At 38.7% G+C, this 72,089-nt stretch overlaps 1 pseudogene; it reads left to right on the forward strand.

The window, feature by feature from the left end:
• The first annotated feature begins 23,975 nt into the window (after positions 1–23,975).
• LOC140507655 (ferritin heavy chain pseudogene) lies at positions 23,976–35,931 on the forward strand (annotated as a pseudogene).
• Positions 35,932–72,089: the final 36,158 nt, after the last annotated feature.

Consider the following 72,089-nt stretch of genomic DNA (forward strand, 5'->3'; position numbering starts at 1 on the left):
TCATGTGAAAAGTATAAATGTCTGATAATATTTGAACTTCCTGACACACAGGGCCCTCCCCAGTCAATGCGTCTTTATGAGGTATTTATTACGTGCCAGGCATTGAGCTAAACACTGGGGATACAAGAAAAAGCAAAGAAAACCCCTAACTCTCCTGGTCCTCAAAGAGCTTACATTCTGATAGCAGAGACTGCTTCCAAGTAACTATGCACGTACAAAGTCTCTCCAAAGTGGGTGGAAGGTAGTGTTAGGGAAAGAGGGGGGAGGGGGGACAGGGAGAGAGTAGAGTGGATTTGTATAGAAGGTGGGATCTGGGAAGCTAAAAAGCCAAGAGGAGGAGGGAGGACCTTACAGGCACGAAGGGATGGTCAATGCCAAGGTGAGTGAGCGACATGTAAGAGGAACAGCGAGCAGGACAGTGTAGTTTGATTGTAGGCAGCCTGGAGGGGAGTGAGGTGTAGCAAGACTGGAAGGTCCAGGAGTGGAGGGCTTTAAAAGCCACACCAAGGACTTTCTATTTCATCCCTGAAGAAAGAGGAAGACACTCTTTGTAAACCATGGACTAAATAAATGGGAGCTATTGTTAGGATTATATGTATAACCAGAGTGGCAGATGGGGGGTGCTGGGGATAGAGGGACAGGCCTTGGAGTCAGGAAGACTCATGTTGCTGAGTTCAAATCCAGCCTCAGATACTTACTAGCTGTGTGACCCTGGGAGAGTCACTTAACCCTGTTTGCTTCAGTTTCCTCATTTGAAACTGGCAAAGCACTCCAGTATCTTTGCCAAGCAAACACCAAATGGGGTAAATAGAGTCAGATACAATCGAGATGACTAAACAGCATTATCAGAAAGTATTACTCTCTAGCAGGGGTTTTAGATTTAGGGTGGAAACTGGCTCATTTCCTCCTCCTTTTCCCAGACCACCCCCTTTCTCTCCTCTCTTAGTGTCCTTATATGCCTGATTTTCAGTCCCCATCCTACTAGGTCCCTTGCCAGGAGATAGGAGATTAGTCTGAAGTAACTATGTTTAAATTGTCACACTTGGCTCTAATTACCATAATGGATGACCCAGAATTGGCTAAGGGGTAGGTCAGTCCTCCCACTTGGGTCATCTCTTTACTACTAGTAAAGATTATGGGGATTATGAAAAAATTAGAGGTATAATGGCACAGTAGATGGAGAATTGGAAGAGCTGGGTTCAGGTCCTGCTTCTGATATCTACAGGCAGTATGACCCTAGGTAAGTCACTTAACCTCATGAATGCTCTAGGCAGCTCTCTAAGGCTATAAGCTAATGTGGAGAGGTATTGACCTGCTCTGGCAATTGGAGTTTCCTCATTCATTGAAGAAAGGTAGCAAGCATTTATTAAGCAGTTACTACGTTCCAGGCACTTCTCAAATGTGACTCTCAAAACAACTCTGTGAGGTAGGTGGTAATATTACTGCCATTTTACCACCGAGGAAACAGGTTAAGTGACTTGCCCAAGGTCACATAGCTAGTAAGCGTCTGAAGCATGATTTGATCCCAGGTCTTCTTGACTCCACACTCAGCTCTCTCTCCACTATTCTCCCTATCTGCCTATTATAGTTCACTTATACCAATGAAATAATGAGCCCATTACTTATCCTATAGAATCATGCTAGCTGGTACAGTAGATAGAGTGCCAGGTCTCAAGTCAAGAAGATCTGAATTCAAATCCAAACTCAGACACTTATTAGTTGTGTGACCCTGGGCAGTCACTTAACCCTGTTTGCCTCAGTTGCTCACCTGTAAAATCAGCTGGAAAAGGAAATGGCACACTACTCTAGTATCTCTGCCAAGAAAAGCCCAAATGGGGTCACAAAGAATCAGACATGACTGAAACAACTGAACAGCAAGAGAATCATGCCAATAAGATTTTTCTTTTACTTTCAACTCATGGAGCTTCGGGTTAGAAAGAAACCTTAATGTTTTAGACAGAGATTTAAATTTTGGATGTAAGTAAATTCTGTGTATTTTTAGCTAGTCAGTGGTGTCCTCCATTTGCTCTCTTTCCTACATGACTGTTTGTGTGAATATATTTGGACATACGCCACAGATATATATGTGCATTACAAGCCATGATGATTGATTAGAGATCTATTTCTATGAAACAAAAATCAGGAAATAGAAATAAACAGCTGCCACAGAAGCGGGTAAAAGAAGCTAGAGGGAGTTCTTCTTTTTCAGTCACTCAGAAGGGTCGGGACACAGGCAATCAGTTTCAGAATCTGCATCACAAGCATCTGCAGAGGCTTCGCTCTCTGATCACCCACCATGCTTGCCAACTCACTTCCATTTGCTCATCCCTTTGTGTTTCTGCCCTTCCCTAAAAGTCTCAGCATTGTGGGCAGTCTACACCACCTCCCAGAATTTGTAGTCCTTCCTCTCCAAGCGAGAGGAAATTACATTGTCCCTTTGGATAGAATTCCTATAAATCCATGCAGTCACATAAAGAATGCTTGTGACTGTGGAGAGAACCAGCCTCAAATGCAGGAAGACCTGAGTGCAAGTCCCAGCTCTAACAGATACTGGCTGTGTGACCCTGCTGAGCAAATCTTTTCACCTTGAGGGTCTCCATCCAGCTTCTTCAGACTGCAGATTGCAGAGAAGGTATGGATTTTCTGAACCTAGTAGCTCCTAATACCAGTGGAATCACCAGTCATCCCATACAACAATGCTCTGGAGCATAATTGGTTATATATCTTTGTAGGGCATCAGAATTATCCAAAGGTAATCCTAGGTCACAGTTGAAAAAATTAAACTTGAGTAGGCATTGACCTGGTGAGTCATGAGGACAAGCTACCCTCTAGTCAACACATCTGCTTGGCCACAAGTCACGCAGCTACACATGACTGTGCGATATTTTGACTTGGACTTCTATGGTACACGAGAAAGAATGTGTTGTAGGGGGTAGAGAGTGCTGACCTCAGAGTCAGTAGGACCTGTGTGGTAGGACAAAGTTGCCCCTGGGACCCAACTGGCCCCAGCCTCTTCAACCAGCAGCTTCGGGGTCATCTAGGGGCATGAAAATTCCCAGCCACATGGAGTCTGTTCCTCTCAGACAAGAAGGGTGCCTAAGATCATGTGAGACACCAAACCTTGGTGACATCCAGGGGAGCTGACTGGCCACTTATTACATATTCTTGCTGTACTGGGGCAAAGCCAGTCCCCTTTGTTAAATGCTTAGTAACTCTCAAAGGCTTCATTTTGCTCTCATTGGACCTGAAGTCAGAGAGTTCCAGTGTTAGAGTCATGTTGACAACAAGCGGGTTCAGGTGCTGCCTGTGACACATCCTGGCTCTCTGACCCTAGGCCAGTCATGTCATCTCTCAGACAACTCTCCAAGACTATAAACTGCAGGCAAGGTACTGACTCGAATCAGTAGAGGGAGTTTCACTGTGTGATTATATCATAATCTCACTATAAAAGGGAGAGGACAAGTCTAGTCCCTATCCTTATGCCCTTGCATGACACAGTGTGTGGTGAAGTGGAACTCAGACTAGTGGATCTGGGTTCCAATTCCAGCTCTGCTGAGAATTAACCATTTGACCCTGAGCATTTCTGGGCTTTAGTTTTTTCACAAATAAAATAGAGTTTGGACCAGATGCTCTGTGAGGTCCTTTCTCTTGTCAACAACCTATAATTCTCTGGGGTAGAAAAGTAGATACAGAGATAGGCCTAGAGTCAAGAAGACCTGAGTCCAAACCTGATTCGACACTTACTAGCTGTGTGACCCTGGACAAGTCACTTAATTACTATCTGCCTTACTTTGTTGTTATTCAGTTGTTTGAGCTGTGTCTGACTATTTATGACTCCATTGGGGGTTTTCTTGGCAAAGGTACTGGAGTGGTTTGCCATTTCCTTCTTCAGTTCATTTTGCAGATGAGGAAGCTGAGGCAAATTGGGTTAAATGACTTGTCCAGGGTCACCCAGCTAGTAAGTGTCTGAGGCTGGATTTGAACTCAAGAAGATGTGTCTTCCTGACTTCAGGTCCAATGCTCTATCTATTTCACCACTTAGCCATTTTCACCTTAGTTTCCTCTCCTATAAAATGGGGGCAATAATAGTATCTTTCTCCCAGGATTAGTATGAGCATCAAATGAAATCTTTGCTAAGTACTTTGCAAACCTTAAAGTGCTATGTAAATGATAGCTGTGATTATTATCATTACTCTCTGTATAACCAAGTATTAGACATTATAGTCATTATTTACCTCCCTCACCAGGGTTGTTTTGAGGCTGAAAGGTTGGCTGGTTGGTTGTTGTCCTTCGTTTTCGAAGAGGACCAAAATGACATCACCATGATAAACTCAAGTTTCAATGTGTCCAGCTGTGGCTGATCAGACCAATACGAGCTCAGAATGCTCTACCATAGGTTGGGCACAGATAGTCCGTGTGAGCATTTGGGGTGGTTACTCCAAATTTGGTTATCCTATGTTTACTTTGTGCTGTCTCAATTCTGCTTTGTTCAAAGAGCACAATACCTTTTCTGATGTGGGCACGCCATGCTGAACAGTTCTGTGTCAGTGCCTCCCATGTTGCACAGTCAAATCCAAAGTTCTTAAGAGAGACCTTGAGAGTGTCCTTGTATCTCTTCTTCTGACCACCATGTGATCTCCTGCCCCATGTGAGTTCTCCGTAAAATAGTCTTTTTGGCAAGCATACATTTTGCATTCAAACATGTGACCAGCCCATAGTTTGAATACTTGGCAGTTCAGTTTGAGCAAGGACTTCAGTGTCTGGTACCTTATCCTGCCTGTTGATCCTTAGAATCTTCCTAAGACCGTTCAAATGAAGTGATTCAGTTTCCTGGCATGGTGCTGGTAGATTGTCCATGCTTCACAGGCATACAACAATGAGGCAAATTGGGTTAAGCTAGCTTTGGCAATGCATACATCAACCTCATTGTCAATGTGTACATCCCTGGAAAGTACACTACCAAGGTAAGTGAACTTATTCACAGCATTCAAAACTTCTCCATTTGTTGTAACCAATGGTTCCACATATGGATGGTGTGGTGGTAGCTGATGGATCACCTGTGTTTTCTTGGTGTTAATCATTAGGCCAAAATTAGCACAGGCAGCAGAGAATTGATCCATACTTTGTTGCATGTCAGCTTCAGAGGCTGCATTGAGTGCACAATCATCTGCAAACAGAAACTCATTCACCAGCACTCCCTTTACTTTGGTCTTGGCTTGTAGCCTTTTCAAATTGAAAAACTTATCATCAGTATGGTAGTTGACCTTGATGCTGTGTTCATCCTCACTGAAAACATTTGACAACATGGCTGAAAACATCATGCTAAAAAGAATAGGAGCAAGCACACAGCCCTGTTTAACTCCATTGGTGACTGGGAAGGCACGAGAGCATTGTCCACTATCCAAAACCCAGGCAAACATGCCATCATGAAGCTGACATACAATACTGATGAACTTCTCTGGGCCACCAAATTTTGACATAAGTTGCCATAAGCCCTCATGACTAACAGCGTCAAAAGCCTTGGTCATATCTACAAACGTTGTGTACAGACCTCTGTTCTGCTCCTGGCATTTCTCCTGGAGTTGTCAGGCAGCAAACACCATATCAACTGTTCCTTGGCCTTTTCTGAAGCCACACTGGCTCTCAGGTATATGACCATTTTCCAGGTGAAGGATCAGCCTATTAAAAGAGGACTCTAGCAAGAATCTTGTCAGCAATTGCTGAGAGACCCCCCTGTGATTGTCACAGGACAATCTATTCCCTTTGCCTTTATAGATATGGACAATGGAGGCATCCTTGAACTCCTGGGGGATAACCTCCCCCTTGCCATATAACCTGGAAAATTTCAGTCAGCTTTTGTATGTGCAATGGTCCCCCTACATTGTTAATCTCAGCTGGAATACAATCAGCACCAGGTGCTTTGCCACATGAAAGGAACCTAATGGACCTCAAAACTTCTACAGTTGGAAGTTCAGCCAAGGAGAGACTGACTTCAACCTGTGGTAACTGATCAGTGGCCTTAGCATTGATTGATGATGGTCTATTGAGAACACTATGGAAGTGTTCAGTCCCTCTCTCTAGGATCATGTCCTTATCACTAATCAATATAACTCCATCAGCACTGAATAGTTCTGATATACCGTAGGTTTCTGGTCCATAAATAGCTTTCAGGGAATCATAAAAGTGCTTTGGATTGTTACTATCAGCATAAAACTGAATTTCATCAGCCTTCTTACTGAGCCAGGAATCCTACATCTCTCTAAGCTTTGCTTGTACTTTGCTTTTGATGGAATTAAATGCTGCCTTCTTAGAGGCTTCTTCGTTTAGCAGCTTCTGAATTTCCCCATCATTTTCATCAAACCAGACTTAGTGTTTGTGAGTGTTCTGACCCAGATGATCAAATGCAGAGCAAATGCACCAAATCTCTGAAAGCTGCCCACTCCTTTTCTACTCTACTGTTACCAACTCTGTATTGGCTCAACTTTCCCTCCAAGTTAGCAACAAACTGTTCTCGCTCAGAGAAGAGCTCTAATTTGTTGACATTAATTCTTTTGGTAGTCATTTTGCCTTGGGGGGCAGCACTTTTGATGAATGCAAATATTTAGCTTAGAAAGGATAAGTCTATGATCAGCTCAGCACTCTGTACCACACATTGCCTTTGTCACTCTCACATCATCTGTCTCTTCTCCTTACAACCGCATAGTCTATTAGATGCCAATATTTGCTGCGAGGGTGCATCCATGAAGTTTTATTGTGTTTAGGTAAATGGAAAACATTGTTGGTGATGAGAAGGTCATGCAATGCGCAAGTCTTCAGCAGCAAATGACCATTACCGTTGCTGTTTCCAAATCCATTCCTCCCTAGGACTCCCTGCCAAGTCTGGTAGTCTGAGCCTGCTCTAGCATTAAAGTCACCCAGGCTGAAAGGAGCTAATGGATGTTAGACTTTCTTAACTGCCCAATACTGTATAATACAAATGATAATAATAAATATTTATATAACATTGCAAAGTGATTTATAAACTATTATCTCTTTCAAGCCTCACAAAAACCTTTTAAGATCAACTGTTGAAGTTATCATCACTCCAGTCTATAGATGAGGAAACTGGGGCTGAGGGTGGTTATAGGACTGCCCAGGACCACATTGGAAGGCTGGGAAGGGTCTGAGGCAGAATTGGAACCCAGGTCCTGATTCCAGAGTTAGTGTTTGCTTTATCCACCCCAACAATGTATAAACACAATAGAGGTGTTTTAAACAACTGTTACAAGCAAGATATTAAATTATTATCAGACTGAGTAGACAGTTCCCTATAGGATTCATCTGATGAGTATCAGGAAGCTACCCACCACCCAGTTCTGTAGGAAATTTAATCAGAAATTGATTATTTTATATTCTGCTTCCTGTGGAATAAAAACTAAAGAGCACTTTAGTTTGCAAACACTTTCTTCTCTTTGACTCTGAGAAAGGAAGAGAAAATTTTCCCATTCTACAGATGAGGAAACTGAAGTCCTGAGAATCAAGTGATTTGCTCAAGGTCACACAGCAATTAAAAATCATAGCCAGGACTCAGACCCAAGCCTTCATATCCAAATGGCACAGTGGATAAAGTGCTGGGACTGCAGTCAAGAAGATCCAAGTTCAAATTCAGCCTCCAATACCTACTTGGTGTATCTCTCTGGGCAAGTCACTTACACCTCCATTTGTTTCAATTTTCTCATCTATAAAATGGGAATAACAACACCTATTTGTTGTGGGGGTCAAGTGAGATAATATTTGTAAAGTGTTTAGTACTGTGCCTGGTACATACAGTAGGTGCTCAATAAATGTTCCTTTTTTTCCTTTACCTTCTCATTCCCAGACCAAGGTGTCCTTTCTTCTCCTCTAGGATACTTCTTTGGGGCAGCTAGGTGGTGCAGTGCATAGAACACTAGTGCAGGAGTCAGGAGGACTTGAGTTCAAATTTCACCTCAGACACTTGACAATCACTAGCTGTATGACCTCGGGCAAGTCATTTAACCCCAATTGCCTCATCCTGGGTCATCTCCAATCCTCCTGATGAATATCTAGTCACTGGATTCAGATGACACTGGAGGAGAAGTGAGGCTGGTGACCTGCACAGCCCTCCCTCACTCAAAACAAAGTCAAGTGCAAGTCATATCATCATTTCTCTGATGGCATGGTCTTCTTCGGCAATGAAAGATGAACACACACTTCTTTAATCATGATAACAATGAATATTTGCCTATCACTTGATGTACATCATTTCCTCTAATCCCCTGGCTTCCTTCAGCTAATAGCCCAACTTCCGTGAAAAGCCTTTTTTAGTCCTCCTTCATTTTCCCTCAGGGACCCCAAATTTATTCTGCATAGATCTTGTTTGTACATTCTCTCCTCCATTAGACTAGTAACTCCTAGAAAGGAAGGGACTGTCTTTTGCCTTTCTTTGTACCCTGAGCACTTAGCACAGTACCTGGCCCATAATAGGTCCTTAATGAATACTGGCTCTGCAGTCTGCCCCCAGAATGCTTAAGCAATTTGTACAAGGTCCTAGCTGATTGTCTGCCCCCAGAATGCTTAAGCAATTTGTACAAGGTCCTAGCTGATTGTCTAGCAGAGCCAGTATTCAATCCAGATCTTATAATATTCAGTTAGGTGCTTTGCCCACTACACTATAGCTGACTTTCCTAATTCACACTTAAGTGTTAATGGCTTATCAGAGCTTCTTTCCACCCAACTGCAAGAACCAGAGTAGCTGCAAGCACCACATTTCTTGAGGGGAGATAGTAGGGCAAATGAAAGTCTCAAATGGGGAAAGAGAAAAGGAAGAAAGGATGAAACTTGGGTTACTTTCTAATTTTGTCCAGTGCTGGCCCTGTCTATGGGTCTTACTTATTCAGGAAGTGGAATGTTTAACTCCAATCTGACAGGTCAAGGATGGGGGCTTTCTTCCACTAGGAGTGCAGTGTGCAAAGGACCTACCTGATTGTGGAAAGAAGGTGGGTGGTTTGGTACAAGGTAAGGTGATGGTGCAATCTTCCCCCGAGAAGGAGAGAATAAGGCCCTATTAAGAATTTTTTTTTTTTTTGAAAAACATTTGAACCAAGGAATTTTTTCATTAAGCAGCCTGAATGAAAAGCATCTGAATCCAAGTAGAAAGCAACAGCTGTAGCTGAAAAACACAAGAACTGGCATCATACGATGCCTAGGTTTCTCCTTTTCCTTTTTTTGTACCAGCTCTACCCCTTTGCCTTGAAAACCCTAACTCTTTTTAAAAACAAAACAAAAACCCTAGAAGCAAACATTGTTCATAGTATCGACCTCAAGGGGGAACCCTATTTCCCAAACCATTCAAACAAGTGAAAGTCTCAGACAATGGGGCACTAAGCATCACCCGGATGCCTATTTAACCTCTGGGTGCAGTTCTGCTAGACAAGCCATTCTAAGGAATTTGAAATGAACCTCTCCCAGCTCAGCACAGCTTTGGAAATAGGGTCAGCCAGGCTTGGCCTGTGGGTGCGGCTTTATCTTTTGTACTCTGAACAGAGTGCATTCCAATGTTCTTTTATATACGAGAGCTGATTGATTTAAAACAGAAGCAGTAATACCCCTGTGAGCTCTCTCTATGGTATTTGCAGGGTGGCAGAGTTACAGTTGCTGGGGGAAACAGGAGGTCCTCCCTGTTTCTGCTGATGTCAGGATCGAATCTTTCCCTGGAAGCAGGTCTCCCCGGCACCTAGAGGCATCAACTTTGAAGACTGAAAGGGGGAAAGCTGTCCTGTGGTAGGAGCCAGGGTAATGCACAAACCAGAAACCTTGGCTTACAAAAGATCCAAGGCCAAGAGTAGTTAGGGAGGGATGAACTGGATTTGTTTTGCAGCAAATCCAGGTCTGGTGAAACCTGATTCTCACAGGGTCACTTCCCTGCATGCCCTCCCTCCCTTCCCCCTTTTCCCTTTCCTACTTCTTTCCTTGTTGGACCGAAACTAACTGCTTCTTCTGTACCTGCCTGTGTCTGAACCCTCATTGGACACTTTTTCTTTCTGTTTCCTTTATCCCTCAAAATAGGTGATTTTTGCTCTCTTATCCCTATAGAGAAGGTGAGGAATTGCCTAGGATTACAGGAGAGGTTATAGTTAATAATCTGTAAACACTTATTAAGCATGTATTAGGTGTCAGGCACTGTGTTAAGCATTGGGGATAAAAATACGCCCACCCACCCCCCCAAAAGGCAGTCCCTGCCCACAAGGAGCTTATGATCTACTGGGGGAAGAAAATATTACAGAAGGAATCTGGAAAAAACTGTGTATGGAGGGGCCCCAAAACAGGGATTGAGGTCCATGGTCCCACCCTCCAATCAGAGAAGCAGGGGGTAGAGATGAACGGCAATACCAAGGCTGATGATAACTTGCAGGATGATGAACTTATTCCAAGCTTCTTGAGGCATAGTGGAGAAGTCAGCCATAAAATATAATCAGCATAATAATTTGCATTTTTATATTTCTCCTTAGTCTGTAAAATGCCTCACTCACATTATGTCATTGGTTAAATTTGTCCAAAGATACATGACTTGACTTGAACCCATATCTTTGGCTTCTAGTCCAGTGTTCTTGCCACAATACCACTGCTCATTTTTGTTAAAGATGGACAATTTATTTTTTAAATAGGCAGTTTAAAATGTTCTACTATAACCCATGACCTCCTGACCTTCATGGGTCTGGGAAGGGACTTTAAATATTAATTTGTTTCTCTTGGTCTGACTGTCCTAATCTAATTTTTTAAGTTTTATAAAAGAGAGTATTCTAAGGCCAATTCAGGCTGTCTCTCAGATGCTGAAACAAAACAAAAAGCATTAAATATAGATGAAATGGATAATAAGCAACAGAAATCAAGCTCTATCACATTCCTGAAAAAGTACAGTCTAATTCCCCTTCTACTCAAATTGATTTAAACTCAGTCTCCTAAAAACTGTGGCAGAAAGGCATGGGCTTTCTCTCTTCATCTCTGCCTATCTCTCTGTCTCTTTCAATGATGTTCATCTAGGTCTGCTTGCTTTCCTGCTTGTCTACCTTGTGGGGTTCATTTTTATGGATACGCTACCTCAAATGCTACCTCCAACAAGACACATTTCCTGATTTCTCCAGGGGCTGGTGTTCCTCCTCCCCAATTCCAAAAATTTTGTATTTGAAAAGAGTGAATATACCACCAACGAAGATGAAATCAAAGCAATTATAAGAAGTTATTGTGTCCAATTACATACCAATAAGTTTAACAATATAAGTGAAACAGAAGAATATTTACAAAATTATAAACAGCCTAGCTTAGTAGAAGTGGAAATAGAATATCTAAATAGACCTATTTTAGAAAAAAGAAATTGAAGAGGTCATAAATGACTTTCCTAAGAAAAAAGCACCAGGACCAGATGGATTTATAAGTGAATTCTATCAAACATAAAAAGACCAACTAATTCCACTATTAAATAAATTATTGGAATAATAGGCAAGGAAGAGGTCCTACCAACCTTCTTCTATGAAACAAATATAATACTGATTTTTGCTGACTCATACTATTACAACCTACAATAATAATCTGCACATTTATTCATTCCCTTGGGTCACCTCCCTCCTGAAGAATGAATTTGTAAGCTGTCCCATATCCTGTTACTAATGTTTCAGTGGCATTATGCTATAAACAACTGAACTATGACATTTTCAGGCTGTTGTGAAGACTGGCATTCCTGTTGGTATCATTTAAGGTTATAACCTTGCAAGGTATTGTTAACCCTGCATGGCAAAATACTCCTGGAGCGAATGGAAATTCTCTGCAAATACAGGGTCAGGAGTAGGCATGTGGCTGAAATACACACATTCCTGCTAACTTTTTTTTATAATAACTTTAGTTGTGAAATGAAAAATCCAAGCTATCAACAATCATGTGGAAAGCTGCTCAAGTCACTAATGATTAAGGGAATTCAAATTAATACAACCCTGAGATTCCACCTCAATCTCACAAGATTGACAATGATAAAAAAGGAAAATGACCATTTATTAAAAGATTGTGGGAAAACAATACTATTTTATATTTTACTGTTTCCCTTGCTGTACTGCTAGTAAAGGTATGAATTGATCTGGTCTTTCTGAAAAAAACAATTTGGAACTACTCTCCTTGTACGTGCCCCCTTTATCAAAATGATACTACTACTAAGCTTATATCCCAAAAAGATCAAAGGGGGAAAAACAAGACTATGTACAAAAATATTTATAGTGTATATTTTTATTATAGCAAAGAACTGAAAACTATGAAGTGAAATATAATTCCACTAAGAAATAATGGAATAGATGATTTCAGAGAAATCTGGGAAGATTTATATGAACTGATCCAGAGTGAAGTATGCAGAAAAATTGATACAACAACAACATTGTAAAGACAAAAAAACTTTGAAAGACTTAAGAACTCTGATCATTGCAATGAGTAGCAACAGTTTCAGAGGACCAATGATGAAACATGCTCCCTATCTCATGTCTGAGAGGTGATAGAATCAAGGTATAGAATAAGATGTAAGTTTGAGGATAGGGCCAACATGAGAATTTGTTTTGCTTGACTTTGTGTATTGTTGCAAGGGTTTTGTTTTTCTTTTTTCTTTTTCTATAGTTGAGGAAATGAGAGGGCAATAGGGGCCAAAAAAAGAAAAGAAAAGAAAAGAAAAGAAAAGATGATTATTGAATTATTTTAAATCACAAAATTGTTCAATGATTTTTAAACCATAAAATTAAGACCAGAAAGAAACACAATCAAGTAGGACAACTTATAAAGTTATGTGTTTACTTTATCATTTATGCAAAAGGAGAAGCAAGCTGTATTAAATAGAGATTTGCAATTCCATATGCAGTTCTCTCATCCTGCTCTACTCCGTATATAGAAATGTTCATTTTATTTGATGCTTGTTAAGTTCAGAATTTTTAAAAGGGTAATAAACAGGCTTGATTCAACAGTTACTGAGTGGCAGTGTTTCACTGGGCTCAAACCCAATTTTAGTTGTATGTTTTGAGTACTTTACTTTGGCACTTAAAGCTAAGTCCAACTGGAACAGCATATATTTCTGCCATTCCACTGAAACTAATGACCTCCTTGACATAAAATCCAATGAAATTTTTTCAGTTTTCATATAGCTTGTTTTATATATGTATATATATATACACACACACACATATACATACATATATATGTGTATGTATAAGGTGTGTATGTGTGTACACATATGTATATATACATATGTATATATAATAAAGATTCTATATAAAGTATGTTCTATATATAATAAAGATTATATACATGTGTGTATATATGTGTGCATATGTATATAGGTGTATACAGATAGATAGATAGATAGATAGATAGATAGATAGATAGATAGATAGATAGATAGATAGATAGATGGTTACATACATTTCATCACCTCCTCCTTCTTGATACTGCTTTTTCCATCATATTCTGTGAAAATGCTACTGCTTTTGACCCAGCATTACCACTATTAGGTCAATACCCCAAAGAGATCAAATAAAAAAATAAAAGGACTCATATGTAAAAAAACTATTTACAGTAGTTCCTTTGTGGTAGCAAAGAACTGAAAACTAAGACAGGTAATAGCTGACTCAACTGTGCCATATGAATGTAATGGAATACTACTGTGCTATAAGAAATAGTGTTGGGAACAGTTTTAATTCATATGAGTGTGTAAACCTATATAGAATGAAAGGAGCAGAACAAGGAGACTGATACAATAGAATTGTAAAGATAAACAACTTTGAAAGATTCAAGAACTCTGATTAATATACTGACCAACCACAATTCTAGAGCACTCATAATGCAGTGTGCTACATACCTTCTTTCTGACAAGAAGATGAAGAACTCTGGGTGCAGACTGAGACATAATTTTTGGTCAGTGAGGGAATTAGTTTCGTCATAATTAATTTCTTTTTTTTCTTTTTTTCCCCAGTGGGAGAAGTGGAAGGGAAATAAAAGAGATTTTTTGTTAATTAAAAAAATTTAAAACAGGATAAATACAGAAATGTCATATTAACTTATAATAACAGTGTCAAATCTGGATGAGCTTTTAAAAGTGTTATGGACAAACAAAAAGACTTGTTTAACTATGTTCAGAGAAAGGAGAACAAGGAAAAAGTGTGTTATTTGTGGAAGATGCTGAAATGTTAGCAGATGTCAAAAAGGGAAACTCTTTTGTTTCTATTTTTGTCTGTAAGGAAGAGGATCGTCATGATGCTTTGTGATCCTTCAGAGGTTGAAAGGGTAGGACAAAAATGGTGAAGCCCCAGCAAGACAGGTGAAGAAATGGTGAAATAACTTTAAATCTTTTGGCCAGAAAGCAGCTTGGTGGCATAGTGGATACAGTGCTGATCCAGGAGTCAAGAAGACTCATCTTCCTGAGTTCAAATCCCATCTCAGACACTTACCGGCTGTGTAACCTTGGGAAAGTCACTTAACCCTGTTTCCCTCAGTTTCCTCATCTGTAAAATGAACTGGAGAAGGGAATGAATGAGCTGGAGAAGAAAACGAAAAATCACTCCAGTATCTTTGCCAAGAAAAACCCAAATGGACTCACAAAGAGTCTGACATGACTGAAATGACCAAACAACAACAAAATATCAACCAGAATGAATTACAACAAAATTTGCAAAGATGCTTGCTGAATTGTTGTTACTGTAAACTGAAAATAATGATGAATGGAGAGGTGACACAGGATTGAAGATAGTCTTTGTTTTTAAAAAGGGGAAGGGAGTGAATTCTGCAAACTATAGATTGATAATTTGACTTAGATTCCCTAGTAAAATTCTAGTAGGAATTGTTAAATTCATGTTTGTTAGATGAATAGGAAACAGTAACTACTGAGAGTCTACATGGGTCTTTTAAAAAAATTAATTGCCAAACTAACCTTATTTTCTTTTGTAGAATACTGGAAAGATCATTGGATTTTGAAAAAGGGGACCTGGTTTTGTAACTGCCTTGGTGACCTTGGACAGATTGTTCCATCTCTCATGACATCGTTTCCTCATCTTTAAAATGAAAGCACTGGAAAATGAGGGGGCTGTAGGTCTTTAGTGGAGTGACTCAACCTGAGTAATCTGTCATTGGTCATATGATATTTAGCACTTTTATCAATAGCTTAGATAAAGACATAAATAATGCACTTACCACATTTACAGATAATACAAAGAAAGGAAGAATAGTTAACAAATTGCAAGATCCAGACCAAAAAAGACCTTAACAGGCTGGAACATTAGTCTGAGTCTAATCATGTGAAATTTAAGAAGAATAAAAGTGATGGGCTCAAAGAGGGTGGCACAGGAGATAGAGTGCTGGTCCTGGAGACAGAAAGACTCATCTTCCTGAGTTCAAATCTGGCCTCAGACACTTACTAGCTGTGTGACCCTGGGTAAGTCACTTAACCATGCTTGCCTCAGTTTCTTAAACTGTAAAATGAACTGGAGAAGGAAATGGCAAAGCCCTCCAGTTTCTTTGCTATAAAACCGCAAATGGGGTCATGAAGAGTCAGACATGACCCCAAATGACATGGGGTGCAGTTGAAAAGAGCACCTGATCAGACATCCTGGGCTCAAATAGCATTCTTAATTATTATTATTATTATTTGTATGACCTTGGGCAAATCATTGACCTTTCTTCATCCATAATGTGAAGAGTACAAGAGGACTAATAACTACCAGGAATCCTTCCCTTATCCTTTCCAGGTTTGTCCTGAAAGAAGACAACATTGTCCCCAGGGCATAATTGGCCCAAGACTTAAGAATTTAGCTACTCCGCAGCTTCCCAGTAGCTTGTTTGTGGTGACAGGGTTTCCTGGTCACTTAAGTGAAGTCAGGGATTTTCAAGCTTGGTGGATGTTTTAAGTCTGAGTCACTGCATTTCAGTCTGTGATCTAGACATGTTTCTAGATATGGAAGGGAGAGATTGGTCCTGTCTACTCAAACTAAGTGCTAAGGGTCCTTGTTGGGAATAATTCCTAGACTATAGCTTTGTTAGCTATTGAATGGCCTTGTGTCTCATGTTGTTCCAAAACTGAACCTAAAAAGCAGCAGAATTTGGAGGCCCTCCCATTAGGGAATTGACCTAAATGACCTTCCAGCTCCTCCTCTATGTCATTATTGGAAGGGCTGTTACATGAAAGAGGGGTTAGTTGTGCTCTAGAGAACAGAGTTAGAGGAAATGGGCAGAAGTAGCAAAGAGGCAAGTTTGGATTTAAAGTCAGAAAAAACTTTATAGCAGTTAAATGGATTCCATCCCAAAATGGAATGAACTATACTGGAAGATAGTGAGTTTCCCTTCCTCAGGAATCTTCAAGAAAAGGCTGGATTGGGGGAGGGGGACAGGGCCAATTTGGTGGAGTAGAAGCAGGAACCTGCTAGAGCTCTCCCCTCAAACAACCTGTAAAAAGTGACTCTCAACAAATTCTAGAGCAACAAAAGCCACAAAATGACAGACTGATGCAAATTTCCAGACCAAGACAATCTGAAAAGTCGACAGGAATGGATCTACCTCCCCAGTCTGGGAGGAAAGTGCAGCCAGTGCATACTGAGCCAGTGCACACTGAGCTGGAGCAGATCTTAGGGGACTGAATCACTGGCAGTGGCTGTACTTTCCAGTCTTCTCAACCCACAAACTCTAGACAGCTTCAAAGGTCAGTGGGACGGGTTTCTCACCTGACTGAGAGGGGAGCATGGTCCATCTCTAGCCCTGATCTCAGTCCTGGCCCCAGGCCTGGCCCTAGCCCCAGGGCTGTGGCAGCCACTGCTGAAGAAAGGCTGCTTCTGGAGCCCCTCACTTAACAAAGAGCTCAAAAACCAAGTAATTGACTGGGAAAATGAGTAAATGGAGGAAAAAGAAACAGACTATAGGTTCTTATTTTCTTGGTGAAGAGATATTTTCTTACATCATTGGTGATAAGGAAGATCAAAACATACAATCAAAAGAAGACAACAAAGTCAAAGCTCCTGCATTCAAAGCCTCCAAGAAAAATATGAATTGGTCTCAGGCCATGGAAGAGCTCAAAAAGGATTTTGAAAATCAAGTAAGGGAAGCAGAGGAAAAATTGGGACAAGAAATGAGAATGATGCAAGAAAATTATGAAAAATGTGTCAAAGTTTGCTAATGGAAACCCCCAAAATGCTGAAGAAAATAACATCTTTAAAATTATACTACTAACCCAAAATGAGGGGGGAAAAGGTCCAAAAAATCAATAAGGAGAAGAATGCCTTAAAAAGCATAATGGGCCAAATGGAAAAAAAGGTCCAAAAGTTCACTGAAGAAAATAATTCCCTAAAAATTAGAAAGGAGAAAATGGAAGCTAATAACTATGAAAAATCAAGAAATTATAAAACAAGATTAAAAGAATGAAAAAATAAAGGAAAATGTGAAGTGTCTCATTGGAAAAACAACTAGAGGGTGGATTCAGGAGAGTTAATTTAGGAATTGTTAGACTTCTCTGAAAGCCATGATCAAGGGAACAGTCTAGACATCATCTTTCAAGGAATTGTCAAGGAAGGCTACCCTGATGTTCTAGAACCGGAGGATAAAATAGAAATGGAAAGAATCCACCAATCACCTCCTGAAAGAAATCCCAAAGGGAAAACTCCTGGGAATGTTGTGACCAAGTTCCAGAGTTCCCAGGTCAAGGAGAAAATGTTGAAAGCAGTCAGAAAGAAAGAGTTCAAGTGTAGTGCAAACACAATCAAGATAACACAAGATTGAGCAGCTTTTACAGTGGGGGATTGGGGGTCTTGGAATGTGATATTCCAGAGGTCAAAGAAGATCGGATTAAAACCAAGAATCACCTACCCAGAAAAACTGAGTATAATACTTTAGAGGGAAAAAATATGAAACTTCAATGAAATAGAAGACTTCCAAACATTCCTGTTGAAATGACCAGAGCTAAATAGAAAAATTTGACTCTCAAATACAACAATGAAGAGGAGCATGGAAAGGTAAACAGGAAAGAAAGACCATAAGGGACTTATTAAAGTTGAACTATTTATATTCCTACATGGAAAAATTATATTTGCAACTCATGAGACTTTTCTCAGTACTAGAATAGTTGGAGGGAATATATATTATATATACACACATACACACACACACACACACACACACACTATGTATCTATATACACGTATGTGTGTATATATATGTATGTGTGTATGTATATGTATTTATACAGAGAGAGAGAGAGAGCACAGGGTGAGCTGAATATGAAGGAATGATATCTAAAAAAGAAAATTAAATGTTGAGAGGAATGTACCAGGAGAAAGAGAAAGGGAGAGGTAGAATGCAGTAAATCATCTCACATAAAATAGGCAAGAAAAAGCTTTTACAATGGAGGGGAAGAAGGGGAAGGTGAAAGGGAATAAGTGAGCCTTCCTTTCATTTGACCTCAGGAGGGAATTACATACACGCTCAATTGGGTATGGGAGTTTATCTTACCCTACAGGAAATCAGGGGGAAGGGGGTAAGAACAGGGGAATAATAGCAGGGATGGCAGATTGGGGGAAGGGGTAGTAATCAGAAGCAAACACTTTGGTAGAGGGACAGGTCAAAGGAGAGAATAGAATAGAGGGCAGGACAGGATAGAGGGAAATATAGTCTTTCACAACATGACTTTTATGGAAGTATTTTGAATGACTACACATGTATAATCTATATTGAATTGCTTGCCTTCTCAATGAAGGTGGGTGGGGAGGGGGGAAGGGAGAGAATGTGGAACTCAAAGCTTTAAAAATGAATGTTAAAAATTGTTTTTACATGCTACTAAGATATATAGGCAATGGGGTATAAAAATCTGTCTTACCCTATAGGAAAATATAAGGAAAGGGGATAAGGAGGGAGGGGGGAAATGATAGAAGGGAGGGCAGATTGGAGGAAAGGGTAATCAAAATACACGCTGTCCTGAGGTGGAGGGAGGGAGGAGATGGGGAGAAAACTTGAAATTCAAAATTATGTGAAAGTAAATGTTGAAAACTTAAAATAATTTTTTTTTAAAAAAGAAAAGGTTGGATGACCATTGGTTGGCTATATAATAGTGAGGATTCTTGTTTAGATGCAGCCTGGACTACATGACCTTCGAGCTTTCTTTGAATTCTGAGATTCTGTGAGGAGAGGAATTTCTCTAATTCTTCCAATTTCATCACAGATTTTATATCCTGTCAAGGTCTTTTGAATCTTGAATCCATCATCCAGCATGTTAGCAACGCTTAGTCCAGCTCCCTCATTTTATAGATAAAAAAACAGAGACCCAAAGATACATACCCCAAAGATTTTGTTTTAAATGAACATTATATTATTTGTTAATATACAATAAAAGTAGTAATTTTTGAGGATTTTACTACAATGTTTTTTGCCAAAATTTTATTTAAACTGAAGGATTCTACCACTATGGAATTTGATAAATCCGTCAGTCCTAAATTAGCAACACAAAACCTTGGGACTATTAATAGTTATCGGACTTTTTCTCTGAAAGTGGAGAAAGGCTTAAGATGCCTAAGTGGCTGGCTGCTCTTTGCTCTCATTATTAGGGATGGACTCTCTCACAGACAATTGCTTAGGCATTAAAAAGCTCCTCTAGCATAGGATCATAGCTTTAGAGTGGAAAGGAACCTTAGAGGTCCTCCAGTCCATTTTGACAAATGAGGAAGGGAAGACACAGAGAAATGAACAGACTTGTACATAGCTAGTAAAAGTTGAAACCAGGATTTGAACTGATTCTGATTTCAGGTTCCTCATCTACTTCATTCTGTGCCATTGGGGGCCAAAGGAATTCTTTCCTAAAGTGCCATTTGCTAAAGAAGAAATGAGTCCCAGAGGCCTGGGACCTGAGAAGTTGGGGATAGTTTCCAGAGGTCCCATCTAGTAAGGAAGTACCTCTCTGACAAACCGTACTACAAAGAACCCTGACATATATATATATATATATATATATATATATATATATATATATATATATATATATATATATATATATATATATATATATATACCCCAAAGATTTTGTTTTAAATGAACATTATATTATTTGTTAATGTACAATAAAAGTAGTCATTTTTGAGGATTTTACTACAATGTTTTTTGCCAAAATTTTATTTAAACTGAAGGATTCTACCACTATGGAAAAAGTTTCAGAATCATAGTAGTGAGAGAATGCATGATTGTACAAAATAAAGATGGAGAAGGAGTTGGAAGAGCCAATGTGAGAAAAGCACCATGAACCCAAAAGTCTGGCTTATTCTGGTAATCACCTATCTCCCCTTCCTTTTCAACCTTATTTTATTTTATTTTTGGAGGCAATTGGGGTTAAATGACTTGCCCTGGTCATACAGCTAATAAGTGTGTGAGGCTGGATTTGAACTCAGATCCTTCTACCGCTAGGGCAAGCATTCTATCCACATTGCCAGCTAGCTGCCCCCTTTTAACATTCTTTTAACCTCAGATCAAAATTCTTATTCACTGAGGAAGGGCTCTTCTATATTTTAACTTTATTAAAGTACTTGGTAGGGATATATGAATGCCCATTAAATAGATTTAAAAGGTAATGAGTGAATGTGATACAGGGGAAAGAACTCTGTGTTTAGGATCAGAAGACCTGAGTTCCAGTCCTTGTCTGTTACTTTTTAATTATGTGACCCCTGGCAAGGCATTTGATTCTCTGACCTTCAGTTTCCTCATCTAATAATAATTGGGCTATCGGTTTCATCAAGTTGGAATAAAGAACATGCCTGTGTAATTGATAAAATTTATATGGTGCTTTGTGGTTTACAAATCTCCCTTAACGTACATGCTCATTTGCACCTTGCTTCAGTCCTGAAAAGTAGGTGATATTATGGCCATTTTGTAGATGAGAAAACTTAGGCACAGACCAGTTAAGTGATTTGCCCAAGGTTACACAGTTGTTAAATGGTGGAGCTGGGATTCGAACTCAGATATTCTGACTAGACTCAGTTCGAAGAGCTTCCCCCAGGGGAGATCTACCCTAAATGGAAAATCTTTGGAGAATCTCCCATAAATGCCTGTGAAAAGCAAGTTGTTTCCTGGAGTAAGCAAACCCTCTGGTCCTTTCCTGGTTTCACAGCTTTGGTGTCATTTCTTAAGTGTTTAATTTAAGCTCTTTGCAAGTCCTTTTAACTGTAATTGACCTAAGATACTTGTCACCTTTCTGGATTTCTAAGATCTGGGGAAAAGTGAAAATATCTTTGAGAAAAGCAACACCAACATGCTCCCTGTACTATTGCTTTCTGAACCTTATGGCTCCACACAACCAGCCCTCCTTCTACCCAGTTACAACACCTACAACAGCTAATTCTTAGATTACATCAACTAATCGGTCTTTTTTGGTTGACTAAATGTGAGTACTCCATTCAATCCCACGGTGGGGAATGGGGGTGCAACCCATCAGCACCTTATCACTCTCTGTAACTTGTATTTCACCATGTCTGTTTAAAAATCCTAGGGAACTGACTGGGAGAAAGGGAACTAGTATGTGTGGTAGAGGTCCTATCTCTAGAGCAAGGATTCCCACTTGGGTTTGTGGATAGATTTCAGGGATTCTGTGAAATTGGATGGGGGAAAAAAATCTCATCTTTATTTCAATGTAATTCATTTCCTTTGTAATTTTACGCATTTGAAAACATGATTCTAAGAAGGGGTCTTTAGAGTTCACCAGATAGCCAAAGTGGTCCAGGACCCCAAAAATGTTAAGATTCCCTAATCTAAGACTCTTCATGTTGCATGGGTTCTCCGTTACTGTTGGTCCACCTGACACATAGTAGGCACTTAATAAATGCTTGTTGACTGATTGACCTTCTTTGTTGTTTTTAAACTGTTTTAGTCACGTTTAACTCTTTGTGATTCTATTTAAAGTTTTGTTTTCAAAGATACTGGAGTGGTTTGCAATTTCCCTCTTCAGCTCATTTTACAGATGAGGAAATTGAGGCAAACAGGGTTAAGTGACTTGCTCAGGTTCACACAGATAATAAGCATCTGAAGCCAGATTTGAACTCAGAAAGAGATCTCCTAACTCTAGATGCGTCATTCCAGGCACCGAGCCACCTAGCTGCCCTAACTTTGTTTAAGATATATTTTTCTTTGGTATTACCTAGAATCTCCCGTGTAGTTTTTTGTTGGAAATATGTTGTAGCCTCCCCATGCCCACCATGTTTCTCTCCATTGCCCTTTGGGTAATCTGAAACTTTAATTTGGTGGGGAGAAGGGGAGCATGGTATTTTATATTTTGCAATGATAAAGTATCTCCTGAAGAATACTGGTATTAAAAATATGAATCTTCATTTCAGGGAGATTCTTAGGGTCATTAAAAACACTATGCTATTTCCTAGCTGCAAGAAAGCTGTTCTACTCTTATTCAATTCTGGGCTAAGTTTATCACCTTTCTTTAGTCCCTGTCCAAGATATATGTACTGAGAGAGCTCTGTATATCATTTTGTGGACAATAGGCATTCTTCATCTACTTGGTTTTTTTCTAGTTTAAATTAGGCTGAACACTTGAGAGATTATGGATCTCACTCAGGAGGCTTCATAACATTCCAGGCTTTGAAACAATCGACACCATGTCACCCGGAAGTAGGATCATCCCCAAGACTTTATGTCCTATAGGAAATATAGCTTCCATTTGCACTCTGTTCTAGGCACCCTTCATGACAATGGTAACGCCTTCAGTGAGAAGAAATTCTTCACCCTGTTCTATGTCTCACTTGTCAATAATTAGAGGGTAACTGAAAGTTACTGCTGTTATAAGAAATAGATCATTCCCCCAAGGAAAATCTTAGAGTGTCCTTCCCCCCCCCCCCCCCTCCCATCTTTTAGTTTCATTAGTAGTGAGATCTATGTGATTCAATTGCTCTAATACAGGGTTCTTGAACTAGGGTCCAGGGACTTCCAAGGGATACATGGATAGGTTTTAGGGGGTCCATGAACATAGATAGGAAAAATTACAGCTAACTTTTCCACGTCCTGACTTTCCCCATCATGGTTTCGATATATTGTGGGTCAGCATAAGAAATTAAATGGGAATTTGGGGGGAGTTTTGTGGAAACTGAAGATGACATGTGAAGTCCAGCAGATGACACAAAAAGTTTCGAAACTCAGAAATGCATAAAATATATTTATAGTATTGTATAGCATCACCATAATTTATCTTTCAATAACATAATAATTCAGACTTCTCGGGTACAAAGAAATTTTATGGAGATTTTTGAGATTATGGGGTGTCATATACCTGACCCTCATGATGTGGAAGGGATAACTGTACATATTCATTTTTCACTAACCTTTGGTTTCCATTGTGGTCCTATGTATTTTGTTTAATGTATCAAAAAAAATCATGCTGAGAAGACATCCAAGGCTTTATCAAATTGCCTATGAGGTCTATGACCCAGAAAGAGTAAACATGCCCTTTTCTAATTGTAGTGTATCCAGTCATTGGTCACTGAATAAGCCTCTCACAGTTAGAATGCCAAAATTAAATAAATGTTAATAAATGGTCTAAAAAATGCTGTAATTCTTAGCATCCTTTGCTCCCTTTCCCATCATGCTGCTACTGTTACCATAGAAGCAAAGAGGGATCCTGGAACATTTTGTACAGTTTTTTTCCCTTTGTTTCATTGGTCACCCAATTTAGCTAGACTGGTCATTAGAAAGCATGCACAGTCTGAAACCAGGGCTGTACTCAAAGCCTTTTCATTATCTAGTGCTTGCCAGTCCTTGAGCTCCGTTGTCATAGCCTTGGAACGTTACTCCATACTACACTGGAGTGGGATTCTGTCCCATAAAGTACATATTGAACTGCTGCTATATGCCCAGACCCATGGTGGATATCAAAGGCACATCATAAGTTTCTATCAAGGAACTTAAAACTTAGGAGTTTACAAGAAGTATGAGCAAAGGAGATGCAGGTGCAGTCAGAGAAACAGGAGAAGAATAGATGTTACCGGGCCCTGGAAATCAGGAGGTAGAGAATTACAAGGAGCAGGAGGTGATCCACAATTTTAACAGTAACAAAGAAGTTGAGTTCCTTCCGGTGCCTCCCTTGGGGGGGGAGCTTTGAGGGATGAGCATTCCCCTCCTGCCTCTGCTTCTGACTTCCTGGACTTTGCCTCCACAGCCCAGTGATGGTACTTCCTCTCCTTCCCCCATGCCCTCTTTCAGCCCTGCTTTGTGTATTGTCGTCTCCAGTTAAAATGCAAGCTCACTGAGGGCAGGGATTCTTTTTACCTGTATTTGCATCCCCAGCACTTAGCCACAGATCCTGGTACCTAGTAAGGGCTTAAAAATGCTTGCTGCCTAGATCTGATTCTGTTATTTACATTGTACACAATTTTAATTGAAAAGTTTGTCTTTTGCCTTGCTGTGACAATAGGTTATGTCTAGGGGTGTGTGTGTGTGTGTGTGATGTGAATTTTGAAAGATGATTCCTTTAAGTACCATATCTTCAAGGTATGGCTTTGTGACTTTGCATGCAATCTTGTGACTTTCCATAATGGCTGGCATATTCCTACTGAAGAAGTAAAAAACCAAACCACAAAGTTAAATACAAATTATTTTAAGTCATCTGGTATTCTAGGTAATCTGCATAACTCTACCCTTACCCCCTCCCATCCCTACCCCTATTAGCACAATCAAGAATTGCTTTCATCTAAATTTGGTGCACCATACAATGATCCAAGACAATCCCAAAGGACGAATGATGACACATACTATCTGCCTCCAGAGGAAGAGCTGATATTGAGTGAATACAAACTAAAGCATGCTATTTTTCATTTTCTTTCTTTCACTTTTTTCTTTGAGTTCTCTTGAACAAAATGACTAATATGGAAATGTTTTATGTGATTTCGCATGTACAACCTATATGTGACTGCTTACCATCTCAGGGAGGGAGGAGGAGAAGAAAGGAGGGTGGAAGGGATAGAATTTGGAATTCAAAACCTTAAATAAAAATATTAAAAAAATTAAAAAAAAACATTTGTAGAACTAAAAAATAACAAATTTGGGGCAACCATAATCACTCAATAAAGACATGGTGCTAATGATTTAGAATCATTGAGACTCGGTATATGTCTATCCTATACTTCTCCTTACTAGATTTTGATAGCCTCATACTCTCTATGTGGGCTCTCTGGTTTATGAATAAAAGCTTAATGGTCAGAGCCAGAGAGGCTGTGATGGAACTGTTTAGGACGCTGTCTAGCAATTTCAGCAGAGGCTCAAAGACAGTTTGGGTTGAGGAATAATGTCTCTTTGCATTTCCTGTGGAATTTATATTCTAGGCTGAGAGTGAACTTCACCACTACTTAACTGTTATAATCCAGAAGCCCCTGTACTCAAAGGATAGGGGAAAATGAGGAAAGGTCCAGCTAAGAGGCATTTAAAACAGAGACTTAACTAAAAAAGTCACCTGTCTCAAAGTGGTAATTATTTCTAATAGCTTTTAATAAATTTCTTTTAAGCCAAAGCCAGTTTTTATCTTCTTAGGCAACCAGGGATGAATAAGCTATTTCAAATGGGAACTGGTAAAGGGATGCCCTCAAGACAGTTGCCCTCAAAGTCAATGCCAAGATGTGAGTAGGGAACACTAGGTGAAGACAGATGACAGATAGGACGAAGAAGAAACCATTGTCAGGATATCCTCCAGATAAAGGGGTAGTGGACAAAATCAACATTTTCTTAGACCACCTCTGACCAAGCCATTCATTGGGAAGAGAAGTTGTTTTTATTTGATTTGGTTGTCCATTCTTTCTATAAGCATTTTTGTTTCACTTTTTGAATTTTGGTGGTTTTTTGGAGGCAAATGGGGTTAAATGACTTGCCAGTAAGTGTCTGAGGCCACATTTGAACTCACTTCCATCTCATTGAAAGACCAGTGCTTTATGCAATGAGCATTTAAAAAACTGGATTGTAATTATCCAGGATGGAAGACTGCCTCTTCCAATGCAGACTGGAAACTTGTTTTAAGTTTTAGAGAGTTACCTGGGTCACTGAAGAGTTAAGTGAAGTGAACAGGGTGACACAGCCAATATGTACCAGAGGTGAAATCTGTCCCCAAGTAAGTCTTCCTGACTCTCAGACCTCTACTACTCTACCTTGATCCTCCAAACAAGCATTTTCATGTGCCATATACCATGCTAAATATTGGAAGTACAGAGATAAAAATGAGACAGTCCTTGACCTCAAGGAGCACACATTCTATTGGTAAAGGACAATGTGTACACAGATAAATAAGTACAAATATATGTAAAATTATTTCAGGAGGGACTCTAGCAGCTGGGAGAATCAGGACTGGCCTCATGGAGGATATAGTTCTTGAGCTGATCCTTAAAGGAGGCTATTGAGTGCTTTGACCTGGATGTGACTCTCCTGACTTTTCATCATCAGGGAGCTATAGCGAGTATTCCTAGATGCTGCAAAAGCATTCCCTCCATAGGATGCTGTGTTTGACCTCAGCCCCAGGTGGCCACCAAGAATCGAAAGATTTAAACTTTGAAGGAAAGTCTTCTAAAAGACCATTGGAAATAATGATTATTTTTACCTATTGCAGTTACCCTATCATTTTAAACAAGACCTCTATTTTGAAAAAAAACCCAATGGCTTCCTGCAAGACAAGGGATCATGAAACTAGGCTTTGGAGTTGGAAGGGAGCCTAATGATCATCTCAGCCAGTGGCGTCAACTCAGATAGAAAGGAGGATCTGGAGAGAAGGATCCCTGCCCATGCAGAATGACTTAGAAAAACACATACTAACATTATCCATGGATATTGCTATTCTTTTGTTCTCTTTTATTTATTTTGTTCAATATTTCCCAATCACATTTAAATCTGGCTCAGCCCTTGGGAGTGCTGCTCTCTCAGGGCAGCCTGTGTGTTTGATGCCTCTCATCTAGTCCAGTCCCCTCATTGAGAAACCCAGGGTCCAGAAAACATTGGCCAAGGTCACATAGCTAGTTAAGAGAAAAACTAGGAGTCCAACCCAGGTCCTTTCATTCCAAACCTAGAGTTCTTCCTGCTATTATCACTCCCACCCACCTTTTTGCCAAGGGAAATGACTCAAAGCTCAGGTCAGTTTTACTGCCTGAAGATGAGGAGTAAGTACTATAAGGGTTTACAGGAATATGCAAACTTGTTACTGGGTGCCTAGTATCCTGATGCCCCTTTAGCTACCCAAGGCCTCAACTGGGGTACCTATGTTCAGTGGTATGATGATAAATGTATAACATTCAGCTCTTGAAAAAAAACTACCACAACACAATTATAATTTTAATCTGTATTATTATCAAGCCGCTAGGTATAACAGTGGATAGTGGAGTCCGAAAGACTCCTCTTCATGAGTTCAAATCTAGCTTCAGACACTTACTAGCTGTGTAACCCTGGGCATGTTGCTTAACTCTGCTTGCCTCAGTTTTCTTGTCTATAAAATGAGCTGGAGAAGGAAACAGTAAAGCACTCCAGTGTCTTTGCTAAGAAAATCCCAAAAGGGGGAGATGAAGAGTCGGACAGGACTGAGCATCAACTGCATTATTAACATTCTCAATTTCTTAATCCTAGAGAATCAGTAAAGCAATAAATCAAGTCCTCATTTGTAAAAGTTACTGATTTCTAAGGTATAAATGCTCACATTGAAAATTCAACAATTGGCTTCTCTCCCGAACAAGTCCAAGCTGGCCTCAGCAGGCTGCTGCCTGTATGTCTCAAACAGCACACTGTGTGCCTCACCTCTTCCTCTCTCTCAGGTTCATTTCTTCAGAACCTGACTCTCAACCTTCTCTGCCCTGCAGGCAGTTGGATATAGAGAGGGAGAAGGACTGGACCTGGAATTTCATTAGTATAGGGAATTCCCAGATGAGGGAACTCCCTCTATCTATTCAATTTGGCACCTTTTCTGCAATTTTAAGTCTTAATCTTTGTGTGTGTATATGTGTCATGGACTGGTGAAGCCCACCGATCCCTTTTCAGAAGAATGTTTTTAAATGCATAAAATATAATATATAGTATTACAAAGGAAATCAATCACCAAAAATTTCATGGACCCTCTGACCTGTGAAATCTATCCACGGACCCAGATTCTCTGTCTTAGAGAGCTACCTAGAGCACTAAGATATTAAGTGACTTGCCCAGGTTCATGCACACAATATGTCAGAGGTGAGACTTTAACTCAGATATTTCTGGCTCCCAGGTTAACTCTTTATTCCCTCTAGCATGCTGCCCTTCATGCCCCAATGAGAGAGTACGTAAGTGCTCCCACTGAGTTCAAGTCATAAGGATGAGGCAAACTACATCCTTGGGATTGAAAGAAATTGGTGGAAGTGATTGTTAAGCTTCTGTCAACAATATTAAAAAAACACACAAACAAGAACAAAGCTAAGAGAGAGAGAGAGAGAGAGAGGAAGAAGAAGAAGGAGGAGGAAGAGGAAAGAAAGAGAGTTAAGGGAGAGAGGGAGGAGGGAGGAGGAATAGAGAGAGGGAAAAAGAAAAGGGAAGAAGAGGGGAGAGGAATAGGGAGAGAGAGGAAGTAGGGAAGAGAAAGAGAGAGAGGAAGATGGAGAGGGAGAAAGGGGAAAGAGGAATAGGGGAGAGAGGGAAAGGAAAAGAGAGGAGCAATAGTGGGAGAGAGAGAGAGAGAAGGAGGAGAAGGGAGGAAAAAGAGTCAGGGGAGGGAGGAGGGAAAGAGGAGGAGTGGAAAGAGGAAGAGGGAAGGAGAAAGAGAAAAGGGAAGATGAGGGGAAAGAGGAAGAGAGAGAGAGAAGAAAGAGGGAGGGAGGAAGAGAAAGGAAGTGAGGAAGATTGAAAATGGGGAAAGAGGAGGGAGGGAAAGGAAAGGAGAGGAGGGAGAAAGGGAGAGAGAGAGAGAGAGAGGGAGAAAAGGGAGAGAGAGAGAGAGGGAGAAAGAGAGAGAGAGAGAGAGAGAGAGAGAGAGAGAGAGAGAGAGAGAGAGAGAGATTCAGATTGATTGTTGGTCAAAAGGCTCTCCTGGAATCTCTCACCTACCACACAGATGGCTACCAATTCTCCTGAGGTGTGTGACTGGAAGGGTTTCTTCTCCCTCGAGAAAACTAAACTGCTTCGTGTCCTTTTCCTTTTGCCTTTGAGCGTCTCCATCAAATCTCTGAATTCCCTAGCAATAAATTGCAGTGCTAGGCAGAGGCTGTCATTCCTCCGACTTCCCTCTTAGAAGGTACCTTAGTAACCTCCCCCTGCAGTCTGTTTCCCTCTGTTCTCACCAGTGAGAGATTCATGGCAGATAATTCTCTTTACAGCTCTGTCGATTGAAAAAAAAATCATTCCTCTTCTCTAGGAATATAAAAGGTTTGAGGTGGGAAAACCCCCTGCAAATATTTCTCTTCTTCCTCAACACAGCAAAATTTCTGTAATCCCTTAGTTGCTCTACCTAATGCTTTAATACTATAACTGGCTATGTCTGTATTTTAGTATTTTAAAATCAGGTTCTTGCTTTTTTTTCTTGTGTTGTCTTTTCTTCCCTATTGAAGTGTAAGCTCTTAGAGGCCACCAACCAAGTATATTTCCTTTTTAATGGCACAGTTGCTGTTTCAGTGGGAGATAAATGACTACTGTAGTATTATTTTATCTGACTCTTGTATTTTGACCAACAAGCTAGTGGTGGAGGAAACTGCTATATTGGCTTCAGGGATGTCTGGTGTCAGGGAGATCTGCATCCTAATCCTTCCTCAGACATCTATTAGGCACTTGAGTGGAGAAGAATCATAGGAGAAGACAGGAAGGAAATAAGCATTTATATAGTGCCTACTGCATGCCAGGCACTGTGCTAAATGCTTGAAAAAGATTATCTCATTTGATGTCATAGGATCATAGATTTAGAACTGGACCTCAGAGATCACTCAATCCAAGTCTTGTTTCACAGATGCTGGAACTGCTAGGTCCCAGGACAGAAATGACTTTTGTCCAAAGTCATGAAGCTGTAAGCATCAAAGACAGGATTTGAGCCTGAGTCTTCTGACATCAGAGTCATTACTTTTTTCTTCTTAATCTCTCAGAGGCTTAGTTTCTTCATCCATAAAATGATGTAGTATCTGTGTGGTATCTCCTTCCCTCATTGAGGTTGTGAGAGAGGTACTTGGCAAACCTGAAAGTACCTTATAATTTTCTTTACAGTTGTCTAACTTTGATATCTTCAAATATTTCCTGTTCCCAATGGGTGGACTCCACACACAGAAAAACAGGATTAAATGGAATTCAACAAGTAAATATTAAGTGCCTAGTGTATGCAGAGCCCTATAGATACTGGAGATACAAAACCCAGTCCCTGCCTTCAAAAATCTTACATTCTAGGGGGGGAAGGAATATAATAAACAAATAAATACATGGGTAGATACAATAAATAACTAATGCAGATAAATAAGCATAAGGTAATTGCGGGAAGGGGAGGAGCACAAACAACTGGGACAAGCAGGGAAGATGTCTTATAGAGAAGGAAGTTCTTATGCTGTTTTGTAGGTATACCTTTGATTGAACTTGAAGTTTGGGGTCCCCAGGGAAAGCAACTGCTACCACTCTCAAGGTTTTCCTGTAAGTTTAGTTGAGTCTTATATAAAGGTCCCCTATGTATAAGTCTGTTCTGGTATTTAGAGTTAGATTGTCATGGAGAGTGGTACCTCGGACAGCACTCCCACATGTTGGGTTTGATAGAGGTCACCACATGGCAAGAATATAAGGGAGAAATAGGAAGATAGATATTTGTCAAAGATCAACAGACATCACTTCCTCTGTCTGATCATAATCAATACATATCTCACAAATCAACAGACAGGTCCAACTGTCTGACCATAGTTACTAGAGAGGAAAACACTAATATCTGGGTTTTCAAAGCCAGGGGGGCTCCTTAACAGATTCCCAAGAGTCTCTCATCTGATACACAAACCTTCTTCCAAAAATTAAAAATTAAGCCCCAAATTAAACCTCACCCTCAGAGTATTTATACACTTTTCAGAGCCAGAGGGCATGACCCTCTGATCTAGAGCCTCAATAGAAAAAACAAAAGTTACTTGGGACCCTCCTACAAAACAACTCCCCTAGTTAAGCTTGCCTTAATGGGCAGGTCCTTCAATGGATGGGGAAGATCCTCTTTAATCACGTTATTCAGAGGCATTATACTTCTTGGTATAAACAAAAACAGCAAAAGATCCTACTTTGCTAGCCCTCACAAGCTCTACTAAGGAATCCAAAAGGAATCCATGTATAAGGTATATGTATGTGGCCTGAGGGTTTAATCTTTTTCTTCCCTTGGGGAGTCTGCATAAAATTGCCTTTAGGTATAGCTCTCTGATGGAGGGGTCATCTTCTGCTAGTATAGGCTGCTTCTCCACTGAGATAGGCCACTCTGTGCGCTGATTCTTCCTCAGGTTCAACTGCAAGTGCAGAATCTCTCCAGACCTCTCAATAGCCACAAGGCCACTGCTTGGTCAAGGTTGCTAATTGATCAACTTCCTACTCTGGAAGGTGGCTCCAGCCAGCTACCATTTCTAGTGGAGTTCTAGTGAAATCTTCTACTGATTTTACTCATAGGTGGAATGTCTGATGTAACATTTAGTGAGTCCTCTTGATCTCCTGAACTCAGTGGCTATCTTGGGCATACCCATCTTACGATACTCATTCACTTAAGATCAGGAAAGAATAAGCACAAAAGAAACAGAAACTCCATGTGCTCATGAGCATGTGGCAACCAGGTGGGAGACTAGTGTCAGCTATTTCTTCTCAAAGCAGTCCTCCTTATTCTCATGCACCTAGGGAAAAAATGGAGAGATGAATGGGTCTCTCCTTTTGTATACTCATGAGTTGGGTTGGAAGCAAGTAATATCTGCACTTGCTCTATGTAGCCCTCCAGGAAGGGCAAATCTGAGAATGTTCCCTCAGTTACATAAGGAAGAAGGGTCACTAAGAAGTAGAGGAATTGATAATATTCCAGGTTTGGGGGACAGCCTGTGTAAAAAACACAAAGAAAGGAGATGGAATGTTTTAAATAAGAAATAGCAAATTGGTCAATTTGAGTTGTTAGCAGAGATTATCAGACTAGTGACATAAAAACAATTGTGTTAAGTCTCACAACCTTCATTTGGAGGGTCCAGTGTTTGAAAGTAGATTTTTTGGCATCATTCTGCCTTTAAACTTCACTGCATTCTCATGGATCTGTGAACTCTGTCTGCAAGAGAAGATAGCTATGCTTTCTGGCAACTCTTCTAACACAATTCCTTTGCTTATAGCCAATTGTTGTTTCTAGCCAATTGCATAATTAAAAAAAAGTGGTATACCCGAGACTTCTGTCAATTTTTGTGGAAGAAAAAAAATGCACATAGACACACTCCCATGTGAAGTACTTACGGGCTATTAGATGAGATTGTTCTTTAGTTGTTGTACAATTGTTTTTAAGAGAGTCATTAAAATATTTGAAAAATAACAAAGGGTTCTACCTAGACTCCTAGAGAAAGGTGATTGTTCAAAATAGAGACTACCTGAGGCATAGCAGACCTGGTTCTTCCCACCTGACTCCTATATAAATTCAATAGCACATCAAGGGTTTATTCTGTGACTACTTCCTATTATAAGGCAAGCCATAGAGGAGAACACTATGGCTTCCTCCTGTTTCCTGGCTTCTTGTACTTTGCTCCTTTTTAAGCTGCTGCCTTTAAAAACATTTTCAATTAATTTATTAATTAAAACATTCTTGTCTTTTTAAATTTTGAGTTCCAAATGCTCTTCTTCCCTCCCTTCTCCTCCCCCCTTCACCAAGAAGGCAAGCAATATTATATCAATTATACATGTGAAATCGTGTAAAATATTACCATGTTAGCCATATTGCAAATAAAGCAGAAAAATAAAATAAAATCAGGCTTCAATTTACACTTAGAGTTCATCCATTCTCTCTCTGGAGGTGGGCAGCATTTTCTTCGTGAGTACTTTGTAATTGTCTTGTAGTCAAGTCTTTCACAGTTGATCATTACAACATTGCTATTACTGTGCATAATGATCTTCCAATTCTTTTCCTTTCATTTTTTATCAGTTCATATAGGTCTTGCCATGTTTTTTCTGAAAGCAGCCCTCTCTTCATTTCTTATATAGCACAATTGTGATGGCTCAGGAGGAGAAAGTGAGGCTGGTGATCTTGCACAGCCCTCACTCACTCAAAACAAAATCAAGTGCAAGTCATGTCTTCATTTCTCTGATGTTATGGTCTTCTTCAAAAATGAAGGATGAACAAGCACAATTGTACTCCATCACAATCACATGCCACAACTTGTTCAGCCATTCAGCAATTGATGAGATTCCCTCACGTTCCACGTCACCACAAAAAGAGCTGTTATAAATATTTTTTGTACATATAGATCCTTTTCACTTTTTCTTTAATCTCTTTGGGATATAGATCTAGCAGTGGTATTTTTGAGTCAAAGGGCAGAAAAAGTTTATACCCCTTTGGACATAGTTCCAAATAATTCTACAGAATAATTGGACCAATTCACTACTCCACCAATTGTTCATTAATATACCTATTTTCTCTTATCCCCTCCAGCATTTATCATTTTTCATAGGTGTGAAGTGGTATAATAAGAGTTGCTTTAATTTACATTTTCTAATCAATATTGATTTAGAGCAATTTCCATATGACTATAAATAGCTTTGATTTCTTCTTCTGAAAACTGCCTCTTGGTATCCTTTGATCATGATAATGGCTTTTGTTTTTATAAAATTGACTCAGTTCTCAGTTCTCTTTGCCTAAGAAATTTGCTGTAAAATTTTTTTATATTACTTCATTGTCTATGGTACCTTATAGCAAAATGTAGTTTCCCTGATTTTCTCTTTTAATTAGGTCTCTTTTTGCTTTTGCTTTGTCTGAGATCAGGATTGCTACCCATGCCTTTTTTTTTACTTCTGCTGAATCATATTAGATTCTGCTCTGCCTTTTATTTGAACTCTGTGTGTCTTTCTGTTTCAAGTGTATCCCTTGTAAACAACATATTATTGGATCCTGCTTTCTAATCCATTCTGCTGTCCATTTCTGTTTTATGGGTGAGCTCATCCCATTCACATTCAGAGTTATGATGACTGTGTGTTTCCCTCCATCCCATTTCTTCTTTTTGTTCTTGTTCTTTTTGTTCTTGTTCTTATTCTTCTCCTTCCTTCCTTCCTTCCTTCTCACTCTCTTTCTTTCCCTTCCTCCCTCTCCCCTTTCCCTCCTCAAAAGTCTATTTGACTTCTAACCACTGCCCCCTTTAATCCACCCTCCTTTTTATCATTCCCCCCATCCTCTCCTATATTTCTATTGAATAAGAGAGATTTCTATACATAAATTAGTGTATATATATTCTTCAGTCTTTGAACCAATTCTGATAAGTGTGAGGTTCAAGCATTGTTCTCCCCCTCATTTTTTCCCCCTATGGTAAAAGTTTTTCCTTGTGTGCCTCTTTTATATGAGAAAACTTTCCCCATTTTACCTTTCCCTTCCCCTTTTCCCCAGTGCATCCCTCTTTCTCACCCCTTTATTTTTTTTGGAGATTATTCTGACATAATCAGTCCATGCCCTCTGTCTATTTAAACTTTTAACAGATCTAATAATGATAAAGTTCTTAAGAATTACATGAATCATCTTCCCCTATAGGAATGTAAACAGTTTAACCTTATAGAGTCCCTTATGATTTCCCTTTCATGCTTATCTTTTTATTTATATCTTTATGTCTTGAGTCTTATGTTTGAATGTCAAAATTTCTACTCAGCTCTGGTATTTTCATCAGGGATACTTGAAAGTCCTCTGTTTCATTAAATATCCATTTCTCCCCAAAAGATTATACTCAATTTTGCTGGGTAGGTTAATCTTGCTTGTAATCCTAGTTCCTTTGCCTTCTAGGATATTACATTCTAAACCCTCCACTCCTTTAATTAAATCTTGTGTGATCCTCACACAAGTGATCCTCACTCTAGCTCCACAATATTTGAACTGTTTCGTTTTAGCTGCATGCAATATTTTCCCCTTTGACTTGGGAGCTGTAGAATTTCGAAATAATATTTCCTGGAGTTTTCATTTTGGGATCTCTTTCAGGAGGTGGTCACAGGATTTTTTCAATTTCTATTTTACTCTCTGGATCTAAGTTATCAGGGTAGTTTTTTTTTATAATTTCCTGAAATATAATGTCTAGGCTCTTTTTTGATCATGGCTTTCTGATAGTCTGATAATTCTTAAGTTATCTCTCCTCAGCCAGAAGTGCAGGGAAGGGGAGTCACTGTGGTTTCCTTCTTCAACAGTGCTTGAATGGAACCCACTGCTTGATTTCTTAGGCACCTCTCCACATTCACCTCCACTAACCAACACTTCTCAGGTCCTACCTTTCAAGTAGCAGTGCTGCCATCAACCAGCAGATCAACCTAGAGCTCTATGCCTCCTATGTCTGCTTGTCCATGTCTTACTACTTTGACCAAGATGACATGGCATTGAAGAATTCTGCCAAGTATTTCCTTCACCTATTCCATGAGGAGAGGGGGAATGCTGAGAAGCTGATGAAACTCCAAAACCAACATGGTGGCCAGATCTTCCTGCAAGATGTACAGAAACCAGACCAAGATGACTGGGAGAGTGGGATGAATGCAAAGGAGTATGCTCTGCACTTGGAAGAAAATGTCAATCAGTGATTACTGGAATTGCACAAGCTGGCAAGCTGACAACTCCCATTTATGTGATTTCATTGAAACCCACTACCTGGATAGAAAGGTAAAGTTCATCAAACAACTGGGTGATCATGTAACCAACCTGCGCAAAATGGGGGCCCTGATTCTGGTGTAGCAGAATATCTTTTTGACAAGTACACCCTTGGAGACAGTGACAATGAGAGCTAAGTTACACCTGGCTTCCCCACACTTGGGAACTGTAGGTGTGACTCCTACTCTTTCAGTGCATGGATATTTTGGTTTTCTGGCCTTTTCATAATCTGTATCAAAAAACTACCACTATCTACATCCCAACAAAATGACTTGGTACTGATGAAAAAAAATTATCTCTCCTCAATCTATTTTTTAGGTCAGTTGTTTATCCTTTTAGAATTTTTGCATTTTCCTCTATTTTTTCATTCTTTTGACTTCATTTTATTGTTTATTGATGTGTTATGGAGTCATGAGCTTCCATTTGCTCAATTCTAATTTTTAAGCAATTATTCTCTTTAATGAGCTTTTGTAACTCTTTTCCCTTTTGGCCAATCCTGCTTTTTAAGGAATTCTTTTATTTAGCGAATTTTTGTACCTCTATTTCCATTTGATTTATTCTGTTTCTTAAGGAGTTCTTTTCTTTAGTGAATTTTTGTGTCTCTTTTACCATTAGGCCAATTTTGTTTTTTAAGGTGTTATTTTCTTTAATATTTTTGTGCCTCTTACCAAACTGTTATTTCTCTTTTCATAATTTTCTTGCATCACTTTAATTCCTTTTCCAAATTTTTGCTCTCTCATTCTTATCTCTTTCTTTAATTCTTGTTGTGCTTGTGTCCAATTTATTTATCTTTGAGGCTTTGGTTGTAACTGTTCTCACATTGTTGTCTTTTTTCTGAGATTGTGTCTTGGTCTTTCCTGCCACCATAGTAGCTTTTTATGATCAAGTTCCTTTTTTGCTTTTTGGGAAATCCCAAGCCTATTTCTTGCCTTTTAACTTTATGTCAAAGTTGGTATCAGCTCACCTGGGGATGGGGAGGCATGGTCCCAAGCTTTAGACCTTTTCTGCACTACTGTTTTCAAAGCTAATTCTGGACGTCTACAAGTTTTCGGTGCTTCCAAGGTGGTGTGATCCTGGGAGAAGTGTGGTCACTCTTCTCCTGCTTTGTGCTCTGGTCTTTACCCAAGAAGGGCCTCTGCTCCCCTCTAACCAAAAGTACTAGCGCTCTTTTTGGCCCTGTAGCTGTGACCAGATCTTCTGCTCTCCTGTAGCCACAAGTGCTATTTTTAAAGTTGTTACTTTCTTCAGCATTTTTTGGGGTCTCCTTTAGCAAGCTATTGACTCACTTTTCATGATTTTCTTGCATCACTCTCATTTCTCTTCCCAATTTTTCCTCCACCTCTTTTATTTGATTTTCAAAATTCTTTTTGAGCTCTTCCATGGCCTAAGACCATTACATTTTTTTTTTTTTGGAGGTTTTGGATGTAGAAGCCTTGACTTTGATGTCTTCCTCTGATGGTATGCTTTGTTTTTCCTCATCTGAAAGGATGGAAGAAAATACCTTTTCACCAAGAAAGTAAATTTCTATAGTCATTTTTTTCCCTTTTGGGGGCATTTTCTCAATCAGTTACTTGACCTTTGAGTCCTTTGACAAGTGGCAGGTATGCTCTAGGGACCTGTAAGTTCTCACTTCCTCCAAGGTGGCACAATCAAGGGAGAGGAGTTTACTCCTCTCCTGGCCTGCACTCTGGTCTATGAGCAAGCACAAGCACTCTTCTCTGCCCAGGATCTGAGAGTAGGATTCCCTCTCCACAGCCACCACAGCTCCACCATACCAGCACTCCTCCTCATCCCAGGACTGCCGCTCAGAATAGAGACCCAGATCAGCCACTGGATTCCCCCAGGGCCTTTACACCGAGGGATCCAAAAGTGGATGTTGTTGCTGCCCTAGGGGAGAGTCTGGGGCCAGATGGCACTCCCCTCTCATCCGGGTGGAAGAGCTTTCTTACTGACCTTTGAAGTTAAAAAATCTGGAAACTGCAGCTGCTACCTATGATTCCATGCCCTGAGGCCTACTCCAGTCCTGTCTGTGCTGTGCCACATGACCAAGGCTGGGCTGCACTCCATTCTGAGTCTGGTGCAATAGGCCTTTCCTGAAGGCCTTCCAGGCTGTCTTGGGCTGTGATTCTCTTTCATTCTGTCATTTTGTAGCTTCTGCTGCTCTAGAATTTGTTTAGAGTCATTTTTTACAAGTATTTTGTGGGCTCTGGGGGCAGAACTAGGCAGACCCATCTTTCTATTCTGCCATCTTGGCTCTGCCCCATTTTTTTCTTATCATACTGCTAACATATAGCTAGCTTTCCTAGAATTATATCAGATAATAGTGCTGATCCTTATTTTTCCCTGATCTTACTGGAAAGAACTTCAGCCTTTCTCCATTACAAATAATGTTTATTCTTAGTTTTAGTTAGATACTTCTTATTATATTAAGGAAAGATTCTTTTATCATTTGTCCTTTTTGGTTCTAGATTCATGAAGTAGAGGTCTGCAGTGGAAGTCTAGAAGCTTAAGCACTGGGGCCTAGGAGCCCAAGAGTCCAGGCTAGATGTTGCAGTCCAGCAGGGAAACTCAGTGAAATTACCCATCCAGGATAGTAATTTGAATTTGAATTTGGTAGAACTAATGCTATACAGGACCTCAGGTAAGGTGTATCTAATCCCCCTCCACCCTCAGAGACTGAGGTAATGTAGATGTGGTACAGGGAGGATTATGCTTCTGAGGTATCAGATGGAAATACTTGTTTTTTTCCCCTATATATAAGAATATACATAAGTATAGTTGTGTTTGTGATCGAAGCTCCTGGGAAATTACCTTCTTTTGTCTTTCTATGTGTATGCGACTGCAGCCTCTTCCTAATCCCTAATAAGGGTGGCATAAAGGACATCTGTATCTTTTAGGTTGTTGGAGTGATCTTCTCTGTACTCCTCCATAGGCTAACCACAGATCTCACCACTGGGTGATCTGCATAATTATCATATCCCAGATTGAGCTAGCTGAGTCTGCTCCTATAAGCCCAAGAATGGTGCCCTTGGAAATCTCTGAGGCATTCCACAATTCTCATTTTGGCAAACTTACTGGAAATGCTTCAGTTGAAAGGTCATGTAGCTGCAGAGCCATGTGTTCCAAGTACTGATATTTGTGTCCCTTTTCATATACCTTAACTTTCATCTATGGTGCCCTACTATGGCTAAAAGACCTCTAAGTATTTTTTCTCTGTTTGTATTCCCTCTTTTTGATCCAGTTCTCCATGGTGTCTGGTGCAATGCCAACTGTTGTTAATGAGGACTTATGAATCTTTTGAATTTTAACTTTTTTCTTTTTTTTGTAGTGAAGGAAATAAATACTTACTAGAAGCACTATGCTAATGACTAGGAAAAACTGTCTAATTAGTCAGTCAACAAACATTTAAAGTGCTGGATTTATAGTTGGAGGATCAGCACCAGTGTGAGACAAAGGTCAGTTCAAGCCTCAAAGCTATATATTCTTTCTGCCTATCTTCTCTCCCTCCACCCTCAGCTGCATTGCTTTCCTTAAGATTCCAACAACTTAGATTAGACATCAAGTTAGTCAGTCAAAAAGCATTTAAAATGCTGGCTTTGTAATCAGAGGATCTTAGTTTAAATCCCAATTCTGCCGCTTACTGCCTGTGTAACCTTGAACAAGTTACTTCATTGGACCTCAGTCTCCTTATTTGTAAAATGAGGGGTTTGGGCTGCATGAACCTCAAGGTGCTTTCCATCTATGATCTTGTGAAGCTAGTAACCTTTCAAAATGGGGAATATATGGATCTGCAGAAGACTCAGGCCATAGTAAGTACTTCATGAATGTTTGTTGACTGATTTCACATGTGGAAATTGGGGGCAAACAGAAGAGGAGCATTATTTAGTTGGTGCAGTTTAGTGCTTTGGCTCTGGTCCTTCTCAGGAACTGGGTTGGGACACATCACTGCCCCTTTGTCCGCTAGTATACCACACCAAGGTTTCTGCCTTAGCACAATATTTGTTCTTGGACTATCGTTGTTATTGAGTCATTTCAGTCATGTCCAACTCTTCATGACCTCATTTGGGGCTTTCTTGGCAAAGATCCTGGAGTGTTTTGCCATTTCCTTCTCCAGCTCATCTCTCATGAGGAACTGAGGAAGACAGAGTTAAGTGATTCGTCCAGAGTCACACAACTAGTAAGTGTGTGAGGTACTCTGTTAAGGGATTTTAAATAAATATAAAATATTCACAGATATCCCATGGCACACACAAGATATCAGTTCTTACTAGGGGAATTTGATTTGGACTCACACGGACTGAGCTCAGTCCTAAGTAGGACCAGTCACGTTTTTTTTTGAAATCTCTGTCTCATTATGTCCCCACCCTGGAGTTCCTAGGAAAATCTCTATAACAAAGCTTAAACATGCCTCATATCTAGGATCTCCCAGGCCAAAGCGATGAACTTCTAGAAAGAGGTCCTTTCTAGAGAGGTACTGGATATAGAAAGCAGTAAATAATCAAGTATGAGATAGCTGCTTATTTTTTTCTTCACTACCAAAAAATGCATAAAACACAAATGACTTATACTCAACAAAAACTTGAAATAAGAAACAGTAACACTGCTTATTTTCCAGGAGGTAAAAACAATTTTGTAGAACTGATCAATAGCTATTTCATGTTAAGAAAAAGTATTTTGCCTCTGATCTATTCTGTTCAAACAGCTCACAAGTCCAGATCTGCTTGTAAGCAATGGAATAACTTGGATTTTCTTGGTAAGTCATGTCTTCTGAATTGATTCAGAAATCATTTCCTATTAGGCAATCAGGTCCTGACATCTTGAACTCATGACGTTACCCACAGAACTGAAAACATCCACTTCTCAGGATTGCTGTTTGGAGATTTGGGCTCAGGGAAAGCAGACAAGGCAGAGAGGAACTTGAGGGCCAGTGTCAGACTTGATACGTGCATTCCTGCTTCTATGTGCATGGAAAGGCGGGGCAGCTAGTTGGTGCAGTGGATACAGCACCAGTGCAGGAGTCAGGAGGACCTGAGTTCAAATCTCACCTCAGACACTTGACGCTCACTAACTGTGTGACCTTGGGCAAGTCACTTAACTCCAATTGCCTCATCCTGGGTCATCTCCAGTCATCCTGATGAATATCTGGTCACTGGATTCAGATGGCTCTGGAGGAGCAGTGAGGCTGGTGACCTGCACAGCCCTCCCTCTCTCAAAACAAAGTCAAGTGCAAGTCACGTCATCATTTCTCTGATGTCATGGTCTTCTTCATCAACCAAGGACGAACACACACACACACACACACACACACGCATGGAGAGGCAAGATTTGAACCCACATCCTCTGACTCTAACACTAGCCAACATTCCACTGTACCACACTGACTGTCAGAATGACACAGGAAGATTTGTATGAATTGACACACAGTGAAACGCATCAAACGAGAAGAGCACCATCCAAACAATTATAACAATGCAATGAAAATATCATTCAAAGGAAGTTGAACCTTGAGTAATTTTAAAGCCAATAATAGTTTTGGAAGATTTAAAAGTAAATCTACCTCCCTCTTCTTGGAGAAAAGGGGCCATTCTACAGAATGCTGCCTACATTTTCAGATCTTTTCCTATTTGTTGTTGTTGTTTTTTTTTGCTTAGCTTTTTCTCCCTTTATTACAAAGGAGACTTCTATTCTAGAGGGATATATCTAGAAACATGGCACAAGTAATTTTTTCAAAATTAGGATGATATGGTTCTATAACCTTGCCCAGGATCCCATGTATAACCAACCCTATGCTACGTAAACATTTCAAAAGTAGAAAAAAAATTTCACTGAAATATTGACCCTCATCCCAAAAGAGTCACCAATAACCTCTAACTCCAATGGTCTGAAAAGATCAGAGAACAGGCAGCAGTGGTTATGGGAAGGTTTGACAGTGCCTGAGCTTGTCTCAAGGATAGTATGGTATAGAAGGGAAAGGTTAACGTTTAGAATTGGATTTTTGGAAAGAAACCATAGAGTAACCAAGAGAATATGGACTGACATGGACACAAGAGCAAACAATGTAGTGCAGTGGTGTCTAACTTAAACAGAGGTTGAAGCCACTAAATTCTAAATAAGTACTTCTGCTGCCAAATATTGACTTAGAAAATCACACGTGTTTATCTCTCTGTATTTTTATTAATGTATCAACACAGTAAAATCAGGAAGGAACTAGATCTGGCTAATACATAAAAAGAAACAAGTTATTGTTATGAATTTGATCATTTGTTCGAATAATAATATCTAATATTTATATAGTTTTTCTATGTGTCAGGCATTATACTTAGCACTTTGTAATTATTATTTCATTGGATCCTCATAACAACCTTGGGAGGTACATGTTATTATTATACCCATTGTACAGAGAAGAAAACTGAGGTAAACAGAGGGTATGTGACTTGTCTAAGGTCACCCAGTCATTAAGTGTCTGAGGCCAGATTTAACTCAAGTCTTTCCTACTTCAGACATACCACATACAAATCAGGTAGTAACTAATTACAGATAAAAAGAAGCATGCAGTTTTATATTTTTAATATTGAATAGATTCCAAATCATCTCAAATTATATCACCACAAAAAGATTCAAAATTAATTTAACAGTGTTTGCTAGAAACTTGATATCTTTTGCTGGGGACTATTTTTATCAATATTGGGCATAAAATTTTATGATACTTTTTACCATACATGATAAATGTTCATTTGTTAATCTTGCCCTATATGAACTTTTGATGGTTTTAAAAATTGAAAATAACTGCTCACATAGATATGTCCTATCAAACATTGCTAAGATTCTTGAAGCAAATACACACATTTCAACAAAATGTCTTGGCAAGTAAGAGTAAAAATCTGGAACACTAACTTGATTATACTTTTAACACTATGTTACGCTGAATTTCAACAAGTTCTATTTGATGTTACTTTATGCTTTCTCAACATAAAAAAATGGAGTGTGGAAAAGTAAAAAAAAAATTGTTTTCACACATTTAAAATCTTTCAAATCTGAATAGTAATTCCTGAATATTCGTGGCATACTTGCTGAAATTACAAGAACCAAATGACTCAATAATTTTTACATGTAAGAAAATGAGTCAAATCACAATTTTTAATTGTCTTTCCCAAAGATCAAGTTGGATATTAAATGTTTTAATGCATTAATACATAAATTTTGCAATCTGATTTTGACCCTCAAGTTTTAAGTTCTACTCACTTAAAAGTCCTGTAATACATACAATGAAAGCTAAATCCTAAAACCAGTTTTCATTAAGGTTTTTTTGTGACTCTGTAAGGGCAAGCAAAGTGGGATCTTTTGCTGTTTTTGTTTTAGCATAATCAAGCGCCTCTGATTGAATCTTGCCTTTATCTATCAAGAGTTTTTACAAGGAGTAAAGTACAGAAACAAAAGTTTCTTTAACTAGAAACAGTATATGTATTTGTATTGTTAATTATTTTTCATGTGATTAAAGATCTTCCTCACCTATTAATGGGCCTGCCCATTAAGGGGAGTTTGATTAGAGAAGATTTGTGGGAAGGCCCAAGACTTTTGTTAATGAGGCACTGCTTCTCAAGGGTTGTGATGCCCTCTGGCTCTAAAAAAAGTATAAATACTCTGAATTGAAGTTTTACTTTGGGGGCTTACGGATTGAAAGTGTTTGTTGAGTTGCTATAAGGAGCCTCCCAGCTTTAAACAGCAGATGTTAGTGCTTCCCTCTCTGGTGACTATGGTCAGACAGTTGGAGTCCAACTGTCTGTTGAATTCAGTCAGAGGAAGTTATGTCTTTTGATCTTTGATTTCTCTGTATTTTCTTTGAAATTTAGAGTGCTAACTCCCCTGAACTAGGTGAATGATTGATACCTGTGCTTGATTAAAATGATTGTTAACCCCTTGGAAGTTGATTTCCTTTTATGAATGCAAACCTAAGAACCTATGATAGCAGAACCTCTGTGTATGTTGGGATGCTAACTTGTTTCTAAAAAACATTTTGATTTTTTGGTGAAATTCCTTAAATCACTTTGGAACTTTAAGACAGGAAAACCAGCAAACTTCAGTGTGATAAGGTATATCTTCTTGCTCACTTTCAATTTTCAAGAGTAATGAAGAAAATCATCATTGATTCAGTCCTCAAGACTGTATAAAATTCACTTTTTTAAAAAAAATAAATTAGCACATGCTCCGTTTTCACTATTTTAAGCACAACACTTCCTGCTGTATAACACAGTAAATATGAAACTTACTATCAGGAACAATTTCAATCTGCTTAGCCAATAAGTTGGCTACAAATCTGTTTGACTTCCCTTTCATTGCTGCTGGACCATCTGCTACACACATACACACTCATACACACACACACATGCACACATATTTTGTTCATAGAAGATTATATTTTTCCTAAAATTCATGTACTTCTTTAAAAATATGTTTACCTATTTGTAGTGTCACTAAGAGACAGAATATCAAGCAATTCTTCACTCACAGTATGCTTTTTGTCACATGCTCAAATTATTAGTTATTTGCACCAATTAATTAATATTTTTATTTTTATCAATTGCAGTAGAAAAAAATCAATTTTTCTGATTTTAAGTTTCCATTGGTGTCAGAAGAAATTTCATTAATTGTTCTGGCAAGAATGCTCTGGGGTAATGAAACATTCTGAAAAGATTTAACTTTTTCAAGACAAAAAATTTTAGTGGCTTTCACCACACTCCTTCACAAAATCACCTCGACTAAAATACTTTGAATGCTTAGCTCCAAGTTCTGAAATAACATAGATGGATTTGATGTCACTCTCACTCTTTTCATGGACTTTTGTAAGTATTTTTGTTGTTTTTAAAATGCAGATTTCAAATATCTTAATTTATCTTCTCTTATTTTACTTAATTATTGAGTATACTCAGAATGGTGGACTTCATAGTGGTATTTTAAATTATATCCCTTGAAGACTCTAATACTGGGTCCACAGATTACACATAAAATCTCATTTTTTTTACTTTAGAAAATCTAACTCCCATCTTGTCGGAAACATTCTGTGTTCTTCTTGTATGGATCTGCCCTTACTACTCTTAGAATGTGACATTTATACCCTTCCTACAAAATAAAAAGTAAAGTAAAGAAGTTTAAAAACAAATAATTTGTAATCTTATATTTCTAACTAAAAATACATTTGTAATTTTTTAACTTGCTTATGTTTTAGAAAAGACTCTCAACCTCTTTTTAAAAATATTGTTGATACTGTTATTTTCTGTTTCTTATATCACCACAAAATCCCATGTATCCTTTCCTATCTCCCTCCCCAAGAGCCTTCTCATATGGTATACAGTATTTTTTCTCTTAAAAAATATTTTAAAATAAGTTTTTATCAATAATTTCTCTCTTAATCTTTTTTACCTATAGTGTGTATGTTTGTCCTTCGTTGCCGAAGAAGACCATGCCATCAGAGAAATAATGACATGACTTGCATTTGACTTTGTTTTGAGTGAGGGAGGGCTGTGCAGGTCACCAGCCTCACTCCTCCTCCAAAGCCATCTGAATCCAGTGACCAGATATTCATCAGGATGACTGGAGATGACCCAGGATGAGGCAATTGTGGTTAAGTGACTTGCCTAAGGTCACACAGCTAGTGAGTGTCAAGTGTCTGAGGTGAGATTTGAACTCAGGTCCTCCTGACTCCTGCACTGGTGCTGTATTCACTGCACCACCTAGCTGCCATATAGTCTATAGTAAAGACACATTAAAGAGCAGCTAGGTGGTGCAGTGGATAGAGCACTAGGTTTAGAATCAAGAAGTCTCATTTTCATGAGTTCATGTGGCCTTGGACATTGACTAGCTGTGTGACCCTACCCTATTTGTCTTAGTTCCTCATCTGTAAAACAAATTGGAGAAGGAAATGCAAACTACTAAAAAAAAAAAACTTTGCCAAGAAAACCCCTAAAAGGAATCACAAAAAGTAAGACACAATTGAAATGATTCATCAACAAGATACATTGAATATGAAAGAACCAAGTATAATTTTCTTCATCTCACTTAACACAGAATGAACTTAGAAGCCCACAGATCACAACTATGGATCAATTGCAATAAATCAACTCAAGAATTGTATTTAAAAAGAACATTGAGTGTGAAATTTACTTGTGTAGGCAGCTCAAAGCCTTCCTTCACTAGGCTACATAAGAAATCAATTAGCATGGTGTGAGAGACAGAACATGCCATGAAAAGAACATTAATTGAAGAAAGAGATGGTGCCTATCCCGCCCCCACCCTCCCTTATCCCTTTCATTTTCTTTTACTTTCTCAGAAATAACTGTCTCATCTGCTGAGTATCCATATTAGCACACTGTCCACCAACAAAGTACTTCACCAGCACGAACGAAGCTTTGGGTTACCTAAGAAGGCCACCTAACTCACAATATGCTTCAATACTGTACAGGAAGGTGAGTCCCCATGTATAGAAATGTGAGGCATGCTCAGTGTGCCACAAGGCATGTAGTCAAATGAAAATATATCATTTATAGCTACTTGCAAAAAAAATTGATATTCCTACTTTTTATTAATAGATCTCCAAATACTAAAAATATTGTGAAATTCTTTATAATAAATATTTTTTCTGCATTTTCTAAAAAAAACCCACAATACCTAGCAGATTAAGATTTGCAAAGACAGAAGCAGACTATGAACTGAGAGATTCCTAGGGTTGTTTTGCCACTTTGCTCATGTGTTTGTGTATGGTTCTGACTTCTGCCTTCCATGTGCCACAAACTTGTCTCTAATTTTTGCTATGTGTGCCAAAACTGGAACTCCCTCCTATTGTGCCTCTCCCTACAACCCTACTCAGAGCTTCCTCTGGCAAACTTCTTGTACAAACTATTACTATTGTACAAATTACCTCCTCACCACCCCCTCCCACTTATCATCTCCCTGCCTTCTCCAAAATTACCAATAACAACTAGATCTTTAAGAATGGAAAATTATTCTTTTAGAACTGTAACCATGCTAATAAATACTAACAAAGGAGCATTAATAAACACTAATAAATAATTTATTTTATAATCACAAGACTCCATTCATTCAAAGAAAATTTTATGCTTTTCTGTTTTAAAATGTAATCTTATCTATTTTTTGTTGTATTTTTATTTATTTTGTCAAATATTTTAATCTGGCATGGCCCACACTTGGGGAATGTGGTGGTTCACGAGCAGCATATATGACACCTCTGCTGTAGAGAATTGGTCAACACAATGGACAATGATTTTACAGCCCAGGAAATTGAAATTAAAACCTCTGAGGAAGGAGAAAGTGTTATAACAAATTCTACAAGGACCTCAAAAACGAAAATGATGTAACACCAAGGATCTATATTGTAGCTTGAATGCCACATGACTTCCCATTCTTACTCTCTGGGTTGATCCACTGACCAAAAGTGCACTCTTGCTGGTAGGTATTGTATTACTAGAATGAAGCATACCACATTGCTGTGACTCAAAATCTCTCTTAAAGTCCAAGGAGTAACATTAGTATGGGTGGATATATGGATGCACCCTTATTATTCCTCACCTTAAATCTTGAGCCCCTACTGTTGCATTTACCATTTGCACAAAATCATGACAGCACTAACTCTTTTTTTTAAATTAAATTTATTTAACTTTTAACATTCATTTTCACAAAATTTTGGGTTACAAATTTTCTCCCCTTTCTCCCCTCCCCCCCCCAAACACCAAGCATTCTAATTGCCCCTATGACCAATCTGCTCTCTCTTCTATCATCCCTCTCTGCCCTTGTCTCCGTCTTCTCTTTTGTCCTGTAGGGCCAGATAGCTTTCTATACCCCTTTACCTGTATTTCTTATTTCCTAGTGGCAAGAACGTTACTCGACAGTTGATCCTAACACTTTGAGTTCCAACTTCTTTACCTCCCTCCCTCTCCACCCCTTCCCTTTGGAAGGCAAGCAATTCAATATAGGCCAAATCTGTGTAGTTTTGCAAATGACTTCCATAATAGTTGTGTTGTATAAGACTAACTATATTTCCCTCCACCCTATCCTGTCCCCACTTCTATTCTCTTTTGATCCTATCCCTCCCCATGAGTGTCGACCTCAAATTGCACCCTCCTCCCCATGCCCTCCCTTCTATCATCCCCCCCACCCTGCTTATCCCCTTATCCCCCACTTTCCTGTATTGTAGGATAGGTTTTCATACCAAAATGCGTGTGCATTTTATTCTTTTCTTTAGTGGAATGTGATGAGAGTAGACTTCATGTTTTTATCTCACCTCCCCTCTTTATCCCTCCACTAATGAGTCTTTTGCTTGCCTCTTTTATGAGAGATAATTTGCCCCATTCAATTTCTCCCTTTCTCCTCCCAATATATTTCTCTCTCACTGCTTGATTTCATTTTTTTTTTTAAGATATGATCCCATCCTCTTCAATTCACTCTGTGCACTCTGTCTCTATATGTGTGTGCGTGTGTGCATGTGTGTGTGCGTAATCCCACCCAGTACCCAGATACTGAAAAGTTTCAAGAGTTACAAATATTGTCTTTCCATGTAGGAATGTAAACAGTTCAACTTTAGTAAGTCCCTTATGACTTCTCTTTGCTGTTCACCTTTTCATGGTTCTCTTCATTCTTGTGTTTGGAAGTCAAATTTTCAGCTCTGGTCTTTTCATCAAGAATGCTTGAAAATCCTCTATTTTATTGAAAGACCAATTTTTCCCCTGAAGTATTATACTCAGTTTTGCTGGGTAGGTGATTCTTGGTTTTAGTCCTAGTTCCTTTGACTTCTGGAATATCCTATTCCATGCCCTTCAATCCCTTAGTGTAGAAGCTGCTAGATCTTGTGTTATCCTGATTGTATTTCCACAATACTTGAATTGTTTCTTTCTAGCTGCTTGCAATATTTTCTCCTTGACCTGGGAACTCTGGAATTTGGCCACAATGTTCCTAGGAGTTTCTCTTTTTGGATCTCTTTCAGGTGGTGTTCTGTGGATTCCTTGAATATTTATTTTGCCCTCTGGTTCTAGAATCTCAGGGCAGTTTTCCTTGATAATTTCATGAAAGATGATGTCTAGGCTCTTTTTTTGATCATGGCTTTCAGGTAGTCCCATAATTTTTAAATTGTCTCTCCTGAATCTATTTTCCAGGTCAGTTGTTTTTCCAATGAGATATTTCACATTATCTTCCATTTTTTCATTCTTTTGGTTTTGTTTTGTGATTTCTTGGTTTTTCATCAAGTCATTAGCCTCCATCTGTTCCATTCTAATTTTGAAAGAACTATTTTCTTCAGTGAGCTTTTGAATCTCCTTTTCCATTTGGCTAATTCTGCTTTTGAAAGCATTCTTCTCCTCATTGGCTTTTTGAACCTCTTTTGCCAATTGAGTTAGCCTATTTTTCAAGGTGTTATTTTCTTCAGCATTTTTCTGGGTCTCCTTTAGCAGGGTGCTGACCTTCTGTTCATGCTTTGACTGCATGTCTCTCATTTCTCTTCCCAGCTTTTCCTCCACCTCTCTAACTTGATTTTCAAAATTCTTTTTGAGCTCTTCCATGGCCTGAGCCCATTGGGTTGGCTGGGACACAGAAGCCTTGCCTTCTGTGTCTTTGCCTGATGGTAAGCATTGTTCTTCCTCATCAGAAAGGCAGGGAGGAAATGCCTGTTCACCAAGAAAGTAACCTTCTATAGTCTTATTTCTTTTCCCTTTTCTGGGCATTTTCCCAGCCAGTGACTTGACCTCTGAATATTCTCCTCACACCCACCTCACCTCCTGATCCTCCCAGCCAGTGTTTGGGGTCTGAGATTCAAATGCTGCTTCCAGCCTCAGGGCTTTTGGCAGGGGCAGGGCTGCTATTCAGTGTGAGATTAAGTTTAGGTGCTCAGGTAGGGGCAGGGCTGCCTCTCAGGCTCAGTTCCCTCAGGGGGTTTATGCACAGACCTTCAACAATGGATCCAGGCTCCTGCCTGCTTGGGGAGCCCTGGTCTGCCGCTGCCTCTCAGCTTCTGCCTCCTGAGGGAGCCTGAGTTATGGGGGCACCCCACTCCCCTCTCGACCGGCCAAAGAGACTCTCTCACCGACCCCCGTCACCTGTGGGTGGAGGGACTTGTGCAGCCGCTGGAGATCCCGTCCCTGAAGCCTGCTTGGATCTGTTCCTCTTGGTGCCGTGGCTGTGGCAGGTCTGGGCTGGGCTCCGCATCTGCAGCACAACAGACCTTTTGAGAGAGGTTTGCAGGTCCCTCTGGAACAGAAATCTCCTTCGCTCCACTGTTCTGTGGCCTCACTGCTCCAGAATTCGCCGTGAGTTACTTTATACAGATGTTGTATGGGTTGTGGGTTCGGAGCTATGTGTATTTGCGTCTTTCTACTCTGCCATCTCGGCTCCGCCCCAGCACTAACTCTTAAATATAAAATATTTAATAAATTATAAAGCAAAAGCAATACTAATCATAACATTTACTCAATTGAAAGCAAAGGCAAGAATAACCATAACCTTTATTCAATATTTGGTGCAGGGGATAAAGCACCAAACTTGGAGTGAGGAGTTCAAATCTGGCCTTAGACACTTACTAGCTGTGTGACCTTGGGCAAGTCACTAAATCCTCTTTGCCTCAGTTCCTCTTCTGTAAAATAAGCTGGAGAAGGAAATGGCAAACTACTCCAGCATCTTTGCCAGGAAAACCCCAAATGGGTCATGAAGAGTTGGACATGACTGAAATGACTCCACAACAACAATTATTCAACAGAAAATGAGAGCAGAATATTCATCATATAAAAATTCATTCATAAATCTGAGTCACATTTTTCCATCAATGCTCAAAGTATCCATGGAGGAGGGTAAGCACATACAGAAACCTAACAGGGAGAATCTGAATGAGAAAACCCAAGTGCCTGGTGAAACTTACAGCTCTGTGCTATAAACTTTGTTGTGCAAGAGGTTGCAATGAAAGGATTTCCCTTGATCTCTTCAGGGACAACCTACAATAAATGAAGCCACTTCTTGTTAGCTACTACTCTTCTGATCTTTACTCTTCTGCTCTGCAAAGCTGCTCCTCTTCTAATACCCAGATAAACATGTGACAAACTCTTTTCACTTGCAGCAAGTCTCAGTGAGATGGTGAGAAAAGTGTTATAACCTTTTGGTGGCAAGAAATATCTTTAAGCCAGAGAACTTCCAAGCTCTTTTAATCTTCAAATAGAAAGGGATTCTGCTTTGTCTAATCAGCTCCAAGCTTCTTCTTACAGCAAGGCTCACAGCAAAATATATAGAAAGCCAATCTTTTCCTCTGCTTTTCTCTTTTAAAGCAGAGAATGGAATTTGAGGGGAACGTAGGCACTCTTGAGAGGTTCAATTCCCCCCACCTCTGGTTCTTGATGGTATCAGAGGGCAATAAGCTCAATACCTAATCCTATTGCATCAGGATCCAGATTTCAGCTAATGAACTTCCAGCAATTGCTCCAACCTTTTTCAACCAATCAGCAAAGTGATTTCTTTTCTTCTAATCAGCAAGCTCCCAGCAAAGTGACTGAAGAGTCCATTGTATCAGATGGAAGTTTGATCTGTCTTCTTTTGTTAGCTTCCTGTGACTCCTTCTGTTATCACCTCACTCTCTTGTCTCTTCCCATAGTTTCTTCTTAGGCTTCTTAACAAATTAATGCTTCAAATCAAGGTCTACTGGTTGTCCGTGATTTTCATCTATGGGCCATGTTCTTCAAAGACTGACTGACTAACTGACCTACAGGGGCTAATCCCTAAAGAAGGAAATAAAAGCCTGAATCTTAATTAATAATGGGCTATTAATATAATAGAAAATAATTTCTCTCAACTTACATAAATAAAACTACCAACCATTCATTGAAGAAACAGAGACTTAACTAATTGGATAAATGTCAGTTGACAAGCATTTATTTAGCATTTACTATGTTCCAGGCACTGTGCTAAGTTCAAAAAAAGGCAGAAACAAGATAAAACAACTGTGTTCCGTCTTCAAGGAACTCACATTTGAATGGGGAAGACAACATTTAAAAAGTCATGTGTATATAAGATACAGCCAGTGAAAATTTAATGTAGTCTCTGAGGGCACACTAGCAATGGGGAAAACTGAGAAAGGCCTTCTGCAGAAGGTAGAATCTAAGCTAAGTCTTGAAGAAAGTCAGATAAGCCAGAAGGAGGAAATGAGGAGGCAGAGCATCCTACGTAGGAGTGACAGCCAGTGAAAAGGCACAGAACTGGGAGAGTTATTTGTGAGGAACAGTAAGGAGACCAGTGTAACTGGATCATGGAGTGAATGGAGGAAAAGAAAGTGTAAAGACTAAAAAGGTGGGAAGGGTCCCATTTGTGAAGGAATCTAAAAGGCAAAAAGAAGATTTTATATTGGATCCTGGAGGTAATACGGAGTCACTGAAGTCTGTTGAATAAGAGAATGACACAAAGATCAATTTGACAGTTGAATGAAGAGTAATCTGTAGTGGGGAGAGACTTAGGGTGGAGAGGTCAACCAGAAGGCTACTGTAGTATCCTAGGTTGAAGTGATGAGTACCTGCAACAGTGATAGTAATGTCAGAGGAGAGAAGGTGGTGTATACATAACATGTCATGAAGGTATAAATAACAGGGCTTGATAATCAATTGGATGTTAGGGATGAGAGACAGTGGGGAGTTGAGGATGATACCTAAGTTGTGAGTCTAGGTTATTGGGAAGATGGTGATGCCATCCGTAGTAACAGGAAAGTTTAGAAAAAAGGGAGGGTTTGGGGGGAAAAGGATAATTAGTTTTGTTTGGGACACTTTAACTCTGAGATAGCTAGAGGACATGCAATTTGAGACATCTAAGAAGCAGTTGAAGGTGAGATGCTAAATCCCAGAAAGGGGATAAGTTAAAAAGAGAATCACCTTCATTGGTATGATAATTAAACTCATGGGAATTAATGAGATCCCTAAGCAAAATAAAATAGAGAGGAAAAGAGGACCCAGGACCAAGGCTTGGGAGATAGACATAGCGGGCATGATCTGGATGAAGAGCCATCAAAGGAGATTGAGAAGGAGTAGTAATAGGTTCCTTAGGTAGAAGAAGAAGCAGGAGAACAATGTCACAAAAATCTGGATAGGAAATAGTTTTCAGGAGAAGAGTGATTAAGAGTGTGTCATGTTAATTTAGATGGAAAGATCTTTCCCATTCATTAATAGGCGCTACCTGGGTCCCATGGAGCCTGTGGTTGGAGGAGTTTACTGAATGAGTGGAGCAGGAAGGGGTGGAGCAGGCAGTGAGTCAGAGCAGTCAGAGCTAGACAGGACAGAGAAAGCAGGCAGCTGGCTATGAGTGAGAGAAGGGCATTTTGCTTAGGGGAGTCTATATATACATATATTTATGTCTAATGGTGACCATCTTTAGGGCCATGGGAGGTGGAACGAAGTTCCATTGCCATTATATATTTTAAATGAATAGCAAGTTGTACATAATACATTTGCAGTTTCATGTAAAACCATCTTTTTTTTCCCTATTCTGCTGTTATAGAAATGTCTGTTTTATTTCTTAAATTCAAAATAAAATAACCATAAGTTGTAGAGAAGGTTCCAGTCTACATTGGTTGAAGCAATTCATTACCGGGGACTCTGAACAAATATATATACAAAGGATATATGCATACATATTTTATTAAAAAGAATCTTTAGTGATTCCTTCTCCAATAGATTGGAAGCTCTTTGAGACAGCTTTTGTCTTTGTATCTGTACCTAGTGCAGTGCTTGACATGTAACAGATACTTAATAAATGCTATAAAAATAGTAATCTAAAAAATTATTCATGGGAAGACATGAATTGATTCAGAATGAAGTAATTAAGAAGCAGCAATATAAATAATGGCTGCAACCATGTTAACAAAAAAAGATTGATCAATAAACACGTATAAATCACCTACTATGTGCCAAGTACTTTGCTAGGTTCTGGGGTACAAAAAGAGGCAAAAGACAGTCCCTGTCCTCAAGGAATTTACAGTCTAAAGGATTAGCAATAAATGAAACTAAACTCTGAATGACTGCAATAACCAGTAATGGTCTTAGAAAACAGATAATGAATTATCTCCTCCTGGTAGAAAACATGTGTCTTATTTGGTGACTATGTCAATTGTTTTTACAGTTTTTCTTTATTACAAAAGATGATCCAGATTTGGGGATGATGGAAAAGTTATACCCAGAAATCACTGATATATAAAGAAATATAACTATATATATAAAACTATACATACATAAATAAAGCTATATATAAATAAAAAGAAATATAAGTATGCAACAATTTTAATGCAAATCAAAGAAATCTAAATAACTTGAAAGACATTTAATTTTTATGACAAGACTGCAACAATGTAGTAAAAGTGCCATTCAAATGAACCTACAGATTTAATGCGAGATGGATCCACTTACCAAGGAGATATTTTATAGAATTATACAAAAAGATATTGACAACAAAAGAACAAAAGATCAAAGATATTTAAGGAAATAATGAAAATAAATTGTAATATATTACTAGGTCTCAAATTATATGATAAAGAGACATTGAGACGTTACCAGGTCTAAAATTATATAATAAAGGAGTCATTGTTAACAACTATTTGGTACTGAATAAAAATGTACAAGGTGTTCAGTGGAATGGATAAGATAAGCAAACCAGCATAAAATGTGTAAGGTAGTCTTATCTCCAATAAACTAAAGAACAGAAAGTACAAGGTTAAAAAAAAAAAAGAAAAACCTCTGCTATTAAACAAGAACTTCTGGGAAATATCAGTACAGTGGGAGCTATGTTTATATTTGTCCCTTATACAACATACATAACACATTCCAAATGGATAACTGAACTAAATGTAAAAAAAAACCACAAGAAGTTTTTAAATTAGGAGAGAATTGAAATTTAAATCTCAAAACTATGGATATGGAATAAATCTGTAACCAGTTACGACACAGGGAATAATAGTTTTTCATTGTTATTCAGACTTGTGATTTCACCAGTGCAGGAGAATCCTAAAGAGTGTGAAAATTCTTTCTACCAATGAATATTGATAACTCTTCTGAAACCTGTAGTCTTATTTGTCTAAGGCATTGAAAAGTTAAGCAATATCCCCAGGACCACACAGTCAGTAAGTGTTAGAGATAGGTCTTGATCTTCCTGGATTTCTTTCTGCTTCCAAGGCTGGCCCTCTATACACTATAAAAAAATCTTTCTCATTTAGAATATGAATAAATTCATGGGTATGTGTGCAGCATGGACTGGATTGCTGTCTTGCCTGACCTGCTCTCCATGCATATCCATCAGTATGTACTTCATATACATGTATGTATACATGTGCATATGATGCTCATGTATAGCAGAGATAAAATAGACTATTTTTATTACATAAATAAGTGAAGTTAAAATATAAAGAAAATATAAGAATTGGGAAAAAAATCTTTACATGAAATATCTCTGATAAAAGTCAAATATCCACAATCTAAAAGGAATCAACATAAATCTATAAAATTAGAAGTCATTCTCTAACAGATGAATGATCTAAAGATATAAACAAATAGCTCCCTAAAGAACAAATTACCAGCAACCTGCTGAAAATCACTAATAATCAGACTACTACACAACTCCCAGGTATCACTTTGTATCCATCAAATTGGCAAAAAAAGATTATATGTAAAATGGAAATCTTCAGTGTTTGCAAGGATACAAGAAAAAATACATATTAATTCACTGTTGTAGGGCTCTGAATTTTCCCATCATTTTGAAAAATAATTTGGCATTATGCACCAAAAGTTATAAAACTGAAGTGGATAGAGCACTGGAATTAGAAAACCTGAGCTCAAATCTGGCCTCAGCCACACACTACTTATGTCACCCTGGGCAAATCACTTATTTGCCTCAGTTTTCTCATCTGTAAAATGGGGATAGTCATAACACCTACCTCCCAAGGTTGTTGTGATGATCAAAGGAGATAATAATTGCAAATAGTACAGCGCCTGGCACATAGTAAATGTTAGTTATTATTTTCTATTGTTATTGTCCTGTAAGAAATGAGGAAAGACTTTCCTAAACTGATGCAGAGTAAAGTAAGCAGGACCAGACAAAACAATTTCTACCAAAACATCAATATTATAAAACTGAACAATTTTGAGAACTTTTATATACCGATGAAGAAGAAAATGTTCAGAACAAAGAGAACAATGTACAGAATAACAACACCACCATAAAAATAAACAACTCTGAAAACTTCAAGAAGTATGATCAAAACAATGACCATTCATGATTTCAGAGGATTTAGCCGTGGATCTCACACATGCAGAATACCTTCTGCCTGGGCAGCCCCTCCCTCTGATTGGAGGGGGAAAGGCTCCCCCAGGAACCTCCCAGGCCAACTTTCATCTCCCACCAGGCTGCCTTTCTTTGAACTTTTTCTTCATACCCCAGAACAGAGTATCCTGTGTCTTTCGTGTGTTGATGAAAAGGATTTTTCAGCATCACCTCAATCCAACACCTACATTTTACAGTTTAAGTCCCAGACATTAAATAATTTGCCCAACCTCATACAAGAATAGAAGCAGGACTTGAACCCAGTCTTTGGCTCCACATCCAGTACCCTTTCCCCTGTTCCACGATACCTCACAATCTATCTATGAGTATCAGAAGCTGGATATGAAGCCCAGGTGTCCTTGGCTCCAAGTTCACACTCTAACCACTGCACCACACTGCTTTTCAGGTTGAAAGAACTTTGCAAAGCATTATGTATTTGTGAGCTATTTTTATCCTCTTTTTAATATTAATACATTAGATCACAAGGGAAAGAGGACTAGATTCTAAGATCCCTTACAGTTGAGGTATTTTTTTAAAAGTCCAATCCACTTATGAACAGGAAGTTTTCAGAAATCAGAGCTATCTATGGTCATATAAAAAAATGCTCTAAATCACTACTGATTAGAGAAATGCAAATAAAAATAATTCTGACATCAGACATTACTTCAGACATCAAATTAGCTAATATGACAGAAAAGAAAAATAACAAGTGCTGAAGGGGACATGGGCATTGTTGGTGGAGTTGCGAACTGATCCAGCCACTCTGGAGAACAATTTGGAACTATGCCCAAAGGACTATAAAACTGTATATACCCTTTGACCCAGTAATGCCACTCTGCATCACAAAATGATTTTTAAAAGGGAAAGGATACACATGCGCACACACACACACACACACACGCAGGTTTATAGTGGCTCTTTTTTGTGGTAGCTAAGAGTTGGAAATTGAGGGAATGCGTATCAATTGAGGAATGGTTGAAGAAACTGTGGTAAATGAATGCAATGGAATATATAAGAAATAACAAGTAGGTGGATTTCAGAAAAACCTGGAAAGACTTACATGAACTGATACAAAATGAAGTGAACAGAACCAGGAGACCAAAGTACACAGTAACAGCAGTGTTGTATGATGAACAACTGTGAAAAGACTTGAAGAAAAATGCTATCCACCTCCAGAGGAGAAAACAGAATGAAGACAAGAGTATACTATTTTTCATTTTCTCTATCTTTTTTAGTTTGAGTTTTCTTCCACAAAATGACTAATATGGAAATATGTTTTACATGATTGCACATGTATAACTTATATCATATTGTCTACCAGCTCAAGAATGGGGAGTAATTTGGAAGGGAGGTAGAGAATTTGGAAGGAGGAAGAGAGGGAGAGAATTTGCGACTCAAAATTTAAAAAAAAAAAGAATGTTGAAAATTGTTTTTACTTATAATTAGGGAAAAATAAAATGTTACTAAAAAATAAAGTCCAAATCACTCCAATAAGCACTTATTAAGTGCTTACTCTGTACTAGGGATATAGGGAGAAAACCAATCGGTTCCTACCCTCAAGGAACTTTCTATTGAAAAGTCTTCACTTTCCTTTTTGATAAAGTAAAAGTTGTGACTGTATCATAAGGTAGAAACCAAAGAGGATTCTATGTTTTTTCAAAGCAATAGGGATACTTGAAATATATATGGAGAGAGTGAGTAAGAACTAGTTTTTACAGCGCTGTCCTGAGAACTTTTACACACTGTGACTTTAACACCAGCTAACATTTTCAGATGTGGCAATTCAGTTACAAACAGTTTTTATGCTCAAGTCTCCAAGAATAGATAATCAGTGTGATACGAATTTATTTTTTGTAATAAGAGAAAGTCAAAGGACAACTTAGTTTAAAAGGTGGGGAAGGAGACAGACATGACAGTTTTCAATTCAACCATATATTCTGTAATCCCACTTTTGGATTAAAGTTAGGAAATAATACTCTATCTTTTCGCTCACCTAAATTTAAGGATTTTGATTTACTCACTTTTTAAGAATTTTTAAGTAAACTGAAAATGTCTGGGGTGTGAGTGGTAAGTTAGTCAGAATTTGATCTGTTTTTCCCTTGGTTTTTCTAGACACAAGTTAAGAAAACAGTTGTTAGGAAATTTTAGCTTATCTCAGGTCCTGGCTTCTCCCATTACTAAACACGATACATACTTCTGTATGAGGGGACCAGGATCAGGCTCCAGGAAGACCATTATCCCCAAAGCTTTATTTGGCAAAGTTGAATGTTATTACACAGTGATCCAAATTGAGCTGGAAAGTGGGACATTTATTTCCAAGAGAAACTTAGATAAAATTGGAGAATTCTGTACAAAATGCATGAGTGTGAGCTTCAGCTGAAGTGTGGGTAAGGATTTCTGCCCATGGAAGGCAGTCAGACCTGGATAACTTACTTGTACAGAGATGAAACTTGCTGACTTTGCTACTGGAAAGGATTCATTGAGGGAGCAGTGAATTACAATATTTTAACATTTATTTTTTAAAATGAGTTCTAAATTCTCTCCTCTCCCCTCCCCCACCCTTTGAGAAGGCAAATAATATTATCAATTATACATGTGACATCATGAAAATCTATGTCCATATTAGCCATGTTGTAAAAGAAACCACACATGCACACACACACACACACACACACACACACACACACACTCATTCAACCAAGAAAAATAAAGAAAAATTTAAAAGTATGCCTCAACTTGCACTCAGTGTTAATCAGTTCTCTCTCTGGAGATGGATAACATTTCTCATCACAGGCTCAGGCAACTCTTCAAGACTGAAAGTTACAGAAAAGGTATTGATCTACATTGGTAGAGGGATTTTTAAGGTTTCCTTGCTGGAAGTTTCTTACACCAATGAAATCTTAGGTCTGAACAAAACAAAAAAAAGCCATATGTATATGCCCAATACATACTACATATCTACAAATGAGAAAAGGGATAGAAACCCCCGCCCCCAATGAATGCACACACAGAAGGCCTGACAAATTGATAAAATCAATCAGAGATGTCAGTCATTAATTATGAGGTAAGGAAGGATGCTTATTCAGTCAATAAAGGTTTATTAAGGCTACTATGTGCCAGGAACTGTGATAAGTGCTGGAGACACAAAAAGAGGCAAGAGCTTTGAACAATGGTTGAACGCAGATGACTCCACATGGAAAATATTGTCAAATCATAGCAGTTGGTATCAAACACACTCTCAAACTAGGGACACATGTTTTCCCTTGCACATGCAACATTTCTAGGGATACTGGGCACAAATGTAGAAAGCACAAAGGGCCAAAAGGTAACCACAGCTTCTGGTTCCATTTGTCCCTTTGTGGAAACCTCATAAAGTTCTTCTTATTTATGACTCTCTGTTGGATTCAGAGGGTCAGTGCCCTTGCAGAGTCAAAGAGATTAAGTGATTGTCAAAGAGACTCAGACATATTCTAAGGCCTAGAACACAGCAAGCCAGTTTGGAATCAGTAGTCTAGCAACCAAGCAATTAAGCTTTGGGACCTTCTAGGCTCAGGAGCACCTTGAAGAGGCAGATCTTTGAGCCTATACAAGAAGGCACCAAAGAGTTGGGGAGGGAGGGAGTCCAAGGGGACTGTTGGACTCTACCCCTTCCCCAGTTAGGGACAAGGGACAACTTAGTGAACCCTGAAATATCTGAAGATCTGGAGTTCCCATTGGCATTGACCGCAGGGTCCCCTGAAGTCACAGTGGCCAACAGTAGCTTCCACCTTGGAGGCTAAGAGTCACAGTAAGGGCAAACTAGATACACCTGGGAAAAAGGGCTTCAGGACTCTACAAGGGCACTGACCCTCCGAATCCAACAGAGAGTCATAATAAGAGGAACTTTATGAGGATTCCACAAAGGGAGAAATGGAACCAGAAGCTGTGAGTTTACCTTTTGGCCATTTGTGCTTTCTACATTTGTGCCCACTATCCCTAGAAATGTTGTCTGTGCAAGGGAAAAAATGTGTCCCTAGTTTGAGGCTGTGTTTGATACCAATTGTTATTACCATATCATCTTAGTAAATACCCCAACAGCTAGTGTACTTCCACAGTAATCAATAGGATTTGGCATGATCCATGGGATGTACACCTTTGGGGACTCATGAGTGGCACTACTAGAAATCCCAAACCTTCAATGCTGCATCTGCAGCAGAGTGAAGTAGTTAGCTGCCCTCTGGAGATAGCAACCTGCCAAATACAAGTGACAGTTGGGGGAGCACTCCTGGAGGAGTGCTATATACAAAAATATAGACTCATTGCAAGTAAGGATCATTTCATTCTTTTTTCCCTAAATTTTATTTATTTTATTTTTAACTTCTGGGATAAAACACGCATTTCCTTAATACAGTATAATAAAAAAAGATGATTGCACATGAAACTGCAAAGCTATTATGTACAACTTGTTATTCCTTTTGTGTGTTCATCCTTTGTGGCCGAAGAAGACCATGCCATCAGAAAAACAATGACATGACTTGCCCTTGACTTTGTTTTGAGCGAGGGAGGGCTGTGCAGGTCACCAGCCTCATTTCTCCTCCAGAGCCATCTGAATCCAGTGACCAGATATTCATCAGGATGACTGAAGGTGACCCAGGATGAGGCAATTGGGGTTAAGTGACTTGTCCAAGGTCACACAGCTAGTGAGTGTCAAGTGTCTGAGGTGAGATTTGAACTCAGGTCCTCCTGACTCCTGCACTGGTACTCTATCCACTGTACCACCTAACTGTCCCTGTTATTCCTTTTAAATATATAATAAAGCTCATGTAAATTTTTTTCCTTTTTCTCCCCTCCCCAACCCTAGAGATGGCTACCATTAGACACAAATGTGTGTGTGTGTGTGTGTGTGGTGAAAATACTTCTATTTATCAGTTCTTTCTCTGGATACATACAGTGTCTTCCTTCGTATGTCCTTTGTAGTTAAAATGGATATTTATAATAGTAAAGATAACTTATTCATTCAAAGTTGTTCTCAAAACAATATAGTTGTTACTGTATTTTTTAATGTATTAATTTATTTTAAACTTAAACATTAAAGTTTAAATACTCAATACTCAATAAGAAAAGAAAAAGAAACATAAACTAATGCAAAAACTTAAATGCAAAAAAAGAAAAGGAAAAAACGCATTGCCATGTGCACAGTTGAATATAAGTGAAGATTCAAAATATACAGCAATAGATTTCCATTTCTAGAAAACCTATATAATGAATACTATGCATCGTGTCCAGAGCTGTTCATCTTTGCTTTCTTGTGTTACTGTACTTTTGATACTGTATCTTCTTTGTACTTGTATCCCTAATACCTAGAATAGTGCCTACCACATAGAAGATGCTTAATAAAAACTTGGGCATATACATATAAATATGTGGGTATGTATGTCTATATGTATACATACATACATATATATGTATATATATATATATAACACACATATGTATATATATATATATGTATACACACACACACACACACACATAAAGGTATATATGTATATGAGCAGTGCTGGGCCTGAAGTCAGGAAGATTCATCTGCCTGAGTTCAAATTCAGTCTCAGACACTTACTAGCTGTGTGACCTTGGGCACTTCACTTAGTATTGCTTGCCTTGGTTCTTCATCTTTGCCAAGAAAATCCCCCAATGGGGTCACAAACTGAAATGACTGAACAACAAAACAACAAATGTGTGTGTGTGTGTGTGTGTGTGTGTGTATAAACCAAGTGAGAGAATTTACATTGCATTATAAGATTTAGAAAGCACTTTACAAGTATTATTTCACTTGATCCTCTCAATACCCCTGAGAGGTAGGCACTATTATGTTCTCCCCATTTTAGAGATGAGGAGCGTCAGGCTGAGAAATCAAATAACTTGTTCAGGGCCACACATCTAATATATACCTGGGGTAGGATTTGAATTCAGATCTTTCTGAGCCCAGGTATAGCTCTCTATTTGCTGTTGCCTAGATAGAGATAAGATGTCATTACTTCAACCAATTATCTAAAACAGGGATCAAGGACATTTTCGAAGTAGGGTACCAACTCTGATCTTTGTTCATTGGAGAAGGGAGGAAGGCTGGGTGGGAGGTAGGGTGAGGGGATTGAACCTCTCAAATGACCATTTAGAAAAGGCAAATAACAATTGAAAATGCTTTTTCTCCTCCAATACAACCCAACATAATCTATTAATTAAAGTTGGGTTAACAACAACTTTTAAAATACAAATGTTTAGAAAAAGAGTCTATCTGTCATGGACACCATAGATGAATTACATTGATCAACTGGTTTTCCTTTTAAGACTTAATTGGAATCAATAGCACTAAAGGGTAAGTATTTTGACTTGGGGGTTATATGGCTATCATCTCAAATAATTTAGGAACATGAGGCATTTGGATGATAGAAACCTGGTAAGAGTGACACCATGAGGCACTTTAGGCAGAAAGAGGTCAACATAAGGGTATTGGGTGACAAACAAAAGAGAAAAAGAGGGAGCAGCTTTTGGATATGGGGCTGAATAGGAGAGAGACATGCAAATGATACACAATGACTATCTCACAATTTTGCCCAGAGCATGCTGGTCTTAGCAGTCCCTTTTGCTTCAGAAAATCAATTCTGAAAACTTGGACATGTCATAGGTTTTTGATATGTGTCATATGCCTTCTCCATCTTTTTATTTATTTATTTGACGGAGAATAGAAATTTTGATTTCTTCAATATAGGAACCCAACCTCAGGGGAGATTACACTCTCTACCAAGGCAGATCTACAACTGTTCTGCAGCTTGTAGGTTAAGAATGCGATCTAAGTATTGAGAAATTAAATGACTTGTCCAGAGTAAAACAGCAGCATGTGTCAGAGGTGAGACTTGAACCCGGGTCATCCTGACTCCCCCGTCCACTATTCTACAGAGCCTCTTAGAGGCATTATAAGAACCTAGTGATTGATCACAGCATGATTAAATGAAATTCATCAAAGTTTGTGTATTACGTGTTTCATTGTATTCAAATTCTTTGAAAATTGTTGATAAATGTATGGTATATCAAAAAGCATTATTTTAGTGTCTTCTGTGTTCTAAACCCTGTAACGTAATCTATGGATTACCAAGGAATATAAAACATAGATATAGATTACATCCTTCCAGAATATATGCTCCTAAGTATAGACTTTTTCATTTTTATCTTTGTATACCAAGCACTTAGCACAGCTTTTGGCACATAGTAGGTGCTTAATAAATAATGTGTTTAATAATGTTGAAATGTGATACATATCTACATAAAATATACATATGTATATATAATGTGTCTATATGTACACATATGTATATATACATGTATGTGTATACATATATGTATGTATAGACATGTATACATACATGACTCAACCATGATACATTGTTTCCCAGGCATTCTAAAGAAATTTAATTTTACTAAAATATTTTTCCCCTTTTGAATCACTGCCTTGCATGTCAGAGAAGTTTATGCAGCCCAATGCAACTATGAGCTATGTTGTGCAAAGTTACCTAAGACAGACAGGTCATAGTGGAGAATTCAGAAAAAAAAAAGGTGATCCTCTAGAGAAGGAAATGACAAATCACTCCAGTATCTTTGCAAAGAAAACCCCATGAACAGTATTAAATTGATAAAGGAGACGACATTGATGGATGAGCCCCTCAGGTTAGAAAGAAGAATGAAGCACCTGGATCAAGACTGAAATGAAGTTTGGCGGTAGATGTATCTGGTGATTAAAGGAAAGTCTGCTGTCACAAAGATCAATATTACACAGGAACCTGGAATGTAAGATCTATGAACCAAAGTAAGCTGGATGTGGTAAAACAGGAGATAGAAAGTTTAAACATCGACATCTTGGGTGTCAGTGAACTTAAGTAGAGGGGAATGAGTGAATACATACTACTGTGGGCAAGAATTTCTTAGAAGAAATGGAATAGCCCTTGTAGCTAATAAAAGGGTGAGAAAAGTAGAACTGGAGAATAATCTCAAACATGACCAAATGATATCTGTTTGAATTCAAGGTAAATTGTTCAGCATCACAGTAATACAAGTTTATATTCCAGTCACTGATGTCAAAGAGGTAAAAGTTGCTCAGTTTAAAAAAAACCCTACAATATCTTCTAGAAATAACAATAAAAATGCCACATTCATCACAGGCGATTGAAATGCTAAAGTAGGAAATCAAACAATAATTCGAATAACAGGCAAGCCTGCCCATGGAGAAGAAAATGAAGCAGGGCTAAAAGTTTTGTAAAAATAACTTGCTGGTTGTGGCGAACACTCTTTTCCCACAACCCAAAGGTGACTCTACACGTGAACATCATCGAACGATCAAGAAAGACAAATTAAAGAATAATAAAGCAAAGATTTAACCTCATACCTTTTGCATAATGATTTAGCTTGTCAAATTAGACAGAATTTTACCCTCCCTAAAATTAAGTGAGCTACCTTAAAACAGTATAAAAGAACCAATTCAAATCAGATTGCTTATATGTTTTGCCACCAAAGGTAGAGAAACTCTATACAGTCAGTAAAACAAGACCTGGAATTGACTGTGGCTCAGATAATGAGCTTCTTATTGCAAAATTTAGAATTTAATTAAAGAAACTAGGGGAAACGATCAGACTGTATAAGTATGACCTCAATAACATCCCTTATGAATATGAAGTAGAAGTGATGAAAAAATTTAAGAGAATAGATCTGGTAGACAGAGTGCCTAAAGAACTATGGACAGAGGTTCATAACATTGTACAAGAGGCAGCAACAAAAAATATTTTGAAGAAAAAGAAGAGTAAGAAAGCAAAATGGCTGTCTAGTGAAGCATTACAAATAGATGGAGAAAGGACAGCAAATGCTGAAGGAGAAAGGGAAAGATACATCCAACTGAATGCAGAAATCCAGACTAGCTAGAAGAAATAAGATTTTCTTAAATTAACAATGCTAAAAAATAGAAGAAAACAATAGAATGGGGAAGACGAGATCTCTTGAAGAAAATTAGAACTATCAAATTAGCGATCAAAATTAAAGCACCACAAAAATGTGCATGATCAGAGACTGAAATGGTAGGGACTTAACAGAAGTAGAAGAAATTAAGAAATGGTAAGAATATACAAAGAACTATAAAAAAGAAACTGTAAGAAGAAAGATCTTAATAGCACCAATAATCACAATGGTGTGGTTACTGTTCTAGAGCCAGACATCCTGAAGAATGAAGTAAAATGGGCATTAGGAAGCATTGTTAAAAATAGGGGTAGTGGAGGTGACAGAATTTCAGTTGAATTATTTAAAATTCTAAATGATGATGCTGTTATAGTGATAAACTCAATAATCCAGCAAATTTGGAAAACTTAACAATGGACACTGGATTGGAAAAGATCAGTTTGTGTCCCAGTCATGAAGAAGGGCAATGTCAAAGAATGTTCAAATTACCAAATAATTGTGTTCATTTCACATGCTGGCAAGATTATGTTTAAGGTTCTGCAAGTTAGGTTTCAGCAATATGTAGGCCAAGAATTAGCAGAAGAGTAGGTTGGTTTTTAAAGAGGCAGAGGAACTAGAGACCAAATTGTCATCGTTCACTGGATTATGGAGAAAGCAAAGGAGTTTCAAAAAATATCTGCTCCTGCTTCATCGACACACCAAAGCCTTTCCCTGTGTGGATCACAACAAAATGTGGCAAGTCCTCAAAGAGATGGGAGTACCAGATCATGTTACTTGTCTCTGAGAAACCTGTATGTGGGTCAAGAAGCAACAGTTAGAACAGAATGTGGAAGATTGGGTTAAGATTGGGAAAGGATTATGACAAGGTTTTATGTTGTCATCTTTTTTACTTAACTTATATGCAGAGTATAGCACGTGAAATGCCAGGTTGGATGCATCCAAAGCCAGAATTAAGGTTGAAATATCAACAGTCTCAGATATGTAGATGATACCACTTCAAATGACAGAAAGTGAAGAATTAAAAAGTCTCTTGATGAGGATGAAAGAGGAGAGTGTAAAATCTGGCTTGAAGCTTAACATTAAAAAAAAACTAAGAATATGGCAACTAGTCCCATCGCTTTCTAGAAAATGGAAAGGAAATGGATGCAGTGTCAGATTTTATATTTTTGGGCTCAAAGACCATTCCCATTTGACCAATTCTCCACTACTCTAGCACAGATCCTGCTGGTCTGATGTAGCTATGTAGGCACATAGCCTCTGCCAAAGTCATCATCTCTTCCAGGCATGTGGGCATAGCAGGCAATCTTTGCTGGGAGTTGCTCTACTAAACTCTCTGAAGTACTCACTGAACTCTCTTCCCTTCTCTCTCTTAATCCCTTTAGCAAAGCAATTCAACTCCACTCTATCCTTTACATTAGAATCTCTTGCCCCCAAGGTCCTACTGATGATCATATCTTGACAGTGCTCAGCTTTGGATTATTCTCACCACCAGCTGCCTTCACACTTATTCACATGTTGCTGTATGTACCTGGAGAAAATCATAAAGCCATTCTGAGTCCACTAAAAATAAGCTCAACTGGGCATTCACCTTTTTTTACACCTACTTAACCAATTCATTATCCCATTCATCATAGTGGCTATTCTAAATTTCTTCAGCCCTTCCCTCAGCCTTTCCTGTCACTCATTCCTGCCACCCTCTCAGTTGAGGGTCTTGCCTCATACTTCATAAAAAATATTTGAGACCATTTGATGATGGGTCTCTCTCTTCCCCTGCTCATCTCACATGACTCAGATATTTTCACATACCATCTCCTCCTCCACCACTCTTTCTCACAAAAAGGTGGCCTTTCATAGGCCAAAGCAACCCTTTTATCTGTATTTGTGATCCCATTCCACTCCATTTTATCTGGAAGACTACCTCCTTATCTTCCTCTCTCTCACTAATATTCAATCTTTCCCTATCTATTGACTGCTTCACTTAAAATGAAGTGAAAAATCACCTTAAAAATGGCCTTGTCATTCCATCTTTAAAAAAATCCTCCATCATATCATATCATATAATATCATATCTCTTCTTTTTATGAATAAACTTCTCAAGAAGGTGTCTACTCATCATCTCCTCTCTCTTCTAGATTCCTAGGAGTCTGCCTTCCAACTTTTTTGGAGCTTAACTATAACTGCTGTCTTCAAAGTTACCAGTGATCTTTTCAACTGCCAAATTTCATGGCCTTTTATCTTCTTCATCCTATTTGACCTCTCTGAAGTCTCTGACATTGTCAGTTGCTCTGTTCTCCTGAATACCCTTTCTTTTCTTGGTTTTCATCCCATGGCTCTCTCCTACTTCTCTTCCCCCTACTTGTCTGACCTGCTACTCCACAGTCTTCTTTTTGGCTGTCCAGCTATTTCATACTCACCAACTCTGCATATTTCCCAAGGCTCTCACCAGACATCTCTTTTCTTCTCCCTCTATATTATCTTGCTTGGAGATCTCATCAGCTCCCATGGGCTCCCATTATGATCTCTATGCAGAATCTCTATGTGATTCTGAGATCTCTTTATGCATTCCTAACCCCTCTCCTGATTTTCAGTTTCATTTCACCAAATGACCCTTAGGTATCTTGAATTGGATTTCCTATATATGTTTTAAAATAAATATATCCAAAACAGAACTCATCTTTCCCCCAGAACCCTTCCCCTGTCCCTCTTACTCTCAAGGGCACTACCATCTTCCAAGGCACCCAGGCTCTCAAACTCAGTGTCATCCTCAACTCTTTGCTCATACTGATCTCACATATTCAGTCTGTTGACAGATCTTGCTCTTTCTACCTTAAAAACATCTCTTACATACACATGCAGGCCCTTATCACCGCAAGCCTGGACTATTACAATAACCTTCTGGTTGGTCTCCCTGCTATAAATCTCTCTCCACCCTAGTCCATTCTCTGCTCAGCTACCAAAATGATCTTCCTAAAGCATGGGTCTGACTGTGTCACCTTCCTGTTTTATAAACTCCAATGTCTCCCTATTATATCCAGGATCAAATGTGTAATTCTTTGTCACACAAAGCCCTTTGCAAGCTTGTCCCTTCCCGCTTTTCTAATTTTCTTACACCTTACTCTTCTCCACTCACTCCACTATCCAGTTACACTAGAGAAAAACTTTACACATAACACTTCATCTCCTGATTCTGTACTTTTCCATTGGGTATTCCTCATAGTCATTCCTCTCTGTCTTCACTTATGTTTATTTGACTTTCTTTAAGACTCAGCTGAAACTTCATGTTCCTCCCCAAATCCCTACTGCTAATGCCATCCATCAGAGATTATTTTCCATATATACACATACACACACACACATATATATACACACACATGTATATATAAATAAATACATATACATATATCCATGTATATACACATGCACACATATGTCTTGTATGTACATGGTTATTTCCATATGCAGAGAACATTGTTTCTTCAATGCTTAGTTAGCACAGTGACTAGCACACAGTGAGCACTTAATAAATGCTCGTTGACTGATTGACCTTCTTCCTCATAGGAAAAGGCGACTCCATCACTATTCTTTTAAGTTTAAAGACTTTTTATGCCATCCACATCCAGAGAAAGAACGATGGAGTTGGAGTGCAGAGCGAAGAAGAGTATTTTCTTTTTTGTTTTATTTTGTTTTGCATTGTTTTTCCTTTCTCACGTTTTCTCCACTTTACTATAATTCTTCTATGCAACATGACTAATGTGAAAATGTATTTGATAGGAATATATGTTTCAAGCCCGTATCAGATTGTATACCATCTTGGGGAAGGAGTGGGGATAGAGGGAGAGAAAATTTAAAACTTATGGAAGTGAATGTTGAAACTGGAAAATAAATTGGAAAAAACAAAAAATTTAAAGGGCTTTTGCTAAAACTCCTTTAGAAAAACATATTCCAAACATGCCTAATCATGTAGACTCAGGCGAAGACAATACCCTTGGTAGCTTTGCTCACAGAAGAGGTGGAAGACTGCTTTCCCAAGATTTAGATGAAATGGGGTTTTCTTCTCCAGGAGATTTCTTTTCCCACACCCCAAGATCTTTGGAATATAGAGCCAAAGACATATGTCCCCGCTACCCAATGATTTCAGGATTAAGTCTATTTTTGTAACTCTTATTTTCTTGTCACCAAGAGTAAAGTGTCTTATTCAGACTTAGGGTCAGAAATTTCTTGTAGCTGTCTGACTATTTTCCATCTGATCAGCATCCATTTAGTACCTATCTTTCAGCAAAATCCCAGTGGCGCTTGAGGTTCAGAGCATTCCAGTTTCTCCTCACCTAAGCTCTTTTTATCCTCCATACAAATGAGTATGAGTGGGAAAAATCCCAGGAACAAAATTAAGTCTGTAAGCCAAGGTGTTTGTCTCTTTCTTGCCAAGCCAAATTCTTGGCATCATTCCTTGCTTTAATCTTAACATGTGTCTAACAAAAAACTGTTTAACTTTTTCTTCCTTTTTTGGCTTTTTTCATAATTACTCAGGATTTACCACATAAAAGGTTTCCCAAATCATTTTTGTATGTATATTTTGGGGTAGAAATAAGCAAATAGGATAAAATTACATTTATCTCAACAGTTTTTGAAGAACTGTTGCTATTATGTCATTCTTGTTGATATAATGGAAATTTTGAGCCTGTCAAAATGGTTTTGGTTTTTTTTTGCATAAACCTTCTAAATCAGGAGAAGAACTAGGATTATCAATCAATCATTTAACGTTTGCTAAGTGCCTACTACATGCAAAGGCAAAAGACAATCCCTGTCTTCAAGGAGCTCACAATCTAATGGAGGAGAAAATAAACAAATATATACAAAAATATGCAGGATAAATAGGAAATAAGTAAAAGAGGAAAAGCTTTAGAATTAAGAGGGATTGGGAAATGTTTCCTTTAGAAAATGGGATTTTAGTCAGGACCTAAAATAAGCCAGGGAAACTAGGAGGTGTAGATGAAAAGGGAGAATAACCTAGGTATGGGGAACAGCCAGAGAAGATGCCCAGAAATGAGAGATGGAATGTCTTGTTTGTGGAACAGGCAGGAGACCAGTGTCACTAGATTGAAAATACATCGCAAGGAGTAAGATGTAATAAAACTGGAAAGGTAGGAGGGAACTAGATTACAAAAGGCTTTAAACACTAAGCAGAGATTTTATTTTAGATCTTGGAGGCAATAGGGTGCCATTGGAGTTTATTGAGTAGAGCTGGGACATGTACTTTAGGAAAATCACTTTAGTGTCTAAATGGAAGATGGATTGGAGTGGGGAGAGTCTTGAGGCAGGTCAACCCAGCATCAGACTAGTCGAGACATGAGGTGATGAGGGTCTGCATCAGGGCGGTGACAGTGTCAGAGGATAGAAGGGGGCTTATTTGAAAGATATTGGCCTTGGCAACAGATTGGATGTGAGGAGTGAGAGACAGAACAGTTGAACAGAAAACTTTGGTTATAAGTCTGAAGAACTGGGAAGATATCATTGTTCTCTACAATAATAGGAAAAGTTGTTCTCTACAATAAAAGGAAACAAATAAAGTAATGGGTAGCTTTACTGACCAGTTTACATTTATTCCCAGTGTTCCTTACCCTTTTTGGTGTAGGTGCTAATACACAGTAAATTTCACTTTGAAGGGGAAGGTGTGATCATTTAGTACCATTCAAAAAAAATAAAGTTATATCAACCTAATTTTCTTTTTTGATAGGTTTATTAAAATAGTAGATCAGGGGAGGCTTGTAGAGTGTTCAAGGAGGACTAGCAACTCTAATGTGAGGGCTGCTGAGCCCTTTTCAGGACTGCCCATCCACTTTTGATGTTCACGGGTTCACTGAACTCTCACTTGTGGCTCCAAGAAGCTGTAGCATGCACAGAAGCCACACCCTGGTAAACTATTTTGGTAGAAAGGTAAACAAGGTTGAGGATAACCTGGGGCTCTCAAACCCTTTGGTGAGTTAGAAGGGGTGTCTATCCCAAATATGTGAAAACTTCTCCTGGCAGAATAGGTAGATAAGAATAATTTGTTCCAACAGCCATGAAGGAGAAATGAAACAGGTACTGTGAAACACTTAGAGCTTCATCAGATATCAAAGATGCCAAGTTGATCCACCACATCCCGAGTCATCACCAGTCGCCTTGACTTTTGTCTTGCTGCTACACTCTGATGACTCTGGAGGCCAATTCACTTCTAAAATATATTGAGGACTGAGTCAAATTTACAAAAATACTAATCATTCCCCAATTGATAAATGGTCAAAGGATATAAACAGGAAGTTTTCAGAGGAAGAAATTAAAATTATCTATAGTCATATGAAAAAATGCTCTAAATCACTATTGATTTGAGAGATGCAAACCGAAACAATTCTGAGGTACCACACCTATCAGATTGGCCAACATGACAAAACAGGAAAATGATACATATTGAAGATTTGGGTGAGCTGATCCAACCACTCTGGAGAGCAATTTGGAACCATGCCCAAAGGGCTACAAAAATATACATACCCTTTGAACCAGTAATACTGCTTCTATGGCTGGATCCAAAAAAAATCATAAAAATTGAAAAAGGACCTACATGTACAAAAATATTTACCGCAGCTCTTTTTGTGGTGGCCAAAACCTGGAAATTGAGGGGATGTCCATCAATTGGGGAATGGCTGAACAAGTTGTGGTATGTGAATGTAATGGAATACTATTGTGCTATAAGAAATTATGAACAGAATGACTTCAGAAAAACCTTGAAAGATTTATGTGAACTGATGCTGAGTGAAATGAGGAGAACATTACATACAGTAAGAGCCACAGTGTGGCTCGCTGTGCAAGAACAGTATCAGATAAACTTAGCCCTTCACAGCAATGCAAGAACCTAAAACATTTCCAAAGGACTCATGATACAAAATGCCATTCATGTCCAGAGAAAGAACTATAGAATCAGAACACAGAATGAAGCAGACTAATTTTTCTT

This window comes from Notamacropus eugenii, chromosome 5 (assembly GCF_028372415.1).
Source record: "Notamacropus eugenii isolate mMacEug1 chromosome 5, mMacEug1.pri_v2, whole genome shotgun sequence".
In the NCBI taxonomy this organism is placed as follows: Eukaryota; Metazoa; Chordata; class Mammalia; order Diprotodontia; family Macropodidae; genus Notamacropus; species Notamacropus eugenii.